Source organism: Physella acuta, unplaced genomic scaffold (genome assembly GCF_028476545.2).
Source record: "Physella acuta isolate Inbredline_101_S28 unplaced genomic scaffold, ASM2847654v3 ptg000837l, whole genome shotgun sequence".
Taxonomy (NCBI): domain Eukaryota; kingdom Metazoa; phylum Mollusca; class Gastropoda; family Physidae; genus Physella; species Physella acuta.
Window position 1 is genome coordinate 289,038 of NW_026732354.1, and position 72,089 is coordinate 361,126.

The 72,089-nt window shown below is 40.7% G+C and overlaps 3 protein-coding genes across 3 annotated transcripts; 2 read left to right on the top strand and 1 right to left on the bottom strand.

The window, feature by feature from the left end:
* The first annotated feature begins 674 nt into the window (after positions 1 to 674).
* Positions 675 to 4,539, top strand: LOC131951916 (ethyl acetate hydrolase). The gene is made up of 2 exons (XM_059314356.1): positions 675 to 734; positions 3,252 to 4,539. The coding sequence occupies exons 1-2, from the start codon at positions 732 to 734 to the stop codon at positions 4,239 to 4,241; spliced, it is 993 nt and encodes a 330-aa protein (XP_059170339.1). The 5' UTR covers positions 675 to 731; the 3' UTR covers positions 4,242 to 4,539.
* Positions 4,540 to 7,594: 3,055 nt separating this feature from the next.
* LOC131951901 (ethyl acetate hydrolase-like) lies at positions 7,595 to 9,465 on the top strand. The gene has a single exon (XM_059314338.1). It carries the CDS (start codon positions 7,603 to 7,605, stop codon positions 8,587 to 8,589), a length of 987 nt encoding a protein of 328 aa, XP_059170321.1. The 5' UTR covers positions 7,595 to 7,602; the 3' UTR covers positions 8,590 to 9,465.
* A 21,622-nt stretch (positions 9,466 to 31,087) lies between these two features.
* Positions 31,088 to 31,869, bottom strand: LOC131951917 (protein RER1-like). Its single transcript, XM_059314357.1, has one exon. It carries the CDS (start codon positions 31,736 to 31,738, stop codon positions 31,205 to 31,207), a length of 534 nt encoding a protein of 177 aa, XP_059170340.1. The 5' UTR covers positions 31,739 to 31,869; the 3' UTR covers positions 31,088 to 31,204.
* Between the last annotated feature and the right edge of the window lie 40,220 nt (positions 31,870 to 72,089).

Genomic DNA, 72,089 nt, shown 5'->3' on the forward strand with positions numbered 1-72,089 from the left:
GATCTCGTTTCGGACACGGGACTGTGCGACGTCCTTGAGTCCACCCAGCTCTGATGGGTACCTGACTCACGTTGGGGAAAGTAAAGGCTGCTGGGCATGGTGCTGACAATTTATTAGCCAAGTTCAAGAAACATTTGAACTATACTTTGTCTACCCTTTAGATCTGTAGGTCTGAGAGGGTAGCTTTACTCAAAATAGCCCCGATAAAAGATCTCTAACATATTGGCTCCCGTTAAATGGGCTCCCGTCGTATTGACTCGCGACGTATATGTTCCCCACAAATGGGCTCCCGACAAAATTTAACCACCTTAATTACACCCATGCCGCATAACCACTCCCATGTTATTCCACCCTAACTACGCCCATGTCACCCTAACTACGCCAATGACACCCTAACTACGCCCATGTCACCCTAACTACGCCCATGACACCCTAACTACCCCCATGACACCCTAACTACGCCCATTACACCCTAACTACGCCAATGTCACACAATCCTTCAATACATAACTGTCGTATCAGCATGTACTAAACCTCTACCCACCCCCACCCCTATATGCTTCTATTTTAACACCAACCAACACCTCTGCAGTTAATCAACCAATAATCCATAATTAGATTAATTTTAGCTGAGTCGCAGGAATGATCTCAGACCTATGGTATATAAAGACCAGCGGACAGAGAAAGTTTGTCAACAATTTCTGTTGTTCTCAACCTAAGCATCGAACAAAATGGTGAGTGGATCTAGTTTGTTTCTTTGGTACATAGGCTGGGTGAATTAAAGATCTCGGTCTTAGCCACAATACAAAAAGCGTTATTTTTTTTTTAATCATATGAAATACATACATATTGCTAATTTCATAAAATAGTTTTGAAGAATTCTTTTTTCAGCCAATTCTTATTTAATTATAGTAACTTTATAGTTTATTGTTAAATGTTGTGTTTTGAAATGTTTTTTTTATCTAAAAAGTTATTGTACGATCTATAGAGAAATTTGTATTTCATTACTCACACAAAATAAAATTGTCAACAGCCTAAGCAGTCTATTTTTAGATACTCCGTAGAAGAAATGGTACCATACATGTGGTTTTATGGCGCGCTATACTTACATCGAGTGGTTATGAAACCTCATTGTGTTAGTAGCTAGTTGTTAGCTGAGGCTAGTTCATGCTACAACAGGACTAAAGATGATAACTAGCCGTGTTTTGAAGCTGGCATTCTATTTCTAAAGCTGGTCCATTTATTTATGTATACAGTCAACTGTTTTTGAAGCAGGTCCATTTTCTGTAGCTGGTCGTTTGTTTTTGGTTCCTAAATATTTAAATAATTCGATTTCTAAATATATTTTAGCATTTACAAATATATAAACTCCATGCTCTTTCTCTTATTTCTTTTGAACATGTCTCGTTTTGAATTAATGCGCATTTATCTATTGATTATAAAATGTATATTGTATTCCCCTAGAGAAAAACGTGTCTTGTAATTAACTCTAAATTCTGTCTTTTCTCCCTGGTCTTCTAAACATATCTTGTAAACAACTTGACATTTCTCTAGTGTCTACAAAACGTATCTTGTAATAAACTAAATTCTCTTATTTCTCTCATGACTTCTAAACGTGTCTTCTATTCACAGGAGAAGACCGTGTCTTGTAATAAACTATAAATTCTGTCCTTTCTCTACTGTCTATAAAACATATCTTGTAATAAACTATAAATTCTGTCCTTTCTCTACTGTCTATAAAACATATCTTGTAATAAACTATAAATTCTGTCATTTCCCTATTGTCTATAAAACGTGTCTTGTATTCCCAGGAGAAGACAGTGTCTTGTAATAAACTATAAATTCTGTCATTTCTCTATTGTCTATAAAACATATCTTGTAATCTAATATATAAAGCTCAGTTCTGTATGTAATGCATTTGTATGTCGTTGGAATTGTACGAATTTAAGTGTTAGAAAATTATCGTGCGCATTTGTCTAAATTTATGAGCTAAAAAATTACCATTGAAAGTGTTGGGAAATCATTTTCATTTTTCAAATTACAGTAATAATTGTCGGCATGTTCATTAAACACAAGTTTAAAAAAATATCATCTTTTACAAAAATTCTAATTATGTCTTTATTTAGTCCTATAGCACTTACTTCCCTTTGATAAATTAGGAAAACAAAATTACTTCCCTTTATAAAACCATTGCATAAGTCGAAAATAATTTACTTTTTAATTACTTTGTTTTGGTGTTGGAAAAAAAAAATAATTACATAATTAGCGGGGATTGATCAAGTGCAAATGTTGTAGGTATTTTACGGATAAGCTTGGAGTATTAAAATTGTTCATCAAATTGAAACAGGCGCGTTCGTTTAAGTGAGTGCAAAAGACTATGAATAAGTTGGGGTACTATAGTCGTTCATTAAGCTAAAACAGGTGATTCCGCCCCGGGCGTTTATGTTCGCGTTAGTGTTTTCTTTGTGTTTAGGTGGGTTTGCGTTAGTGGTTGCGTTTTGATTTGGTTCGTTTTTGTTCTTTCTTTTTTCGTTTTTGTTTGTGTTTTTTTTTTGGGTTTGTATTTGTGTTTTTGGTTGGTTTTGCGTTTGAATTTGGTTTGTTTTCGTTTGCTTTTTCGTTTTTTTTGTTTTTTTTTGTTGGTATTGGTGTTTGTGGTTGGGTTTGTTGTTAGGTTTTTGTTTTCGTTTGCTTTTTTGTTTGTTTTTTCTTTGTGTTTGTATTGGTGTTTGTGGTTGTGGTTGGGTTTGTTGTTAGGTTTTTGTTTTCGTTTTTATTTGTAATTGTGTTAGCGTTATGTTTGCGTTTTGTTGTTTTGGTTGGTTGTGGTTTGGGTGGGCAATGCCGGGTTTATGATGATTACTAAACACACAGGTAATGGTCTTTAACAGAAAGGTTTTTCACAGAAGCCAGAGCAGGGCCTGGCCGGGACGGCTAGTAAACTATAAATTCTGTCATTTCCCTATTGTCTATAAAACGTGTCTTGTATTCCCAGGAGAAGACAGTGTCTTGTAATAAACTATAAATTCTGTCATTCCTCTATTGTCTATAAAACATATCTTGTAATAAACTATAAATTCTGTCATTTCCCTATTGTCTATAAAACGTGTCTTGTATTTCCAGGAGAAGACAGTGTCTTGTAATAAACTCTAAATTCTGCCATTTCTCTATTGTCTATAAAACATATCTTGTAATAAACTATAAATTCTGTCATTTCCCTATTGTCTATAAAACGTGTCTTGTATTCCCAGGAGAAGACAGCTACAAAAACCGCCGAGATGGCCTGGCTCCAGTGGTCCAGGAAATACAAAATCCACCCCGAGACTCTGGCCAGCACCCAGCGCATCATGGACCTGGGCCTCAAACCTCTGTACCAAACCACCCTCGAGGAAGCTCGGGAAAACGTCGCCATGGAATGCCGGGACGGCGAGGACGTGGTGCCATTTAACGGAACCGTCAAGGAGATGATGATTCCCTGCACGGAAGTCAAAACCGGAATTCCGGTCACGGTGTACAAGCCAAGCGACTGTCCGGCTGATCCGATTATTTTTATCTACTTCCACGGTGGAGGTCTGGTTATGGTCCATACCAACAGCTTCGACTGCTGCATGAAGTCCCTGGCCAAGAAAACCAAGGCCATCATGGTCATCCCTGAGTACCGTCTGCTTCCCTGCACCGAGAACCCGATGGCGCCTTTTGACGACTGCTTGGCTGTGACCAAGTGGGTCATGAAGAACAAAGAAAAAGTCGGCGGGTCTAAAAATAGCAAGGTCGGCCTGGGCGGGGACAGCGTTGGGGGTCAGCTGACCTGCAGCGTGCTCAACGACGTCCAGGGCGTGGCCTTCCAGGTGCTGGTGTACCCGGTCATTGACCTCACCTGCAACCTGCCCTCGCACCAGGAGTTCAAGGAGATCCCAGCGTTCAACACGCTGACCATGGAGGCCATGTTTAAGTTGTACGTGCCCCACATCCCCGGGGCAGCCACCAACCCCAGGGTCAACCCCTCCGCCATGAAAAACCTCCAGTCGTCTCCCCCTGCTATGGTCATCATGGCCGAGCTCGACCCCCTGAGAGATTGGGGCGTGGCCTTTGCCAAGAAGCTGCGTGACGCGGGGGTCAAGGTCAAGGAGATGACCTACGAAGGCGTGCCTCACTGGTTCTTCAGCCGGGTCGCAGATTACCCAACCATGTCTGCGAAAGCGCACGATGAAGTCGCCAAATTCGTCACATCCTTCCAATAATGCAGTGGTGGCACTAATACCTTGTATCACATTGTAGGACTGTCTTAACAAATTGTAGGACTGTCTTAACAAATTGTAGGACTATCTTAACAAATGGTAGGACAATCTTAGCAAATTGTAGGACTTTTTCTATAAATTTTAAGTAAATTGTCGTCTTAGAGATTTTGAAAGTGTGTGAGAATGAACAATCTTCACAATCTTGACGAAGTATCTAAGAACACAAGAGCACTCAGGTATCCAGTCTGTTCTTCCAATATTTACTCGGGTGTGGCAGTTCTAGCCACAGAAATGTATTGTCTTAGATGTTATCCGTAAATAAAATTCTGAAAAAAAAATCTCCTAGATTGATATTGTGTTTTGTTTTACTAAAATGTTTTGTCACTGAAATGTATTGTCGTAATTGGAAAGTCTTATTATTTCTATTGGTAACTTTTTTTTGGTACAAAGTTCAATGTGTTTGTGGAGAGTGTTAGCACTCTCTCAGTATTTTTTCATGGTTCACAAAAGCTTCTGCCAATCTGCTATAACGTTTTTGTGTCACATATATACTTAACCAAATGGATATCTGGTTACATAGCCACTTACCAAAAGTATAGATGGTTACATACCACTTAGCCACCTTAAAAATGACGACAATCTCCCCCCCCCCCACCCCACCCCTAAATTCTCTGACAAATATTAACTAAAATCTAGCCCCCACCTGCTTAAAATGATTTTTTTTTTTAATTTTAAATTTTAATTTTATAATTGAAACTATTACAGTGAGGGAAAAAAAGCAAAACAACTGCTTAAACTCAATCTGGGAAAAAATATTTTTAAAAATTACAGAAATGTGACATCACACTCCCCCTCCCCCCACCCCCCACCCCTTCCCACACACACACACACACACATGGTTTATATATCGTTTCAGGATTGTCTGTATTATTTAATGTTTTAACAAGATTTAAAAAACCAAACCATATCAATGTGTACAATTGTACGGCGTACCACATCCGTATTTCAATCTGTACAAGTGTGTACAAGGCACGTCCTCGTCACGGAGATGGAGATGGTTTAGCATTAATTAATTGCAATTAAGTTTAATGATATGGCAGTTGGCCGCTACTTACAGTCTTAATCTACGTTTATGGCTAGTTATATTTGTGGCCAACCTAAAGCCAGTTATATTTGTGGCCAACCTAAAGCCAGTTATATTTGTGGCCAACCTAAAGCCAGTTATATTTGTGGCATACCTAAAGCCAGTTATATTTGTGGCCAACCTAAAGCCAGTTATATTTGTGGCCAACCTTAAGCCAGTTATATTTGTGGCCAACCTAAAGCCAGTTATATTTGTGGCCAACCTAAAGCCAGTTATATTTGTGGCCAACCTTAAGCCAGTTATATTTGTGGCCAACCTAAAGCCAGTTATATTTGTGGCCAACCTTAAGCCAGTTATATTTGTGGCCAACCTAAAGCCAGTTATATTTGTGGCCAACCTTAAGCCAGTTATATTTGTGGCCAACCTAAAGCCAGTTATATTTGTGGCCAACCTAAGGCCAGTTATATTTGTGGCCAACCTAAAGCCAGTTATATTTGTGGCCAACCTAAAGCCAGTTATATTTGTGGCCAACCTAAAGCCAGTTATATGTGTGGCCAACCTAAAGCCAGTTATATTTGTGGCCATCCTAAAGCCAGTTATATTTGTGGCCAACCTAAAGCCAGTTATATTTGTGGCCATCCTAAAGCCAGTTTTATTTCTGGCCAACCTAATGCCAGTTATATTTGTGGCTAACCTAAAGCCAGTTATATTTGTGGCCAATCTAAAGCCAATTATTTGTGGCTAACTTGGCACACGTGAATGACGTAACACTGGCGGTTGGCGTATAGGGGGGGGGGGAAGAGAATGCCTGAAACACTCGTGCTCTCAAGGACTGTGACGCATATATGGACGACCCGTTATCAGAAAACATCCATTATGCGGTCTGCCACTTGTCCGGTGTGTTATTCCCGCATCCGTCGTGTCAAGGCCGTGTGTGATTAGGTCAAGGTTACCAGCAACCAGACGTGTTACATTGTTTTAAATTCAGATCGTCTGCTGTTGTGTCTGCTGCTCCAGGTCAAAGGTAAGAATTTGACGTCTGATTGAGTGAACGAGGGCATTGATAAATATAGATTTGTGTGAGTAGAATTTGGTTTACTTGTGTGCGTTTGTAGGTCTATGTGTTTTATTCGGTAGTGTGCGTAGTATTTGATTGGATTGCCGTATATGTGTGTAGGTATATGAGTCATTTTTAAAATTATGCGTCGTTAATCGGTAAAAGTGAGTGTTATGTGTGTGTCTGTGTAAGTATGTGTCTGTAGAGCTGTGTTATGTGTGTTTAAATCTTTGTTACGTTGTTACGTGTATTAATCTGTGTGATGAGTGAGTTGTGTAAAGTTAAAACAGATAGTCTTTCTATCCTGTGTTGTGTATGAACTGTGAGTAGATTTACGTGAAGTGGTATTGTTTTATATCCTGTGTGTTGTTTGTTGCGATCGGTGTTTCTTTCGGACTTTTTTCTCCGGGTAAGTGGGGGAGGAGGCATTTGATATTTTTTTTGGTGGGTGGGTGGGGGGGGGGGGGGGGGGGCGGACTACATTTTCCACGGAGTGGTTGTAGACTATCTTCGGGGGCCGGACCCCCCCACCCCCCCCCCCCCCCCCCCCCAAAAAAAAAAAAAAAGATGCCTGGAAGAAATGCTGGTTGTTATTTGTGGTGGTCCAGTAACCAGATCTGCGCCAGCCCCACAGTTCTTGCCGTTGTTTTGACTAGTGCTTGTAGTAGTGGCGATGTGTGTGTGTGTGTGTCGGGGGGGGGGGGCAAAATGATGGATGGCGAGGTAAGGAAGCTGTTAAGGTTAAAGTACACCTAATCTTAACGCTCGTTCTCACAAGCCGAGCACTATTTATATATTTCAAGGGATACCACTCTGTTAACCATGCACGGAAAACTTTGCTGGACAACCAATAATTCTTATTCTATATCAAAATTAAAAAAAAATAATGCTAAAATAATTACTTAATGTATTTTTTTCTTTTAATTGAGATGCTTTAAGCTTGAAGAAATTAACTATTTCCGAATGGCGTCTTCTTGCATAAGCAACATTTTAAAATACACATCTGTGATTCAAGTTACGTTATACTTTGCTGTAAAGTATGCATTAATACTTTTTCTTGATTTCAAAATTTGAGGTTTTATTTTGTTATTGTTTTTTAATTTTAACCCAACAACAATGCCCTCTTATTCCACAATTCTAGCAGCCTTCGTCTATATAAAATCTACACCATCCCTCCACAATCTTAAACATCTACCATCTTGTTCCCCCAGATTTCCCCTCAAATGACCACCATAACCGCCGAATCCGCCTGGGCCAGATGGTCCACCAAGTACACCATCCACCCCGAGACCTTGACCACCACGCAGCGTATCCTTGACCTTGGCCTCAAACCCTTCCAGACCTTGACCTTGGAAGAAGCCCGAGCCCAGTCCGTCATCGCCCTCCGAGACGACGAACCCGCGGACCCTTTCGACGGGGACATCACGGAAATCATCATCCCAAGCCCCCAAGTCGAAACCGGAATTCCGGTCACGGTGTACAAGCCCTGCCGGCTTCCGGCTGACCCGGTGATTTGTGTGTACTTCCATGGAGGGGGTCTGGTCATGCTGACCAGAAAAAGTTATGACAGATGCGCGAGGTCAGTGTCTTCTAGGTCCGGCGCCATTTTTGTTGTGGTTGAGTACCGGCTCCTCCCTTGTGAGGAAGATCCACTGGCACCCTTCAATGACGCTCTAGCTGTGACGAAATGGGTCTTGGAAAACAAGGAAGTCGTAGGCGGGTGTAAAAATAGCCAGGTCGGTGTGGGCGGGGACAGCGCAGGCGGGCAGATCACGTGCAGTGTATTGAATGACGTGCAGGGCGTGGCCTTCCAGGTGCTGGTGTACCCGGTCACTGACCTCACCTGCGACCTGCCCTCGTTTGAAGAGTTCCGCGACGTTCCAGGGTTCAACACTCACGGGATGGAGGCCATGTTGGATATTTTTCTCCCGGGTATCAAGGGCGCGGCCAGCAACCCGCGGGTCAACCCGTCAGCCAGAGCCAACCTGGAGTCGTCTCCCCCCGCCCTTGTCATCCACGCTGAGCTGGACGCGCTGAAAGACTGGGGCGTGGCCTATGCCCGGAAGTTACGCCAGGCCGGGGTCAAGGTCACTGAGTTTACAGTTTCCGGAGTCCCTCACGCGTTCTTTGGACGTGTGGCTGATTTCCCCACGACATCCGCCCTCGCACACGACGAGGTGGCCAGATTTATTAAAAGTTTTCAAAGCTAAATTTACAATTTTACCGGTAAAGCCTATTTATTCCAGAATCTATAAAAGCAGGTTGAAATTTCAAGCAGATACTTCAACTACGTTATTTTGTGGGCAAATGGAATTAAGAAGTGTGGAGTAAAAATATTCTCAAGTTTAGTCGAGTAACACTGAAAAACGTAGGATGAGTACTCAATTGTAGATGAGTCGTGTTATATGAGTAATCAAAAGTGTCACTTTTCAAACCAGACAAATTTACCTGTCATGTTATAGTATGACTGTTTATGCGCTTCGAACTCGACTTGAGTCTCCAAAGCCTAAAAAAATGTTATGTAACAACTATCTTCGATCTAAAATACTTTATTGATTTTGTAAATCTGATTCAACAAAGCGATATACTTTTTGTTGTTGTTGTTGAGCTGTCTAGAACCGATTGATGATTACAGTGAACAATCTTCCTGAAATTTGAAAAGATCTTGTTCAGATAAGCCCCGCCACTAATGCAAACAGTACTTAGGTGAAAATTAAGCGCCACTTGTGACCTATTCAAATTGTCTAGACATTTGAATATATATAAAAGCACGCCATAAAAACAACTCCTTAGCTGCCTCTAGGCTTGGCTGAAGTCTGACGAAGGATTCTGGGAGGTTTCGGAGAGTTGGATACGGAAGTTGTCTGACGTCACACAAGTCACATATGCGCATGCGCATTAACTTCACGCTACATTCAAAGCGCCATTGTGCATTTTTAACGTGTTAAGAATGTTTAAAATAATGGAAATCAACTGCATTTAGGCTATATGATCGTATCAAGTTTTATTTCATTTTTTTTAAAGATCCTTAATTATCCTAATTACCAATCCAAATAAATCAGAAAAAAAGCTGTGTAATGTTTCAATATACAAAGATTTATTTTATGCAGGAACTGGCCAGGATTTATTTAATTATATTATATAAAAATATTATGAATTTTTTTTTACAACACTCCTGCTCATGATGTGGGCAGTTAAAACACCATGAACACTAGACAGCACAAGTTCATGAACAAATTTGTTGACATTATGCTTTAGTATGGACTAGACCAAGCCCAAGTTATACCTTCTAGCAGGTTTACAATGTAACAGCCATATAGCTAGGGGTTCAGCAGCCATACAGCTATAGTTTCACAGGCATGCATGTATAAGTTCCTGAGGTCATTCAGCTAATAGAATACAGTCATACAGCTATAGTCACACAAAGTATTACAGGTAGGCTTACGTATTTCAGAAGTCATTTAGCTAATAGATTACACAGCCATACAGCATGAATTACACAAATTCACACACAACCATAAAGCTATATTTACACAAATTCACACACAGCCATCCAACTATATTAACACAAATTCACACACATTCATACATCTATAGTTACATAAATTCACACACAGCCATACAGCTTGAATTAAACAGATTCACACACAACCATAAAGCTATATTTACACAAATTCACACACAGCCATCCAACTATATTAACAGAAATTCACACACATTCATACATCTATAGTTACATAAATTCTACACACAGCCATACAGCTTGAATTAAACAGATTCACAGACTTTCTTCTTCTTCTTCTTCGTTCTTAATTTTTGAATATGGTGGAGGATTCAGACAACAAGTCCAACTTCGTGGACAAACCGGACTGTGGTTTCCAGTTTGTCAGGTGTCCCATATAATTTTTCCCTGAGTGGGGTGGGCTGGGGCCAGTGTCTGCCTCTTGCCTGGCTATACAGAGTACATTCCTGGAGTACGTGCTCCGTGTTTTCCGGGGCCTTGCCACAAGGGCACATTTCGCTACACCCAACCTTCAGTTTTTTGTGCATGTGTTGATTTAGTCTGTTGTGGCCTGTTCTAAGTCGAAAGATTATGTATTGTTGTTTTCGTGTTAAATTGTAATAGCCGTCGTCTTTAATGTAGTGAGTGTGTGTGACAGACCACATTTGCGTTTGTTTGTTTTTAATTAATTTTTTTATTTCTTTTGGGTGTAGCGAAATTTCCGGTTGTGGTTTCTTTCCCCCAATTTTTGCCAGCTGGTCTGCGATCTCGTTACCCTGGATCTGGCAGTGGTCCGGGATCCACTGCAGCACAATTCTGCTGCAGGTATTTTTTAGCCTCTCTAGTGCTGTCATAAGTGTTTGAATATAGGACTCCGGATTTTGTAGGGATTGCAGGACTGATTTGGCATCTGTAAGAAATACAATCTGTCTATTCGGTGATTCAGGGTGTTCTGACAGGAGGTTTGCTGCGTGTTCTAAAGCTTCTTTTTCTGCCCTAAAATTGTCGGATAGGCTGCCTGTGGCTATTGCCTTTTCCAGGCTTTCTCCGCTTGGCCATTCAATAAGGATGCCAGCCCCGCCGTTTTTTGTGGCATCTTCAGCTGAGCCATTTGTGAAAACTCTAATCCAGGTATTGCTGGGGTACTGATCCTTAATGTGCTTATATGTTATTTTCTTTAGTTCTTCTAGATCGTAGTCAGATTTTTTTCCTATGGTGTCTATTGAGTCAATAATGGTTAAGTGACAGTGGGAGATCCAAGGCGGGGAGAGGTTTTGAGTTTTTATTGCTTCAGGAATGATATTTTCGATTTCATATTTCTTTTTCAGATTCTTTGCTTCTTTGATGAAACTTGTTCTTTGTAGTCTGGTTGATGGACTGGGTTTCTGGAGTTTTTGTTTTAGGTTATGGTTTTCCAGTGCCTCTAGCTTTGTGTATTGAGTGAGGATTTTTGATTCTCTTCTTTCTTCTATTGAGCTAAGAGCGGCTATTTCCTCCATAGCTTTTATGGGTGTTGTTTTCATGGCTCCTGTCATTATTCTCAATCCAATGTTCTGAACTTTGTCAATTTTGCTAATATTTGTTTTTGCTGCTGAGCCCCAAGCCGAAGCACCATATTCTAACGTAGGTCTCACATAGCTGGTGTAGGTTTTTTTCAGGATGTGGTGATTTGCTCCCCAGTCTGTTCCTGCCAGTTTCCTCATTAGATTAAGTCTTTTGATCCCATTACTTTGTGTGTTTTCTATTTGTTTTCTCCAGGTAAGTCGAGTGTCAAAAGTGACTCCTAGGTATTTGGGGTTGTCATTTTTTTCTAGCTCTTGGTTTTCTAGGGTAAGTTTCATTTTTTGATGTTTAGTTGATAAGGTGAAGATTGAATAAGTTGTTTTCTTGGTATTGATGGATAAGCCCCAGTTTTTGGTCCATTTGCCGAGCTTGTCAAGTGTTTCTTGAAGACGAAATTTTGAGGTACCAATATATTCCTCTGTGCTGATTAGTGAAAGGTCGTCTGCAAACATGCTTCTTTTTACTCTCCTTGGGATGTTTTCATTTAAGTCATTTATATAAATGAGGAAGAGAGTAGGAGACAAGACTCCTCCTTGAGGGACTCCATTTTTTATAGTTACTGTGTGACTTCTTTTTCCTTGCATGGAGACTGATGCTTTTCGGTTGCTTAGGTAACCTTTTATCCAATTTAGCATGTTATGAGATACTTGATGGTTTATTAGCTTTAGAATTAAGCCTTGCTCCCAAACCTTGTCAAAGGCTTTTTCAAAGTCGACCCACACTATTGAGGTTGTTTTTTTTTCTTGAAAGCCATCTTCTATTTCCTGAGAAATGAAGGTGATTTGGTCTTCAGTAGATCTGCACTTCCTGAAGCCTGCCTGTTCGTCCGCTAGTAGATTGTTCGATTCTAGAAACCAGGTCAGTCAGTTGTTTACTACTCTTTCCATCAGTTTACAAACGCAGCTTGTTAAACTTATTGGGCGATAGCTATCGACTTTGTTCCTGGGTTTTCCTATTTTTAGAACAGGTATCATGATTGCTTTTTTCCAAATATTTGGGATTTTCCCAGATTTCCAGCTTGCATTAAATATTTGGAGCAGTTTTTTCTTAGCATTGGGGCCCAGGTGCATGAGCATATCATTTGAGATTTTGTCAGGGCCTGGAGCTTGCTTAAGTTTGAGGAGCTTCATTGCTTCTCCGAGCTCCTTCTTGCTAATTCGAGCTACCATTCCAGTGGAGGAGGGGGGAGAGACTTTCTGTAGTTTTTCTTTAACTTCAGTTTGATTTGTAACCTCTTCTACTCTTTGGTGGCTGATATTTATTTGTCCCACTTTGCTGAAGTGGGTTATAAATTCTTTTGCTGCATCCTTTTCTGTTTTGGTCCTGTTTTCAATGTCGATGACTATGGGAGTAGCTCTGTTTTCTTCTTGGTTTAGCCTTTTTGCAATACTCCATAGTTTATGACCATCTCTATCTACATTGAGGTGTTCTGTTTTTTCTTGCCAGCTTTTCCTCAATGCAGTTAGATACTTTTTTCTAAAAACTGCGTTTGCTGATTTTAATTTTATGTTATTTTCTACAGTGGGATTTTCTTCAACAATGTTTCTAGCATCAATTGTCTCGTCATGGAGTATCTGGAGGTCTGGAGTCCAGTTTGGGATATAATTTTTCCTTGCTCCCCTTGGAATAGATTTTTTGGCTGCTAACAGAACTGCTTTTGAGAAGGCTGTGTATGACTTGTTCACCTGTTTGGTTTTACAGTTGATTGGTCTTGTGTAGGAGTCTGTGAGGGAAGAGAAGAGCTCCCAATTAGCTTTTTTGTAGTTCCATCTAGGGCGGGGGTAGGCTTCAATTGGCCTGTTTGATGTTTCTATCTGGATCAGGATTGGTCGGTGGTCGCTAGTGGCTAGTTGATCTGCAACTTCTCTTTTGCATTTTTTGGATATGCCATTAGTAGCAAAAGCTAGGTCGGGGGTAGACGTGGTTAACCAAGACCTTGAGTAAAAAGTTGGTTTGTCATCAGGTTTATTTAGAAGGATGAGCCTATTTTCTGCTTGCCATTCTTCAATTTCCTCTCCTTTAGCATTGAGGTCAGGGTAACCCCAGCTCTGGGAGTGGCTGTTCATGTCTCCCACAACCAGGCACTCTTCGCTGTTTGGCAGGGAGATGCGGTCCAGTTCCAGGTCCTTATCAGGAGGACAGTAGCAATTGAAGATATTTAGGTTACCTTCTGCAAGTATGAGTTTGGTGCCCATTATCTCAGATGCTGTTGAGTTTGGTATAACGATATCTGTTGTTGGAATGTCATTTTTTATGAGAATGAGGATACCTCCTTTAGGTCTGTTTTCCCTGTCCTGCCTTATGCAGGTGTATCCTCTAATAGAGAAGCGAAGATTGTTGTTGAGGTGAGTTTCTTGAATACAAGCAACGTCTACTTTATTTTCATGTAGGAATATTTTTAAGGCTTCCTTTTTTTTATGAACTCCCTCTGCATTCCACTGCAGGATAACAAGTAATTTGTTGTTTTCCTCACTATGACAACCATAAAGCTATGTTTACACACATTTACACACAGCCATAAAGCTATAGTTACAAAAATTCAAACAAGTACTCGTTTCCGAAATCAAACAGCTAAAATTATATGCAGCCATACAGCTATAGGTTCATGCAGTTCAAAACCATCCTGAAACCACAAACTTACATCGTTAAATTCATGCAGCTATACAGCAATGGCTACAAATGGAAATCTATCTAAGGCTATATAAAGCCATATAGCTATTGATACACATAACCATACATATATGACTACAGACAACACGAAATACTCAGATCTAAAGTTGTAAATACAATATGTATTAAAATTCACTGAATGACGTCAATATAATTTAACAGAAAATTGTAAAAACACAAGAAAATACTAGACGTCAAACATGTGACGTCCTTACCTCCATGACGTGTAAATAATTTATGCAAGGATATACTTAGAACATGTAACGAATCATTAAAATATTTAAACTAATAAAACAATTGTCCCGTGGTATCGCTATGACGTCATGTGGAGTATATAATTATTACAAAAAATGCTAACTAGCAGCAGTAAATTGACATGCTTAATTATTTACAACGTAAGGCCAGTAACTGATATATAACTACATTTTGCCCGATAACCGCCCTTGCAATGTCTGGAAATACTTTACAGTAATAATTTAAATGTATTTTTCATTTACTTCCCCCCCCCCCCCCCTTCCTCCTGTTACTGTTTTATTTAAAAAAAAAAACATAGCACTGATATTACTATGGTTTAGTCGATGATATTTTAAGCACCTTTCTTTAATTATGAGATCCTTAATCAACCCTTTCTTACAACTGTATAGCTACACGAAATACACACGACTTATGCTACATGCGGCTAGTTAAAAGCCATTTTTACTATACAATAATATCTTTATATATAGACATAATTATAAAGTATAATACAATTGATGGTTATTATGAGACACGTGACGACACACGACTACAAGCAAGACACATTAAGACACTCGACCCGACGCGTGTGTCGTGACGCCATAGAGTGTGGAATGTTTGTTTACCAATGTAGGGCAAGAGACAGGTGTGTAAAAAATGGCTAAATTTAGAACAACACGTGTTACGAGTCAAGTGTGAGATGATTGTAAGGTCAAGGTTATCGAGGGCAGATGTATGTACACAACGGGGTCTGAGTCACATGACCCGAGTTCAGCTGAGTCACATGACCAGAGTTAATCGGATTTTAAAACATCGTGTGCAGATTTGCAACGTGTAGCTGTGACGTAATGTAAAAATGTCTTTTTTTTAAAAATTAATCTGACGCCGCTTTCTGACCAATCATGACGCTCCGACTAGACCAGTGGTGACGCCGTTGTCCTAATGCGTCACCTAGATACGTTCAGCATTCCCAGTTTTATTGAACCCAACCCAAACTAGAAGTGGGGTTTGAACCACCGGCTACACACATGAGAACCTAATCTCACGCTCTACCAACTTGACCATTCACTGAAAACGGGTGTAGTTCCGGTATCCGCTCCTACGATTCCGTTCACCGTGTGAGAAAGTCGACGTTGGTTGTTCAAATACTGGTCAGCTGTTGGTGGCCAGTTTTATTATCGTCAGGTACTGCTGAAGTGTTTGCCAGGTTGTCATTGGACGTTTTTCTTTGGCCAGATACTGGTCAGCTGTTGGCCAGTTATATTATGGCCAAGCATGTGTATTAGGTTTTCAATGGCGAGATACTGATCAAGTTCTGGCCTTGCTGATACAGATTACTTTGTACATGGACAGATACTGATCGGCTCTGGGTCACCAACCGGTCAGCCTCTGGACAGCAATCGGTCAGCCTCTAGTCAACAACCGGTCAGCATCTGGTCAACAACCGGTCAGCCTCTGGACAGCAATCGGTCAGCCTCTAGTCAACAACCGGTCAGCATCTGGTCAACAACCGGTCAGCCTCTGGACAGTAACCGGTCAGCCTCTAGTCAACAACCGGTCAGCCTCTAGTCAACAACCGGTCAACCTCTAGTCAACAACCGGTCAGCCTCTGGTCAACAACCGGTCAGCCTCTGGTCAGTTACTTAAACCTCCGCTGCTGCTTCAGGTAGGCGACCTTGGTGGTGCCCCACTCCTTGCACCCTCCCCACCAGAACCGCTGGGTGCAGGCGGTCTCGTGGGTGAACTTGAAGCACTGGGGGCCCACGACGTTGAAGAAGATTTTCCCGATCAGCTGGGCCAGGGGGGAGCCAGACGCCTTCAGACACTTCCGGAATCTGGGACAAAAATAGATGGAGGTTAATTGATTGGAAGATGGGGGTTAATTAATTGGAAGATGGGGGTTAATTAATTGGTAGATAGAGGTTAATGAATTGGAAGGTGGAGGTTAATTAAATGGAAGGTGGAGGTTAATTAGTTGGAAGGAGGTTAATTAATTGGAAGATGGAGGTTAATTGATTGGAAGATGGGGGTTAATTAAATGAAGATGGAGGCTAATTGATTGGAAGCTGGAGGTTAATTGATTGGAAGATGGAGGTTAATGAATTGGAAAATGGAGGCTAATTAATTGGAAGATGGAGGTTAATTAATTGGAAGATGGGGGTTAATTAAATGGAGATGGAGGTTAATGAATTGGAAGATGGAGGTTAATTGATTGGAAGATGGGGGTTAATTAAATGGAGATGGAGGTTAATGAATTGGAAGGTGGGGGTTAATTGATTGGAAGATGGCGGTTAATGAATTGGAAGATGGGGGTTAATAAATTGGAAGATGGAGGTTAATTAATTGGAAGATGGGGGTTAATTAATTGGAAGATGGAGGTTAATTAATTGGAAGATGGAGGTTAATTGATTGGAAGATGGAGGTTAATGAATTGGAAGATGGAGGCTAATTAATTGGAAGATGGGGGTTAATGAATTGGAAGATGGAGGTTAATTAATTGGAAGATGGGGGTTAATTAATTGGAAGATAGAAGTTAATTGAATGGAAGGTGGAGGTTAATGAATTGGAAAATAGAGGTTAATGAATTGGAAGATGGGGGTTAATGAATTGGAAGCTGGCGGTTAATGAATTGGAAGATGGAGGTTAATGAATTGGAAGGTGGAGGTTAATTAATTGGAAGATGGAGGTTAATTAATTGGAAGATGGAGGTTAATTAATTGGAAGATGGAGGTTAATTAATTGGAAGATGGAGGTTAATGAATTGGAAGATGGAGGTTAATGAATTGGAAGGTGGAGGTTAATTAAATGGAAGGTGGAGGTTAATTAGTTGGAAGGAGGTTAATTAATTGGAAGATGGGGGTTAATTAATTGGAAGGAGGTTAATTAATTGGAAGATGGAGGTTAATTAATTGGAAGATGGAGGTTAATGAATTGGAAGATGGGGGTCAATTTATTGGAAGATGGAGGCCAATGTATTGGAAGATGGAGGTTAATTAATTGGAATGTACTTGAAAGTGAATTAATATGAAATGGTAAATGGAGGTTAATTAATTGGAAATGAGAATTGCAGTGAGGTGTATAAAAATAGTAATGATAAAAGCAAATACTGTTAATATCATCCCAAGGTAATCACATGTACTGTGGACGTTTCTGCCCAAGGTCTTCGTCAGCGCAGAACATAGTGGCTACAGACTAGACAACAACACAAGCAGTACAAAAATTTTGGACTTTAGAGTGACAAAATGTCTGGATAACCAAATGAATTGACGCGTGTTAGAGGACGCTTTGGGTAACGTATTGGGGAAGGGTTTGAGGACCGAGGGGGGGGGGGGTAATTAAGAAGTGTGTGAGAATCAAACTTATCTCAATCAATAACACAAAAATTATACAACTATACAATGGTACATTGAAAAAAAATTCCTAAACAGTTTTATATAACTATCTACTAAGAAAAAAAAATATTTTAATTATATATAATTATGTAGTTATTTAAAGAGTATTACATAATTACATACTTTAATTTTTTTTTCATTTTTAGACCATAATTATTTAAAAGCATGTCATTAGAACGTTTTTTATGATTTATTTTCATTCTCTTTTTCATTTTTCGTAGTAGATACAAGTAGATAGATCCTACGCTACATCGAATTTTATTTTTATTTTAGAACTTAACAGATCAAAGTCAATAAAAAGATCAAATCATATTTTTTGCACACACCTCAGTATTTGAAATATGTTTTATCATTAACGAAAAAAGTTTAAACAAGTTGAATTATACAATTATTTAATAAATTAAACGGAAACAATAGATAGAGTAATAAAAAAAAATAATCGTAAGTAAATGCAGAAAGATTTTGTACATTTTACAAATAAATGTTTTTTAATTAGCGTTATTTTACACCATTAACAACTACAAAAACTAGATTACGTTATTTTTATTATTTCCCTTTCGTCACGTACAAGTATTATTACAGTTGCTTCCCTTAGACTATTTAGCTTTGATTTTTATTTTCTCGTATATAAGAAGTATAGAGAAAGTCTTGTAATTTTGCAAACAAAAAAAATTGGAGATTTTTGCAAATCTCGACATTTTACAGCTCTCTGAGTCGGAAAAACATAGTTTTGCAATCTTGTCCGTATGTCTGCGTGTGTGTTTGTGTGTGTATGTGTGTGAGTGTGTGTGTGTGTAAACACGATGACTTGATTACCGTGACAGTTACGTTGATAACATTTTATATATAAGTATTATATCAAAATCGTAGATCCGTATAAACTTTTGAGCGATTTCCGATAACCGGGACTGGAACTTTTTGCTACTTTCAAAAGCCTATAACTTGAGTACTATTTCAGATAGATAAATAAAATTTCACATGTAAGTAAAATATCTAATTCTCTGCCTTTTGTCGAATTTCGAGTAATTTCCGTTGACCGGAATTAGTAATTTTCGCTATTTCCGATTTCTCAAAAAAAACGCATGTGAATTTAGAAAGTACTAATAATATTCCGCTCTATTGTGCAAATTTTATTGGGCGTTCATTTGGTGTGTAATTCTTTTTTCTATGAGATTTTATTCTATTTTAAAAAGTTTAGTATTTAAAATGGATTAAAAATCATGTCTATATCCTGAGTTGCCATCCCCTGTTGTTTCATGTAAGAATATTCGAGAAAGTTTAGGGGAGATCACGCCCGGTTTATTTTATTGTATAGTTGCAGTGATTTGTTAAGGGCGAAATACCTGGTGGGGGTAACTATTTTTCGCGTGATACAAACGATGACTTAGGTTATACAGCGTTATTTTTATCAAGATGGGATATATTATGAAGTCACAACAAAATTCAGTCACACAATAATACATTCTTACGCATCCCATATTCAGTCAAGAAGATGATACCAAGTTTTAAAGTGTATTGCTCACACAGCTGACTGTGAGATCAACTTCCCTATAACCCCCCCCTCTCACTTCTCCTTACCCCCACACTCTTTACACAATGTATTACTCATTGAGGTCAACAACCCGCGCTCGCCTCCCCCCCCCCCCCCCCCCCCATCCCCATCATAAAAAATATTCCCCCCGTTTGAAAGGTATCGATTCCTGCACACACCTGGACCTAGAAAAGAAAAAAAAAAGCTGTGACCTTTTGACCTCGACGGTTCAACGGCGACGAACAGCGAGTAAAAAAGTGAAAATCGGATTAGAATAGGGAAAAATCGATGATTAGGAACAAAGATTTTTTTTTTACATATTTATGGTCTCGGGGCAATACTCCATAGTAGCTGTTTTCATTAACGACGGACTTTGGTCACGGTTATTTATAACGGTACTTTTTAGTACCAATTCTTTTTTATCGTGGGACTTTTTAGTACCAATTGTTTTTTATCATGAGACTTTTTAGTACCAATTCTTTTTATCATGGGACTTTTTAGTACCAATTCTTTTTATCATGTGACTTTTTAGTACCCATACTTCTTTATGACGGGACTTTTTATTATCCAATGTTAATTATGACGCTAATTTAGCCATTACAATTTCAAAAGTTACTTTATAATTTACAAAGTTAACTAAGACAAGGCGGTAATGTGTCTTGGATTAGCACCAAGGTAAGACAGGAATCATGGATATGATATAGATTACGGTTATGGTCACTGCCATTGTAGTTATCAAGCTCAAACTGGTTCGATACGTTCGGTGGGCTACCATCAAAAGTACAGGTCCAGTACGCTAACGTAATTAACCCTAACCCTAAACCATCTTGTCAGTATCATGATTCCATCATTCAATGCACCAAAATCGATTTAACCAGTCTCGAAATACGCTGACATAAATCACACACATAATTTAAACCACACAATTTTTTTTTCTCCAAATAACAGACATGTTGTGTCTGTATTATCATACAAGGCAGAGACAAGATATTCTTAAGTGAGACAAAACAAGTACGGGATGTTTCATCAGGTAACAGCTTACTCAGGTCTGTCAGCATGGATTAAAAATAAAATTTAAAAAAATTTCACACGAACGGAAATTCCCGAAAATGTCCAACAGCAAAGGCGTAGAGCGAACAAGGCCATCGGAAAAACCCGAAGGTACGGTGACGCAGTGTTGATTCGGGGAGACAAGAAAGGTAAAAAGTTGGGCTGAAGGGGGGGGGGGGGGGGGGGTCTCAACTGAGCGTTCAATGTAGGCAAACAAGGGGAAGCAACTGGGTTCACCTTAAGTGGGCGGTGATCAGGGAGAGATTTCAGGGACACATGAGGTGTTTCTTTCTTACATTTATAAAAAAAATATACTTATAATATTTTGCAAACCTTGTGACAAATATAATATAAACTTACATAGCTCATTTCTAGCATGCCATAAAGTTAGAAAAAAATGGCTAAGGTAGGAAATAATTAAGCTCAGTGTTCGGCTATACGAAATGTATACATAATTATTTTTTTTCGTTAGTGCCGAAGACACATGAGGCAGAAGAAGTAGAGTTCATCTGTTGCAATGAGATCGGCATATAAAGAGATAGTGTTCAAAAGTATGTACCCTGCCATTTTAGTTTTCCCTAATGTGTGTCAGGTACGCATATACTACAGACTCTAGTCTGGGCCGGGATCCGAACTCGAGACTTTTCAACCAATAATAGAACAGAAGCGCTGTTTTTTTTTTTTCGGCACTTTGAATATTGGGTTTCTTCTTCTGGATTGCAATAAAAAAAATGAACATCCATGAATATGAATTCTTTTTTCACAAGGTTTTGAAAAAAACGGACTCCTCGTAAAGGTTCCCTAGATTCTACTGTCATTGATAAGGGCATCAACTCCGCGCATCCCATTTATATTATATATTAAAGTGACCAAGACAGGGGAGATAACTATAATTTTTAACATCTCGCTCAAACTTACCGCCCCTTCTTTCCCCGCCAGTCCGTCTCACGTTTCACGCCGCGGCCATTGTCCGCGGGGAACGCTCGTCGGTCACGTGACTCGCCTGGTCGACTCGTTGAACCCGTGTGGACCTGGTCACGGTAAATGACCCGTTAATGAGTTGATGTTTGATGGGGGGGGGGGGGGGGGGCGGGGGGGGGGTAGGGTCGCGACCTTAGGGGACCGTTAATTCCTGAACGTGGATACACTGGACCAGAATCTGGACGTGCTAATTGGACGCTGGTAGCGTTAATTACCAATTGGCGTTAATTAATTACAAACACAAAATAATAACCTATGGAATGCTTTAAAAAAGTTCGAAACTAAAGTGCTTGAAGTTCAAAATTACTCGTCGAAATTCTCTTTCTAAGTACAAACGTTTTAAATCTTCGATAAGGAAAGAAAAATAAAATGGCTCAGTAGTCTTAGACCAATTTAATGATTGCGCATTAGAAAATCCAAGTGCATGGTCTGGGCCCTCAGTTGAGAAGAGCCAGATGTATCACATGTGTTAAGTCCCCCATCTACATACAGCTGAAGGACACAAGGCACAGGAGAGATAGATTTAAAATAATAAAGGCCCATATATTGAAATAGCTATGGAACCTATGTCGATGAGTGTAAAATAAAATTGTGTGTTTTATTTTATTTAAATTCGGAAAATATTATCATAAATAATTTTGAAATGCGGCTTTTTAAAGGAGTCAGAACTACATCTTATTTCAGCACGGCGAAATCAAGCCTTTTTTTTATCATGCTAATATGGCTACCGTAGTTTTAACAATAGCCCTAATCCTAACCATAATAATCCTGACTCTAGCCATACCCTTAGCCGTATCCCTGACTCAAACTAAGACCCTACCCGGAATCCCTGACCTTTAGAGCAATAACAGAAGAGGAAAAAGAAAATCACGATTTGATACTGCATTGTCTTGCTGGTGTTTATACCAGAATCAAACCCCAAGTTTGGTCTATTGGTCTATTTGACCGACCGGTCAGTGTGGTCGTCTGCTGTGTGACCAACGTGACAAGGGTCACGTTACCCGGTCGGGTAGGTCTTTCATCCGGTGTCGGCGTCACCTGCCCGAGCCGACGGGCCGCGCGAGAGACGAAAGGCGAGACGGCTGAAGTCAGATCGAGGCTGGGGGAGGGGAGGTCAGCCGACACCAGTGTCCCCGCGCATGTTGATCGACGCGTGTTTTCACGCGCTCAACAAACGTGACGCTGTGTAGCGCTGTCGTGGACTGGGGGGTAAAGGACAAGGGCAGTGGATAAGGGCAGTGGATAAGGGGAGGTAAATAGAAAGACTATCACTTCTTGCTCGAATTACAGTTAAGTAGTTCCCCTTGGTGAGGCGTTTATCACACAGTAATATTAATAACCGTAAATTCTAAGACATTTTTTTTAAATTCAGTATTTGAAAAAAAAAATTCTTTGTCGATGTTCTCGTATGTTCTTCAGTTTCAGAGAGCGAGCGTAGGGTCGAGATTGATCAAGAATTTGGGACAAGTTTGGAGGAAGACTAGAAGGTATTGTCTAGTGTTTCTTCCAGACTTTTTTCTCGGGGGGGGGGGGGGGGGGCACTTGAAATTTCCGGGGGGGGGGGGGGGCGGTAGACTTTATTCGGGGTGGGGGGGAGACTAAGCCCCCCCCCCCCCTCCCCGAAGAGATACCTGGAAGAAACTCTGGAATTGTCTAGACAAGATGGTCTTCGTTGCAGGATAAAACACAGTGTGATGTTGGTCGTGATCCGAGTTTCTTTCAGGAATCCTTTCTGGGTGGGATGGGGGTGTACATAACATGAGTGGGTGGAAGGGGACAAAATTTATGATTTCTAACAGTAAAATAAGTATTTAATATTTGATATATTTCAAGCTACACATGAATATAATAGGTCGGCTAGTGATAAAAAGGTTTTTGGAAAAGGGGAAATAATGCCGATATTGCCAAATAAATTTTATTTCTTAATTTGATGTTAATGTTTTTAAACTGGATTCACGTATTCGTAGAGGAGGGGGGGGATAATTAGCAATGGGATTATATAACGATAGGGGGTTTTGTGCTGAGATTTAGGGTGACAATGAGGTTAGGGGTTATATACTGAGGTTCTTGGAGTCTATAAGTTTAAGGAATTAGAGCTAAGATTTTAAACTAGTGAGAGTTTATAAGTGTAAGGTTTAATGTTGAGGTTCTAGGGGTCAATGAGGTAGGGGGTCCAATGCTAAGGTTCTAGGGGTCAATGAGGTTAGAGGTCAATGCTGAGGTTCTAGGGGGTCAATGAGGTTAGGGGTCAATGCTGAGGAACTAAGGGTCAATGAGGTTAGGGGTCAATGCTGAGGTTCTAGGGTGTCAATGAGAAATAAAATTGTCCCCACTCTACATCTTGTCGATAACGCTAAAATAATTGGCGATGGAGTACATTGAACTTTTACCGGAAGTTACAGAGTGGGACTCTCCGGTCATGTTCAAACGTCTAACCCCCCCCCCCCCCCACTCGACGACCCACGCGTCACACCAGCTGAACCCCGGGAGAGTCAGTGACGCACGTCAACCGACAATAGCCCCGACCACAATGTATGCCGTCGTTCTTGTGTCAATCACAACCTACAATCAACGAACAATCGGATTGGTCAAACAGTCACGTGACCTATTGTATCGATCAATCTGATTGGCTCAAGCTAACTGCGACGTTAGCGATCTGTGATTCACAGGCCGATTCGTCACGAACTAACTAACATGTAAAGTTCCCCCATGTTCCATCCCATGTGCCCAGTACACGAAACTATTCATTATTCAATATGTAACAGACTTCCTTGTGGGCCTATGTGTAATTTCAGTTTGGATAAATGCTGCGGAAGCAAATCAGGAAAAGATTAGCGAGTTAAAATAGGAGTCAAAGGTCTATATGGCGCATAAAAGGCTGTGTTTGAGGAAATCTCTTCCAACATTACAAGTTAGAACAAAGAACAAGAAGAACCAGGCATAGATGATTGAAATTGAATACAACATTTTAGTGGATAGCGTGAATGTTGGTTCTACAGTACCAAACGGCTGATAGATTTTCATCTTTTGCCCGCCGCACTGAAATGCCCCGTTGTATGAATTAATAGACGAGTTTAAATCCTCTATTTGTATACTCTAATCTCTCGACAAAAGAAAGAGAAATTGAAATTTTAAATAAAAAAAAAAACGTTCTTAAAAAACAGAGAGATTCTATTTTATTTAATATTCAATATCAAAATCCAGAATGTAAAAGCAATTTTCTTTTCAATACATTGGTGAACTGATTACTTAATGAATTGCAATGGTGTAGTATTATTTAGCAAAGTAGTATTGATTATTAGCGCAATTTACCTAGGTCACTCGTTTCTAAACAAAAAATATACCGCCAAAAGATTGCATTCGGATCCCTCACGTGACCCATATTATTGGAGCTAAAAAAAAAACTCACCCACGTGACTCAGGGTGTCCAATCAAACACCCGCCGCGTCGCTTGAAAAAAAACATTTAACACACTAATGATTCACCATCACAAAGCTTGGGTAAACATTACCCCAACAGGCCACCATTCACACAGGCCCCCACACACTCACACAACTTGAGAACCCCTGTACAACGTATGTACCTTGGGTCGAGGTACGCAGAACCCCGTATACACTCAACCCCCCATTCATTGAAATTTATGAATGGTGGCTCCACTGAAACCATACACCATATTGTCTCGACCGTCTCTTAAGGTGGCGATTTACAAACAAACCCCCCACCCCCGGGATCCGGGACTGCAGCGTCGAGTAGCGTCCCCTTCCCCGGCACTGTTTGCACAACTTTAGTAGTTTACGGGTTCTATTCACGTGCAGGGTTAATCAAAGGGAGATAACGCGATCCAACTTTCCCCCACGATGTTTTTTTTTATTGCTTTAAAAACCGGAATTTCAATCCAGCGTTAAATGGTGGCCTAATAAAAAGAAATATAAAGTACTCCTTACATAATAATAATATGACGCAATGAAGAAGCTAATCGTATAAGTTGCTAGACGCAAATTTATTGTCTCTTATTGGGTCACCCATGAGAATATTTGATAGATTTTTTAAAGATATTAATTTTTCGATAATTGTTGAACTCAATAAACCAAATACGACTTCGACTGCAAAGGTTTTTTTTTTTCAACTTTTAAGAGAGTATACTGATTCTCACTGTCAACGCCAATAACAAAAAAAAAAAAAAAAAAAATAACATAAATAAAAAATAAAAGTTAAATTAAGTAGAAACCCCATAGACTAGAACTAAAAATATTGGCTACAACGTCGGTTAAGTAGCTTGCGTCCCTCGCGAACAATCATCTGCTCCATCCCAGTCCACGGCGGACCCTCCACCAAAAACCAACCAGCCCTGAAAAACATGTCGATTAGCCAGATCGAGCGGTCCAGTATCTAATCTTGTTATCTCCCCTTTTACTATTGAATTTAGTAATTTTTTAAATTTAAATTGTGGTGACTCATATAGACTAATTAGATTAAGAAATAGATTAAGAAATAGATATTCTTGCATTGTCAGCGAAGATGAATGCAAATGGAAAATAACAATGAATAGTGCATTAGAGGTGGTTTAAGGTTTGCGACAACACTCAAATAAATAAAAAACAGACATTGTGCTTTAATTAAAACGAATAAAATTTCACACTCACACACAGACACACACACACAGATACAGACACACACACAGGCACACACAGCGCAGCAATGGTTACGATTACGACGTTAACGGTAACATTTATTTGTAGTTGTAGATATTACTAGGAAACAGACAGACGTCAGACGACTACTGACTTGAAATTTTAAAAAGAAATATTTAAAAAAATATTTTAAAAAAATATTTAAAAAAAAAGAGGCCTGTATGGGGGGGGGGGGGGGGGGGGAAGGATGAAGGCCAGGGATTAGGGCCTCTATCACCTCATCTAAGACGCCCCAAACCCTCTTCCATAAAAATTATAATCACAATCGACGAAAAAGACGAAAGGCAACAAAGACGGACGTTTGGAGATTGAGGGAAAATTTGAAACCTTGATTACACGTTTTTGTCCCTTCGGCCCGGCTTGCGAATTAAACGGCTATTCTTCAAGCAGGTTTCTCCTAAGCTGCCTCCGACCGAGATCGCTATTGTGGCGGATGTTGAATATTGGACGTCTCGCCCTACCAAAGGAAACAGCGATTAAAAACCGTCGATTTCTCGCGTGAAAGCGCACGATATTTTAGCATATAATAAGTTTAAGAAGGTAATTATATCGCGTTTTAAATATTTTTTAATTGTTTAGAATTTTTTTTTAGGAACATGAAATTGCTATCCTAGGCGATAGGGGGATTTTGTGTAGTAATCGACGGTGATAGCGAGGCTAGTTGTTAGGTGTTTGGCAGTCGGAAGTTTAATAAGAGAGTAGTACTGAGTCGAGGAAATGATTTGCTGTTGGGGATGGTAGCATTGTAGCCAAGTCTTGTACAAAACACATGCTAGTTTTCTAGCAATGGGTGAGGTTTTTGTGTATTGTTACACTTTAAGATGGTATAGCACATGACGTAGTTGATGTAGCCGATGAATTTTGCGACGAACGTGGTTTATTTTGTGTAGCCCATGGTTAAGTTGATTTAGCAAATGGTTAAGTTTATTTAGCACATGGTTAAGTTGTTGTAGCACATGGTTAGGTTTGTGTAGCAAATTGTTAAGTTGTTGTAGCACATGGTTGAGTTGGTAAAGCACATGATTTATTTTGTGTAGAAAATTGTGAAGTTGGTGTAGCAAGTGGTTAAGTTGATGTAGCCCATGGTGAAGTTGATGTAGCACATGGTGAAGTTGATGGAGCACATGGTTAAGATGTAGCACACAGGTGAAGTTGATTTAGCACGTGGTGAAGTTCGTTTCATTTTTGTTTAATTTTTTTAAGGCTGGTTTGTTAGACAGTTAGCAAATATGAATTATCTTAAAACGGGCGTTGAATATGTTTTCGTCCTTGCTGCCAATATGTACGCTAAATTTTATACACAGCCGTTGGCATAAAAAATATACGCAGAAGTTGATTCAGCAAAATATGCGCAGTAGGTTAGAAAAATTCAGGCATATTTCCAACACATTTTGTTTGAAGACATTCGATTGGCTAAACTGGAATGGGAACAAAATGTTACTAAAATATTTTTATAGTAAGGTAATATTCCATGTAGTTAAACGTGTAAAATAACTGTTTAACTAGTTTTCCAAGCAAGGAAAAATTGCCAGAATTCTTTATTTTAAAACTTGATATTGATCTAAGATCTAACGCTGAGTAAGCGAAAATATGGCGAGCAAATAGTCAACGTTTTATAGAAAAAAAAATGCGCCGTACAAATAGACAACTTCCCACAAAAGAATCGTGCCGTGCAAATAGACAACTTCTCACAAGCAAGTGGCACAACTCTTTGACACTCTTAAACACTCGATACCGGCTTGTGTCACGGAAATTCGACCCGCTATCAAATGTTTTAATCGCTCGTCTGCCGAATGGGGGTGCAGACGAGCAAGTGTGCGTCGGGTGTCACATCAGTGTGGCCAGATTTTTGCCCATTTTCAGACTCACGTAGGACAAATAGATTTTTATTATCATTGATGTATTGGGTTACGGTAGTGTGTTCAGAGCAGTATGGGGGGGGGGGGGGGGGGGGTGGTGGGGGTGTTTGGACCCAGTTTGCGTTAGCTGAATGGGCACATTTAAAACAATTTATCTTTCATAACGACCGCGGTCAAGGTGAACGTACCAAGCCTATTTTTGTAACGACGTTGAAGTGAGAGTTGATTGCGTAATATTATTTATTTTCACATTGCAGTTCGTTATCTTAAAGGGGTTAGATGTTATTCAGTATAGCGATCATTAGCTCTAATTAACTAGTTCTAAACCTTATAATTTAGAGATAAACTCTTAATATAATAGAAAACCAAAAAAGCACATTTTGTTATAAATTTGTTAGTAAGTGTATTGGTTGCATATTTAGTCATAGGTCAGAAAACGCGAAGGAGTTCAATATGGGGTTTAACAGCTGTTTTGATGCATCGATTAAAAGGGTTTGATGCAAGGTTTAACAAAAGGTTCAACGCATAGTTTGACAGACTTTAAGATAAAGTTTGAAGCATTTTGCGTAGAATTTTGTCTTTAAACAAAAGTAAGCGTTAAGTCACAATGATAGGGAACTTTTTTATCGTTGGTCGAGCATCGAACTGGCATCAGTTCTGTGGACAACCCAGAGGTCAGCTAGACAACCCAGAGGTCAGTCAGACAACCCAGAGGTCAGCTAGACAACTCAGAGGTCAGCTAGACAACCCAGAGGTCAGTCAGACAACCCAGAGGTCAGCCAGACAACCCAGAGGTCAGCTAGACAACCCAGAGGTCAGCTAGACAACCCAGAGGTCAGCTAGACAACCCAGAGGTCAGTCAGAACACCCAGAGGTCAGTCAGACAACCCAGAGGTCAGTCAGACAACCCAGAGGTCAGTCAGACAACCCAGAGGTCAGTCAGATCAGGACAACCCAGAGGTCAGTCAGACAACCCAGAGGTCAGTCAGACAACCCAGAGGTCAGTCAGACAACCCAGAGGTCAGTCAGACAACCCAGAGGTCAGTCAGACAACCCAGAGGTCAGTCAGACAACACAGAGGTCAGCCATAACAGGACAACCCAGTGGTCAGTCAGATCAGGCCAACCCAGAGGTCAGTCAGAGAACTCAGAGGTCAGCCAGACAACCCAGAGGTCAGCTAGACAACACAGAGGTCAGTCAGACAACCCAGAGATCAGCCAGACAACCCAGAGGTCAGCTAGACAACCCAGAGGTCAGCTAGACAACACAGAGGTCAGCCAGACAACCCGAAGGTCAGCTAGACAACCCAGAGGTCAGCCATAGCAAAACAACTCAGAGGTCAGCCATAGCAGGCCAACCCGGCCAACCACCCAACTGTACATATATTTTCTCCTGACCCCAACTTTCCTCAACACGACAGATTAAAGTCACGTGAACATGGTGAAAAAACAAGAGGAGATAACACAATGGCCATCATCAAAAGATTTGTCTCCCCTACCCCCCCCCCCCCCGAACCCCTAATCCCCACCAGCGGCGTGATTACATGCTGCAGGCGCCAAAAGTCATTAGACCCTCGTCATCCGCTCGTGCTCCACGGCTCCAAGCGGCCCCAAGCAGCTCTTTTCTGTTGCGTCGTGATGGCCCGCGTCTGGGCACCAGGCGTCTGCTTCCGGTTGAATTACCCAAACTAATTAAGTCCCGTCCACTCAAACCCGTCCTTCAATTATTGATATTAACATATCACGTGATCAAAAAGTAGGGTGTCCGTTTATTGGAACTGAGACATAGGGTTCATTTCCGTTTGAGGGTGACAGGCGGGCTTAGCAATCTAGCACTAGCATAATTAGCAATCTAGCACTAGCATAATCTTGATAAAGGACGCGAGCCTAGGCATAAGCCCTCATGATGCCTCGTGTTCAAAAAGGACCCAAATCTAGCATCAAACCAGAGGACACTAGCATAATCTTCATAAAGGACGCGAGCCTAGGCATAAGCCCTCATGATGCCTCACGTTAAAAAAGGACCCAAATCTAGCATCAAACGTAATAAAAATCCTAGACCTAGTATCGTATAATAAGGATAAATCGCCATGTACACTATCGCGTAGTAGCCAAAATTTCATTTAATTTTGAAAAGCGCAATTAATAAAACTGAAAATAAGAATAGCTTATTGATTAAAATTTCAGTAAAATTTTATTTTAGAACCTGACGGTCCATGGGGCAAGTGAAGTAGAGTTCACCTTTTTCTTTGACCTCGACGTATGAAATGATAGTGTGTTCAGCACTTTACCCGGCTGTCTTTACTTTCCCTAACTTACTAGGTACCCATCAGAGCTGGGTGAACTCAGGGACGGTCTACTGACTTGATCCTGAATTCGAACTCGAGGCTATCGGGTTAGCAGTCAACTGCTAAATAAACGAAAATAGCAAGGTTAAAATGCTGGCGCAGCAAAATGTTGTTCGCTTGTAAAGTAAGTAAAGTTTCCCTTTCAAACCTGACGGTCTATGGGGCAAGTGAAGTAGAGTTCACTTGTTTCTGTGACCTGGGCATATGAAGAGATAGCACTATGCCCAGCCGCCTTAACTTTCCCTTACGTGAGTTAGGTACCCATCAGAGTTAGGTGGAAGGTCACCTGACTTGAACCCGGATTCGAACTCGAGTCTTGCGTGTAAGCAGTCCAGCTCTCTACCGCTAGACTACTCCGTCCGCTTGTAGCACGTCACAAAACATGACTTTTGTTGCTATTTGACTTAATCTAATTTTGTGGTTTAAGTCATTAAACTAAGCCTCTGCCATAGCCCAATCAGCGGGGCGGGTCTATAGTTTGAGAACGAAATCTGCATCCACAACCATTGCAAAGATAAGATAGTGCAGCATTTTACAATTTACACTAACAATATAGACCGAAGTAGACGAATTAAATAGACGGTAGTGATTGTCTGAAGATTTAGATTAAGAGCTAATTTTTTTTTGTTTAAAAGATCTAATTTTTGAGATTGAGTATAACCTAGCTATCTTGCGTTGGTAATTTTTATTTGTTTTTTGTTTTGTTTAAAGATCATTTTTTTATGTATCAAGGTTTACCATTTTTACTTTTAATTTTTTTTTCTTCTGTAATAATAATTTATTTGATAGATTTTACACAGCATCAAAGGCATGAATATCTTAAAGATCTATTTTTTTTTTATTTTTTTTTTTTTTTAAGAAAAAAATCTTTATTTGCAAATTGTTTTCAAAATATATTTAGCTTATTTAGACAAGTTCTTTTTTATTTTTAGGTCCATTGTAAACATTTTGAGTTGCCAGAAAAATAGTGTGATGGTGTTTTTAACAGATGCAACCAGCTGGGCATTAATCACTAGATGTCACACACTGTGGTGACCTGATCATGTGCTTGATTTGCCTCTTCATGGTAAGTGTAAAGAGAATGATAAAATACATGACCAGAATTGGCCAGAAGACTGGGATGTTCAATGCATCAAAAAATGTGCAGATCATGGCCACAACAATTGCTTTAGTAAAAGAATACCAAAATTTAAATTCAGGAAGCCGCCTCATAAATGGCCTAAACTCTTCACTATTTTTTGTAGGCAGTGATGGGCCATCATCTCCATCTGAATCTTCAAATCCAGCAGGATCAATTTTTGGTGTAAGAAAGGCAATAAACAAATTCAGCAAATAGATACCTAATGCATATGTAATTATATACCAGCCTTGTAAAAAGAATACTCTAAGGAAGTATGCAATAACTAAAACTACAGCAAAAATCCACCTTGGTAAAAGATGGGGTGTTGCCTTGTCAAGGTAGTATTGATGGCGATTTGAAACTGTTTTATACAGCTTGTATAAAGTGCCTGGTGGGGCAGGAGCAGAGTCTACTTCCATTTCTTAATATAGACTCTGTCCTGTAAAGAGTTAATAGGCGCCGGTATATGAAATATGTAGAAATAACCCTAATTAACTGAAATAGCCACGTTGGAAGGTAAAGAATCTAACTAATCATTTGAACCGGAAGTCGCCATAGATTCTATATCTTAAAGATCTAATTATTGAGATTTAGCAAATTAGAGACATATGATGAATCGCTACGTTAGAACAAAGCTGACTCTTTAAAACGACACAACTAAACGTTTATTGCTGTTTCGTTAAATAATTTTGTTGATTTAAAAAAATATTTTTATTGCTTTAATTTAGATACATTGATTAAATTAAATTGTAAAGGATTTTATAAATAATTAATTATTATATGTTTTTACCATTCAGTAAGATGTTTCAATGCTATATTTAAAAATTGCGTCTATGATAATTTTTAAACTGAAGTTCAGAATTATTTCCCTTGCGTTGTATCTTCTCTGTTAAAGGGTAGAGAATTATAAATGCGAGAGACAAGTAATAGAAAGAGAAGGGAGGGTTGAAATTTCCGTTGACATAATTACTCATCTTAGTTGACGTTCATTTATTGAAGGTATTTGCTTTAATCAATTGCCTAGTAATATATTTACACCGTCAATACGAATCGGTTACAAAACAAACATCTATTAAAAGAGTTTTCGCGGGATTTGGCAGATATATAAAAACTAGAAAACTCGAATAAATCTATGTTTGGTGATATAAAGCACAGACGTGCAAACACAAGTGTTGAACAGTGGTAGCACCGCCGCACCCCCAACCACCCACAAACCGGCCACATTATGCAACCACTACTGCACCCTGTCTACCCCCTCCACCACGGCCACAACATGCACCCACCGTCATGCTCCACTCCCCCCCCCTCCGCCTTTTAGGGCCTCACTATGCAACCACTGTCTGGCCTCACCCTCCCCCACCCCCTCTATGCAACCCCCGTCTTGCCCCCCCCCCTCCCCCCCTCTATGCAACCACCGTCTTGCCCCAGCCTCTCCCCCCCCCCCTCTATGCAACCACCGTATTGCCCCACCCTCCCCGCAACCACCGTCTTGCCCCACCCTCCCCCCCAACTATGCAACCACCATATTGCCCCACCCTCCCCGCAACCACTGTCTGGCCTCACTCTCCCCCCCCCCCCTCTATGCAACCACCGTCTTGCCCCACCCTCCCCCCCCCAACTATGCAACCACCGTATTGTCCCACCCTCCCCGCAACCACCGTCTTGCCCCACCCTCCCCCCCAACTATGCAACCACCATATTGCCCCACCCTCCCCGCAACCACTGTCTGGCCTCACCTTCCCCCCCCCAACTATGCAACCACCGTCTTGCCCCACCCTCCCCCCCCCAACTATGTAACCACCGTATTGCCCCACCCTCCCCGCAACCACTGTCTGGCCTCCCCCTCCCCCACCCCCTCTAAGCAACCACCGTCTTGCCCCCCCCCCTCCCCCCAACTATGCAACCACCGTCTGGCCTCACCCTCTCCCCCCTCACTATGCAGCCACCGTCTGGCCTCACCCTCCCCTCCCCCTCACTATGCAGCCACCTTCTTGCCTCCCCCTCCCCCGAGCACCCACCGCCGTGCTACAACCACCCCGTGTGCTGACCAACTGTGTTTACTCACCTCACGTCGCACTTACACCCGTCCCTCCCGACCTTTGACTCACCAGGTGCGTGCGTGCGTGTGTGTGTGTGTGGGGGGGGGGGGGAACAAACGACTGAATCAAAACTCTGACCGTCCTAACACGGCGACCTCTGACCTTTAGCGGTGCATGCAAACAGTTTCAGCCAGCCATGTCGTTTGTGTACGTTTCGCTGACGCGAACTTTTTGCACACAAGGTAATCGATGACTATTGATAGGATCGATACCCCGATCCCCTCAGATAACAACGAATACAACTACGACTCAAGCCGTCATTATAGCTTTTTAATACTACACAGGTTTTTATTTACGGGTTAGGGTAACTTTCTGTATAGGTTAGGGTTACTGTGATTTATTTTTTATCCCGTTATGTTGACGGTTCTTAAATTGTGAGACGTGTGTGGAAACTGAGAGGTGTAGAAACTATCTTAATCTTAATCTTGTCATTGTTCCTAATCCTAATCTAGATACAGCTCTCTAACAATACTGAAGGCAGTACATGAGATTATGTTTTACTGTAGTAGCATGTGATAGGTTCAGATACAGGGTTAGTCCTACGTTTAGGGTCAAGGTGAAGGTTAGGGTAGCGATAGTGTTCAGTCGTAAAACGAGCAAATTTCCAAATTGTCTTATACAAATAAAGCGGAGTAGCCCAACGCCCGCGCCCGGTGCCCTGGGTACATAGCCCCGTCCCTCCCCCTCCAGCTTGTCTTTATAACTGACCCCAGGGTTTCATGTTGCCCTAATGGCAGCTTAACTCAAAGATTTAGAGAGTGACAAAAAATGGTCGAGATTTCGCAGCCGGAAGTCATGAGGATTACGCCGGGCTATAGGATATGACATCACTGATGAGCCGTGAAAGAAGGGGAGATAATTTTGTCGTCTGATAAGTGAAACTTGAAAATACTTTTTGTCATAGCCCATTAGCTCATGTTTAGAAGATTAATAGATCAGAATTTAAGGGAAAAAATATTGTAAAGTTAAAAAGTTAATGTACAAAAAAAAAAATGTATTATTGGCAAACCAATAATTTTCCCATTGATTGTGGGATCAGCGAAGTTATCACTGATTATTACATTAACTAAAAAAATCTTCCTAAAGCTAAAAGGGTTAAATATAGATCTATTTATGCTTGATATGACATGACAAGATTATGAACGATTTTAAACTAAATTTCTGGAATTTTGAAATGTTTCCAAAAACTACGCTGAACTTAATTAAATGACTCAAGTGATAGACTTTTCTTTAAAAAAAAAAAACTGCATCGCTTTCAAGTTTTAGACGTCAGTAAACGTCACCATGACGTCATTTGTATAAGTAAGCCGTGTAGACTCAAGCCGTTAGAATAATTTGCAGACGATGTAAAATTAGCCGCGTTGAAAAGTACCGTCTACTTCCGCTGGTTGCTGTGATAGGTTAGGATGTTTAGACTAGCCGCAATGTCTATTTATAGAAGAGGACGGAAATAGACTTGTCGCAGAATAGCTTAACATGGATGGGAATAAAATAGGTCTACGACTTGAAAAAGATTACCATGTAAAGAATATTTTTAGATTTAAAAATATTTTTGAAGTTTTCGATAAAATTGATTTTTATATTTGAATAAATGTTTACAAAATCTTTATTTTGAATTGGCATGCTCAAGTATTTTGTCTTATGTTTACTTTGTTCTTTAGACAGGATGGATCTCAGTCCAAGAAAATGGAAGAAAAAAATTGGACCCCAATGAAGTTGGTCTGAGAAAAAAAGGAATTCCATTACACATTGGTCACAACACAAGTTGGTTTTAGCAAAAAATGGTCCTTACATAATATATTGGCCCAGTTAAGATAAAAATTGGTCCATGCAAGAATTTCTCCCCAGCCCAAATTCACACAGGCACAATTTTGTCAGAGTGAAGTCAAAGCACCCGTTGATTATTAGCCGTCTGCTCCATCCAAGGCATCATGGGAAACACAAATTGATGTCAGTCGTCCACGCCCCACCCCCTGACCTTTACCAGTTTAAGCCGAGCAGTCCCCCAAGGTCACCGAACATCCGCCATATTTAACCGAGCCACCACTCGGCTGTGACCTCACGGTCCCACGACGTCATTAAATACTCTCTACCCCCGTGACGCGCCTTCAGATCCGCGCCGTGGTGTCTCGCGTGACGTCAGGGATCAGTCGTCATCACCCACTCTCAGACCTTCAGGTTACCATGACAACCGAAACATCAAAAGGATAGATTCCCTGCTTCACGCATCCAATTACCGAGCTTTTTGTATGGAGTGAGTAATCCAGCTAGGTCAATTGTAATGCACATAGATAGTTTAAGCAAGCATATGGTTTTTAGCAAGTGTCTGGGGTCTCAAGTAGACCTAAAACTGTCTAGACTAGAATGTCAACTGGACAAGTAATGCCAAGTCTAGCTATATATGTAAAGACAAGATTACAGCACCATTACATGAGTATATATTTACACGTTGTTCTTGATTTTTTTTGTTTTTGTCCCTACAAAAAGTCAACCCACACAGTGAAGCGTCTACACAAATCTTCCCACACAACTTATTAAATTAACTTCACACATAAACAAATTAAAAGTAAAGTTTCCCTTTCAAACCTGACGGTCTATAGGGCAAGTGAAGTAGAGTTCGCCTTTTTCTGTAACTTCGACATATGAAGGGATAGTGTGGTCAGCATTATGCCCCGCCGCCTTTAATTTCCCTAACGTGAGTTAGGTACCCATCAGAGCTGGGTGGACTCGGGGAGGTCTACAGTCTTCACCCGGATTCGAGCTCGAGACTTACGGCTTAGCGGTCTACCGTTAGGCCACTCCGTCCCACACTAAACATCCAAACACACACATGACAAACCACACACAAATGATAGGTCAATACCCAAACAACAAACTTTACCATTTACCACTCAACACATTCACACTCTAAAATTAACCTAATGACGCACATTTCTAAACTACAATCACCTAAACTTAACGGCTGATTACATCTTCCCTTCATATGCCGGTCTCAAGAAACATACGAATTCTACTTCATCTTCCCAATGAATCTTTTGGTCTAAAGGGGATTCTTTACTTTTTTTTTTACTAGATTTAACAAGTCAATAAATACGATAGCTAAACCTTACTACCCCAATACCAGACATAACTACCAACACCTAAACTTAACTACCCAACACACGGACTGACTAAACTTACTACCCATACTCTAACCTCCCCCCCCCCCACTAGTTACCCACACACTCAATTTTTATCCCCCTTATGTATGAGCACATATCTTTGATTACCCACCATGAAATATGTGTTTAAAAAACGGAAAAACCCGCACGCTAAAAACAACCTGCTGACCCAATCAAAAAGTAAACACTCATTTCTCCAACCAGCTAAAATGTGGGCGTCACGTGATATTTTTTTAAAAAGCACTCATCACGTGACCGATACTTGTAAACGTAAACTTTAAGGTAAAAAATACAACCCGGAATGATGGCGATATAGTGGGGGTAAAAAATATTTGCGAAAAAAAAGTTTTACTTTTTACAAGAAGAAGTACGGCAGCTTTTACGATGGTGAAAGAACTCTCCAATAAAAAGAAATAAATAAAGTGGGCGTGGCGGTCTGGACGATTAGAGGCGAGAATGTTTTTCACGCCAAAACTTGATGCGGTCCGCACACAAAGCGGTCCATTCAGCCGGTGCAGGCGATACAGAGCAAACGAGCAATAGAGTGAAATGTGGCCAGGTATTTCACCCCATCTCGGCCAAAAAAAAAAAACTCTCCACTTTAACTTCTTTATGGCCGGGAACGTTCCCTTCTTCTACACCCGCGCTGAAATAATGGCCCATTCTTATCCGGCCAGCTTCGCCATGAAATCGGTTTGAATCAATAGACACACTACGCTTCAAAGTGATTGCCCACTTAACCTCGCTGACCCCCGATATCATTAAATATTGACCCTGCAGTGACCGAGGAAAACTTCCCCCCAAATCTATTGCATCTCTTTGTGAATACGCCAACCTACATTAAAAAAAAAATTCGAACTTAATTTGTTGAAAAAGTTCAATGGTATTGAACTGTATTCCTCTTAAAAAAAAAAAAAAAAAAAAAAAAAAAAATCACACTTGAAATCCATTGATGTTATTAAATACAACTGGCTGGGACCTACTGCGTTTGATATCGATTTATTTATAGAACTCGAGGATCAATTTACAACTTTCTCACGGTACAAATATTGTTGGGACAAACCAATTATCGAGCTTATACAACAGTCTACACCGCACGCTGAAGGTAACAAGAGCAGGGGGATACAACTCGTCAAAACTGAATCACTCTGCGAGTACATGTAAGGGGACATTACTCGGTATTTGATTAGATTTCCCTCCCTTGAATCGTAGGTAATTTTTTTTTTTCTTTCCCATTTTTCGAGATTTGGTAAGAAAAAATGGTAATGTTGTTTGTAGTAGTAACCGCGGAGGTGGAAGATTGTTTGACTGAGGTAGTAAACGGTGGTCGATGTGGGTCAAATGCGGGCTCGGCTAGGCGTCGGGTGCGTCAAGTGATTGGCTAGCAGACGAGAGAAATGGACGGGAGATATTTGACGGTCGGGTGTGAGATGGGTAGGTAAACACGGCTGAACTTGGGACGCTTTTGTTAATCAAAACTGTTATTAATTAGATTTTGCTGAGCATGCAGAATGTTTCGTTATGGTGTAGGTTCCCAAAGAATAAAATAACAGTGATCTAGGAATTTAATTAAAATTATTATTTTTTTATTTTTTTGCTAATGATGTTTTGTTGTTTCTCGAAGATTAAAATATCAACAATTTAGGTATTCAATTTATTGGTTTTTTAGTAATGGTAATATTTTAGTTGCTTCTTAAAGATAAAAATATCAACGATTTAAGAATTAGTCTAATTAATGTTGTTTTTATGTGCTAGTGATAATGTTTTCGGATTTCTCAAAGATGAAAATATCCACGATTTTGATATCTAGTTAATATTTTTTGTGCTACAGGTTGTGCTGTAATGTAGTATAAAGTCCTATACTTTCAAACAGCTGCTACCATGCATTTCTTTTTACAGCACATTAAATTTTTCTCTCTTGGTTTTATCATTAACCTTTTTCCCACGTTTTCTTTAACTTGCTTTCTCTGTTTGTCTTTCCAATCAAATCTTGCGATCGAAATTTCTGGCACTTCCCAGTTAGCTAGCGCGCTGAAATTTTCAGGGAAGCTTTCTTTTGGATGACCATTGAATATTCAATTGTTATTATTACTAAATTGATCAATGGAAACATTTTATTGAGCATTTTAGACCGCTATATAATCTATATATATAATCCTCCTCTGCTAGCCATTAGAAAAAAAACCAGCGACGCGTACCTCGCGCGCAGTGAAGCGAACGATCACATGTCGCCACAGGCTTAGGGGCAGAGAATTTAGCTTGAACCGAGTTTAAACTTACAGAAGGTAGGCCAGTTTGGGGGAGACGATATGGTCGAGTGGTTGGGCACACGATTGCTATCCCACTCGACACGGGTTCAAATCTATGTGTTCTAGTCAGTAACGTATTCAAACAACGTGTTTTTTACGAGTTGTCTTTTTACGAGTTGTCTTTTTACGAGTTGTCTTTTTACGAGTTGTCTTCGTTTACCCAAAAAAAGTGAAAAGATCGCTTATAGTAGAGTGATCGCTTGCATTATTGTGATGTAGGGCCTATAGCATTTATTTTCTACTTTTTAGTTCAATCAGAAAACGTGGGTTTTTTAAAACTTTTTTAATGATTATTATTTTTTTATATATTCACAACAGAAATCAAAAGCAGCGCGTCCTTCAATTTTCAGAACGGCACATACCATGAACATATTAAAAAGTTGTACGGCCTCGTTTGAAAAATGTCTATGTGAGATTGTCACGTGACTACGTTTTGGTTATGTCTAATGCAAGGTTGATCTGATGATTAACTTAAAGAGCGGGGTGTTGGAATGATGTAGGTGGTAGGGTTTTCTGTGTTAACTTTAAGGGGTATAAGGGGGGGGGGCATTGTTTCTATCAGTTTTTTTTTTTTTTTGCGTTGTTGTCCCTCCAATATTTCAAGGCTCCGTATCAAGCCCAAGTGCCGTCAAATCTGTCAAACTTTTCGAATGGCTCTATAGTCCCTATTCATATTTTCTTTGCATAATCCCACCCATAATTCACATTTTGCTTGTATTATCCCACCTAGCTCTTCTTGGTTAATCATACCACTTCTCACATTTCCTTGGATAATCCCACCGACTACTCACATTTTCCTAGGATAATCCCAAACCAATACACATTTTCCTTGGATAATCCCACCCATAACTCACCCTATCACAGCGATGCACCCATTTCCCACAAACCAACACTCGCAGAATTTCCGGGTGGCCGAGACCCCATTCTACAAGAACCCAACCACCAGACAAGGTCTACTCGTGCTCTTTGATACGCCGAGAGGGAGAAAAAACACAAACTCCTTTGAAGCTCTAGACCTCTCCATTCTCCCGGTGCAGGTAATTGACGCCCCGCGCCCGGGGACGGCTCCAGCGATTTACTTGAATGAGCTCTTGTCGCCACTTAATGGGGTGTCTATTTGTCAAAATTTCTAATCGGGGGGTGACGGTGATAATGTAATGAGAAAAAAATTCGCGGCCGACCCGGACAAAACGTAATCGGTTAATCGGTGGAAGTGTTTAGAAGTGGGGTGTAGGGGTGTGGGGGTGGGGTGTGAGGGCGGAAGTGGGAATTTTGTTAGTTGAATCATTTGTTGTAAGAGCTATGGGGTTAAGGTAGCACAAAGATAGCACTAGGAATACGGGACTAAAGTAGCACCAGGATAAAAGTAGCACAAAGAAGCAGGACTACAGGACTAAGGTAGCACCAAGACCATAGGATTAAGGTAGCACCAAAACCACAGGATTAAGGTAGCACCGTGAATACAGGACTAAGGTAGCACCAAGGCTACAGGACTAAGGTAGCACCAGGACTACAGGACTAAGGTAGCACCAAGACCATATGACTAAGGTAGCACCGAGAATAGAGGACTAAGGTAGAAGCAACGATGACACAAGAAAAAACTAAAAAAAGAGGCAGAAAGCATTTGTTTAGTTTTAACACAAACAACAATGTACTAGCTTTATGTTTATTTGTATTTCAAATTATTATATTATTATTGTTTCAAATCTCTAACATAGTTCAACGGAGACTTTGGTACCATTATGTAATGGAATGTTAGAATAGTTGGCGAGATTCGAACACTGGCTCAAGATAATGATAGTGATAACCTTGATGTGATTCTAACACAGATGATTAAAAAACTACACCTTCAGATGTTATCATTTAGTCTTTCATCCCGTGATATTTTCACCATTCGTTACTTCTTATATACAGTGCTATAACCGGTCTAAACAAAACTAAAATGCCAACCGGAGCCACAGGTATACAAAACTGATGTCTTTCATAGCACAAAAAGTGTATACACAGCAGGTTTTTATCATCTACACATACATTTGATTACACACACATCCTCTTTATCGTTAGCTGTATATATCCTCTTTATGTAATCGTTAACTGTATACATCATCTTGATTCCATCATTATATATCATCTTCATTCAATCATTAACTGTATATATCCTCTTCATTCCATCGTTAGCTGTATATATATATATATATATCCTCTTCACTACATCCACCCGCTCAGTCAACCTTCTGCAAACTCGCTGACATTACCATTTCTCATGTCGACCTCCACTTCTCAATCAAGACCCCCATATCTCACCAAGCACTCCATGATCGTGCACCAGAACCCCCGTTGACCCCCACCACTTGTGAAAGACCCCTGTCGACCCCCATCTCTCAAACAAGACCCCCGTCGACCCCCATCTCTCACTGAGCACTCCCTGTTGTCGGATCCTACCAAAGCGCCCCTTACGTTAACCCTGTCCGCACAAACCTGGATATATCCAGCGCTGTTATGTTTTGACAACCCCAGTCAACCACCTCAGCTGTCATGTTTTCATTACCCCAGTCAACCACCTCACACTAAACTGTCACAACCCCCCCCACACATACACCAGAAAATGACGTCTGCCGTGTACTAGTGTACTACAGATTTCTATTTTTGGAAAAATTTCTGTTTGAAAAGTGTGGGAGGTCTGTCCATGAAATCGTTGGTGTGTGTGGGGTGTGTGTGTACTCTGTAGAATTGAGAGGAAAACGTTTCAAACTTTGTGAGTGTGGGGGCGTGTGTGTTAGTGTATGTGTGTGTGTGCATGTTAGTGTAAATGTGTGTGTGTAAGGGTGGGACGGAGGTGGCTTGTGTACTAGATGGCTCAGGAATAACTTTCTGCTTTAGGTATGCAAAATGATACTCGTGTCAATACCAGCTCTCATCTTCCCATGATGAATTTTGTATAACATACGCTATAAAGGACTTTTTGGACCGCCAACTTTTGTAAGTTATATTAGAGTTACTTTTTCAAACACGGCGGTTCCTAAAGTGGTTTAAGTTTTTTTTTTTTTTTTTTTTTTGTGACCTTCAAATATTAGGTAATAGTGCATTCATTACTTTGGCCATCCGCCTTTACTTTCTCTAACGTGAGTCATGTAGTCAACAGATCCCAGAACTAGACCAGAACAAAAGAAATTGAACCACAGTAGGGTGAACCACACTAGGGTGAACCACACTGGGTGAACCATACTAGGGTGAACCACACTAGGGTCAACCACACTAAGGTGAACCACACTAGAGTGAACCACACTAGAGTGAACCACACTAGAGTGAACCACACTAAGGTGAACCACACTAGAGTGAACCACACTAGAGTGAACCACACTAAGGTGAACCACACTAGAGTGAACCACACTAAGGTGAACCACACTAGGGTCAACCACACTAGGGTCAACCACACTAAGGTGAACCACACTAGAGTGAACCACACTAGAGTGAACCACACTAAGGTGAACCACACTAGAGTGAACCACACTAAGGTGAACCACACTAGGGTCAACCACACTAGGGTCAACCACACTAGGGTCAACCACACTAGGGTGAACCACACTATGCTAGCTGGTAGAAGAATCACGTCGCCTAACGAGCAGACAAAAATCATTTGATTTAAATTACAAACTCAAAAACGTTACCGACAGAATGACAGACTATATAGACCTAATACCAGACTTTACTGACGAAATTATAGCCGTTGTAGACGAAATGATAAACGTTACAGACCAAATGACAGACTTTACATACACAATAAAAGACTTTACAAGAAAAACACATACTTCAAATGTACAGACGAAACCACTTCCCAAACTGCAGACAGAATCACAGACGTGCATTGTACTTGCAGACGTAAGCCTTGCAGACGTAACCCTTGCAAACGAAACCCAGACATGACGTCAAGTCGCAATCAACTGCTAAAGACTCACGCATAAAAGAATCATTTACTCTTCTTTAGCCGCTAAGTTCTACAAATACTGGCGGCTTATTACCGTGCGTAGATTTGAAATATTAAAACCTAAAATAACACCGTTAATCCCATCAAATACACGAGGATGAATGGGATTCACAAGGCTATAGAAGGTTGATGTAGGCCAGGGTTTAGGGGAGGGGACGTAAGGTTTTATGTAATACGTCCTTGACTGTTATCAGGTTTGAAAGGGTTGCTGTGATGGTTGTGGTGAGTTTGGCGTAAACAGTCTTAGTGTCAAATGGTTACTGTCTGTAAATAACCACATTATATCTTGTCGTGGTGAATAGAGTGGCCGGGGGGTAGTGTAGGTGGTGATACATGAGTTGGTGGTGATACAAATAGTACTGGTGATACAAATGTTGGTCATGGTACGACTTGTCAGGACAGTTACCGTCAAGTTAGTGGTTGACATTTGGTATACATTTAGTGGACATTTGGTATATATTTAGTGGTGGACATTTGGTATACATTTAGTGGACATTTGGTATACATTTAGTGGTGGACATTTGGTATACATTTAGTAGTGGACATTTGGTATACATTTAGTAGTGGACATTTAGTATACATTTAGATGTGGACATTTGGTATACATTTAGTGGACCTTTGGTATACATTTAGAGATGGACATTTGGTATACATTTAGAGGTGGACATTTGGTATACATTTAGTAGTGGACATTTGGTATACATTTAGATGTGGACATTTGGTATACATTTAGTGGACCTTTGGTATACATTTAGAGATGGACATTTGGTATACATTTAGAGGTGGACATTTGGTATACATTTAGAGATGGACATTTGGTATACATTTAGAGGTGGACATTTGGTATACATTTAGTAGTGGACATTTGTTATACATTTAGAGGTGGACATTTGGTATACATTTAGAGGTGGACATTTTATATACATTTAGAGGTGGGCATTTTATATACATTTATTTGTGAACATTCGGTATACATTTAGAGGTGGAAATTCGGTATACATTTAGAGTGACATTTTGTATACATTTAGAGGTGGACATTTGGGATATATCTCGAGGTGGACATTTGATACAAAGTTAATGGCGGACACAGTCCATTAATAGACTGGCATACTGCTTTTTTAGGGCAAGAAACCAACAATACAAAGCTCCGTACACTGCTTTAACCAATAGCCACACAAGTATTCAGTACAATATCCTGTAGTTAATATGATCGATTGTATGTTAGCCAGTAGAGGAAAGAATATGGTCTCTTTTGAACGTAAAAATAGTGTTAAAGCACAAAAACAATTTTTTTAATACAATTCTATGTACACGCCAAAACATATACATAATGTTTAACTAGAAATATAGACACAAATATACTTTTCCTCTCTATAAAAGTGTTTGATCTAAAATAAAATCGGAATTTCAATTGATGGATACAGTCTATAGAATTATAAAACATCTTTGCTCTTTTTATTTTTGACTTTGCACGATGCTTGTGAATGAAAAAAATGTGTGCGTGAAGTACCCAATTCAACTCTACCCAAAAAACGCGATCAGTCTTACTGAATGAATATCCTACAAGAACTGCTATTCCATTTTTGGTAATTTACCCGAACAGTCAAAACGTAATTTAAAAAAAAAATGTCCATGTTATCTTTTACCTTGATATAATGACGCAACTGTTTGCCTAGACGCCCCCCCCCCCCCCCCCATCTACCCAATTTTTAACGTAAATTATACCTCTGTATGTTTATGCCATGAAAAAAAAAATGAAACGATGGCATATCGCGAATACACAAAGTTAAATAAAGGTCACGTGAGCCCCGTTTATATAGACGACATGTATATCCGTGTCAACACTGTCCGCCATCTTGAACCCGTGTCAACACTCCCCCCCCCCCTTCCCCTTGACCCCCGACCCCTCCAGTCAGCATGTTCAACAAACACCAGTGCAGCGTGACTCAAAGCGCGACAACTCTCATTTGTCAACTACCGTCTGCGGGCTGAGTCAGGATCCTGAATCATCGATAGTTGTATGTAAAAAAAATGTATGTGTCAACGGAAATACATACACCAGGTAAAAAAAATTTGATAGATTAGGTAACTAGGGGGGTTAGGTAATGTTGTGTCTAGCTGGCTCAATAGCATGTCGGCTCGAGACAGTCTTCGTTTGGCTCAATTGGTGGGAAAAATTTGGCCACAAGCCTCTCATACAGGTTTCCTGAACGGTTCTCAAAATGGTTGTTAGTTGGTCTTAGTTTGACACTGCGCGGTTTAGCGACAGCGCTCACTCTAAAAAACGCCTAAACATGAAAACACGTCATACTAAGATTTGGCACTCGTGCACCAGATGGTTTAAACGAACAGGTATCTTTCATCTACCCCCCCCCCCCCCCACGCACACCACGCTTCCACCCCCACCCCTATAAGTTGTCCAAGCGTCCTATATAACACATCTTTTTATTTGGATGTCGTGGCCTTCAGACAAGACGTGTTTTCACTGTCCAAAATAAGGTCACTGTTTGTCTTTTTTTTTTGTTGATCCAGTCTTTTACCACATTGGTGTGTACCTGAGAAGTCCTTAGGTTGAAATTTCTATTGTACCTGTCTTTAAATTGTGAGGATACTAACACTGTCCGTTTTAGTACAATTTACATAAACCTCACTACAGCTACTATTTTTATTTATTCTCTCACTGAAATTTGGACATTTTGACGTCAGATTTCATCGACTAATCTACATCCCCTTATGCACCCCCTATATATATCGCACTACACCACATCACGTGATGCATTGCTTCGAGAGGAGGGGAGTGGGGTTAAAGCTGGGTGGAAACAAACGGGCCACAATAACGGGCAACTGGAAACAGTAACATTCGCCAGAGTTTCTTCCAGGCATCGGCCCCGAAAAAATTCTACCTCCCCCCCCCCCCCCCCCCCCGAACGAAAAAAAAAATTATATAATTTATATAGAAAATATATACTTTTAACAGTGTCCGCCCCCCCCCCCCCCCCGAAGAAACACTGACATTCGCAATTCCACATCATGAGATGTCCCCCGTGACGTTCCTCAAACATGTCTAACACGAGTCAATGGACTAGAGGTGCATAAACTGGACAAAGTGAAACTACAATAACCCTACACACAAAAATTCTCTGACATTGAAATATATGTAACAGTAACCACTGCATGTGATGAATGTTTAAAAAAAATTAAGATGGAACCTTTCTATAGAAAAACATAATCTGAGCTTAGAAGAGTGGATATGAAAATCATGGCGGCTCCGAAAATGAATCGAGAAATGGATACGTTGCTTAATGTTCCCGTATTTTCACTTCCTGCTCCGCCGAAAGGGAATTTTTTTTTTACGAGCCGACCCGCGGCATATCATACGCCGCTATTTAGTTGTTTTTTCTACTTTTCAGTTATTCATAATTTGTGAATTCGACACTACCAACGCTGCCACGGAAAATATTTCTTTAAAACACTATAAGTAGCTCGTTAAGGACGATAACCCCCTCCCCCCCCCCCCTCCGTTAAAGTAAACTCCACTTAGTTACCACTGAAACGACCCACAACACGGCTAACCATACACGAAAACAGCACCACTTAGTCCAGTCTTTGCCCTTAAAACATGCACATTGTAATCACATTTCAACTCACCACAAAAAAAAATAGCAACATATTAACAACTATTCCACTCCAGACAAAATACTGCGTCATTTTGACCCAGTTTTGGCCCGTCAAAAAAAAATTGCTGCAAGATTTTGACACCGTGCCCCGCCCACACCCCCACACCGCCCCCCCCCACATCGCGCACCACCCACCCCCCCACACCGTGTCACAAACCGAAGATGTTTCCCCCACAGGTTAAGACGTCAAACTAGATATAAAAACTGTCACTCCTCTATCACATGGTGACGGTGACACTCTGTGGAAACATCGTCAGTCTGTTTGTGTTTGGCCACGGGCAGTTAAAAAACACAAACAGTAGTGCAACTCGTTGATAACCCCGACCCGGGTACCTCATAGACCGGATATCAGAGAGAGAAAGAATGCTTTAAAAGCGAACCTGGTAATAACAGGTACCGTCTTGTTGCTAGCGATTGCTAGTAGTTTAACAGTACAGACACGTAACCCGAAAGTCTCGAGTTTGAATCCGAGTTCAAGTCAGTGAAACGTCCCTGATTCTACCAAAGCAGATGAGTACCAAACTCATGTAAGGGAAAGTAGAGGCGGCTGGGCATGGTGCTAACCATGCTATTGCTACATGCGCTGAGGTCACAGAAACAGGTGAACTCTATTTCACCTGCCCCATGGACCATAAGGTTCGTATGGGAACTGTACTTTTAAACTGACTACCTGAAAAAATAAAAGGAAATATTTTTCGAAGTTGACGCCACTCACATGGGCGGAGGGGGGTGTTGGACTTTGCGACAATATATAACGGACAGAGGAATTGAGTAAAAGCGACCTTTTGAATTGATATGATGGTGATTTCATTTTTCTTTCTTTTTATCAGTTCAAAATTGTCATTTCCAGGTTTATGAAGCAATTTATAAAGGGACATAACAATTTGTTAGATTAAATTATTGGACTTGAGTAAACCACTCTGGAAGTAAGTATCAGCCCCTGATATAATACACTGTCTATGTCCAGTATCAGCTAACGTCTAATATATGTCTATGTCCAGTATCAGCTAACGTCTAGTACCTGCCTGTCTATGTCCAGTATCAGCTAACGTCTAATATATGTCTATGTCCAGTATCAGCTAACGTCTAGTACCTGCCTGTCTATGTCCAGTATCAGCTAACGTCTAGTACCTGCCTGTCTATGTCCAGTATCAGCTAACGTCTAGTACCTGCCTGTCTATGTCCAGTATCACCTAACGTCTTATATCTCCCTATGTCCAGTATCAGCTAACGTCTAGTACCTGCCTGTCTATGTCCAGTATCAGCTAACGTCTAGTACCTGCCTGTCTATGTCCAGTATCAGCTAACGTCTCTAGTACCTGCCTGTCTATGTCCAGTATCAGCTTACGTCTAGTACCTGCCTATGTCCAGTATCTGCTAACGTCTAGTACCTGCCTGTCTATGTCCAGTATCTGCTAGTGTCAAGTATCTGTCTGTCTATGTCCAGTATCTGCTAACGTCTCTAGTACCTGCCTGTCTATGTCCAGTATCAGCTAACGTCTAGTACCTGCCTGTCTATGTCCAGTATCAGCTAACGTCTCTAGTACCTGCCTGTCTATGTCCAGTATCAGCTAACGTCTAGTACCTGCCTGCCTATGTCCAGTATCACCTAACGTCTTATATCTCCCTATGTCCAGTATCAGCTAATGTCTAGTACCTGCCTGTCTATGTCCAGTATCAGCTAACGTCTAGTACCTGCCTGTCTATGTCCAGTATCAGCTAACGTCTCTAGTACCTGCCTGTCTATGTCCAGTATCAGCTAACGTCTAGTACCTGTCTATGTCCAGTATTAGCTAACGTCTAGTACCTGCCTGCCTATGTCCAGTATCACCTAACGTCTTATATCTCCCTATGTCCAGTATCAGCTAACGTCTAGTACCTGCCTGTCTATGTCCAGTATCAGCTAACGTCTCTAGTACCTGCCTGTCTATGTCCAGTATCAGCTTACGTCTAGTACCTGCCTATGTCCAGTATCTGCTAACGTCTAGTACCTGCCTGTCTATGTCCAGTATCTGCTAGTGTCAAGTATCTGTCTGTCTATGTCCAGTATCTGCTAACGTCTCTAGTACCTGTCTATGTCCAGTATCAGCTAACGTCTCTAGTACCTGCCTGTCTATGTCCAGTATCAGCTAACGTCTAGTACCTGCCTGTCTATGTCCAGTATCAGCTAACGTCTCTAGTACCTGCCTGTCTATGTCCAGTATCAGCTAACGTCTAGTACCTACCTGTCTATGTCCAGTATCAGCTAACGTCTAGTACCTGCCTGTCTATGTCCAGTATCAGCTAACGTCTCTAGTACCTGCATGTCTATGTCCAGAATCAGCTTACGTCTAGTACCTGCCTGTCTATGTCCAGTATCAGCTAACGTCTAGTGCCTACCTGTCTATGTCCAGTATCAGCTAACGTCTTTATTATCTGTCTGTCTACTGCACCTGTTTATATAGACATTTTCTTCTTTTTACCTCCGCAGTTCACCGATTACTTGTTCAGGTTATAGGTGTCTAATCCCTGACTAATCCATGACTAATCCGCCTTGCAATGAAAACGCCTGTCACTACTTTAATCAGCAACTCACTGAAAAGTGGGCCTCGATTTATACCGACCTACCACTATATCCTCCCCCCCCCTACTATACAGCCTCCAAACCTGAAAAGTATAGAATAACAAATGTGGTAGTAACCGTAATAAGCAATGTTGGGAGTAATCGGAATAGCCAGTGGTGGGAATAACTGGAATAGCCAATGATGTAACTGGAATAGCCAGTGATGTAACTCGAATAGCCAATGATGTAACTGGAATAGCCAGTGGTGGGAGTAACTGTAATAGCCAGTGTCGGGAGTAACTGGAATAGCCAGTGGTGGGAGTAACTGGAATAGCCAATGATGTAACTGGAATAGCCAGTGGTGGGAGTAACTGTAATAGCCAGTGTCGGGAGTAACTGGAATAGCCAGTGGTGGGAGTAACTGTAATAGCCAGTGATGTAACTGGAATAGCCTGTGGTGTTACTGGAATAGACTGTGGTGGGAGTAACTGTAATAGCCAATGATGTAACTGGAATAGCCTGTGGTGTTACTGGAATAGACTGTGGTGGGAGTAACTGTAATAGCCAATGATGTAACTGGAATAGCCTGTGGTGTTACTGGAATAGACTGTGGTGGGAGTAACTGTAATAGCCAATGATGTAACTGGAATAGCCTGTGGTGTTACTGGAATAGACTGTGGTGGGAGTAACTGTAATAGCCAATGATGTAACTGGAATAGCCTGTGGTGTTACTGGAACAACCAGTGGTGTGAGTAACTGTAACAGCCAGTTGTGGGAGTAACTGGAATAGCCAGTGGTGGGAGTAAAGCTGAATCAGCTAGTGCTAGGAATAACAAACTAACAGACACAGGGAGGAGCCAAATTTCTAGTAGGGTGTCTCCCCCCAGTAGATGATGACACAACTGATGTTGAGTCACGTGATGGTAAACAACGTTTTGTTTACAGTCACGTGATGCCCGGATCGAAAACAAAACCCAGCCACACGCAGACTTTAGCTCTATACACACACTATAAATCACGACAACTCCCTGCCTCAAACTCCACACAAACTCCAGTCCCCCACCCTCTCCACCCCCACTCCCAGCACCCCCCGGGGCTCTACCGATGCCGCATCAGCTAATACCATCATCAGTTTGATGACATTCCAGAGGCGGACGTCACGTGATCGTGGTGTTTATCTTCAGATGTTTGTTTCATCTTGAGCCCCCTGTCAGAACCCCGTCAAATCCCTGTCAGAACCCCGCAGGTCCCACACCTACGGGCGTGACTAGTGAGCTGATACGACTTTGAACGTGAGCTGTGTCTTGTCTCTGGAAACCTTCAGGTTTAGATTTCTCCGTCTGTCACAACTTTGAGGTTCTGGCAAGGGCGGAGAATTTTGATACCGAGGTGTTGGGTGTCTGATCTTGCTCGGTCTGGCATGTTGTGAAAAGTATATCCTCGGAGATGAAGGTCAATATGGAAGGTGAAGTAGAGTTCATCTGATGGTTTTTTTTCCTACTGATTAAGAAAGAATTTTGGTTTTTATTTAATAGAATTAAGTAATGTATCAATCTCAGCTGGTTGGGTTATGACGTCAGTTTACCATAGAGGTGGTTGGACTATGACGTCAGGTTGCCAACATAGCTAGTTTGACTATGACGTCAAATTACCAACATAGCTGGTTGGACTATGACGTCAGGTTGCCAACATAGCTGGTTGGACTATGACGTCAGATTGCCAACATAGCTGGTTGGACTATGACGCCAGATTGCCAACATAGCTGGTTGGACCATGACGTCAGATTGCCAACATAGCTGGTTGGACTATGACGTCAGGTTGCCAACATAGCTGGTTGGACTATGACGTCAGATTGCCAACATAGCTAGCTGGACTATGACGTCAGGTTGCCAACATAGCAGGTTGGACTATGACGTCAGGTTGCCACCATAGCTGGTTGGACTATGACGAAAGGTACCCATTAGATATGAGTACACTAACAGACGCCAGAAAACAAGCGACTTTAAAACTTATGGGTTTAACTGTCGTGTTTCATCAATCTAACACACGGTCTTATTACTTTTATAATCTCATTAATTTAGCACTCATTAATTTAGATAAATCTACAGGCAGACAACTCGGATCTACCTACTCTACACACTGTGCAAGTACCTCACCCCCTCCTCTATTAACTGTCAAATTACCCTTCACTACAACGTGGGAGGTCAAAGGGTAAACATAGATATGAGCTCACCCCACCCTCCCTAAGTTTATATTTAACCCTTGACGATCTGCACATGCGGGCTGTTGTGCTAAAATCTGAAATAATTGAAACATCCAGCACGGCCGCTGGAGGGTTAAGTTCACGAGTTGGTGGAGTCTGTGACGTCTTGCGTGATGACATTTGGCTTTCATGACTGGCGGTGATGGGGTTAAATTTGACGCTATGCGCCGTGACTCAAGCCTCTGAGTCAGGTTGTATGGGTATGATTGTATGTCTGTGTGTCTGTCGGTGTATCTGGTTGTATGTGTCTGAATGTACGACTGTGTCTAAGTATCTGGTTGTATGTGTCTGATTGTATGTCTGTGTGTCTGTCGGTGTATCTGGTTGTATGTGTCTGAATGTACGACTGTGTCGAAGTATCTGGTTGTATGTGTCTGATTGTATGTCTGTATGTCTGTCGGTGTATCTGGTTGTATGTGTCTGATTGTACGACTGTGTGTCTAAGTATCTGGTTGTATGTGTCTGATTGTATGTCTGTATGTCTGTCTAGGTATCTGGTTTTAAAACAACATAAACAAGACAAGCGAGTGCCCATTACATCTATCATTAAACTTGTAGCAACCCCAGAATTGTAGCATCTCACATACAATGTTCCCTCTAAGATGCGCGTTTGCGCGGCCGCGCAGTAGTTTTGAACCTGCCGCGCAGTCATTTTGTAAAATACGTACAGATCTAGATCTATCCTTGTATAAGATTTATACAACACCGCTCACAAAAAAAAACACGTTGTGCAATTTATCCCTAAGAGGGAACTTTTCTCACATATGAAGCTCTGTGAGTCACTGTCATTTATTTGAATACAAAACTGTTAATCCCACCCCCTCATTTCCCACAAACTTCCACCTCACCCCCAATTACATGTCGACGGGAGGGTAATCGGGCATTTATTCGCCCGACCCGGGGGCAGGAGATAGCGTCTGGCACCAAGTTAAACTCTAACTACAGAATAAAGTTCCAGCCGTCATTAATCAAGAGATGGGTGGGTATAGATGGATACTTTAATCTAGTCGCTCGACACGTTTTTACGCTTTAAAACATTATGTTTCCTCTTGCCTTGGGTTATTTTTAGATTTATTTTGATACAGCCATCAGGTAGATTAATTTGACGGATGGTTAATGACTGTGTAGGTTTGGCGAATCGACTCAAGATGGCGGTTTTTTTTTCTTATTCATGTGTCTTGGGTACAGTGTTCAGCAACATGTGGTTTATGAGCCGGATGTAATAGGTACATGAAAGTGTACCTAAGTACAGTGATTAGCAGCCTGTGGCTCATGAGCCGGATGTACTAATTACATGAATGTGTATATGGGTACAGTGATTAGCGGCATGTGGCTCATGAGCCAGACGTAATAGGTACATGAAAGTGTATCCCAACATATTTTTCATCAACTAGTGGCCATTGCGCCTCGTGTATTAGGTATATACATTTTCGGAAATTCTTTAGAAAGATATTATTTTTATTGCTTTATTAAAAATAAATACCTTAATCAAATGACCTCAACAGATCTTTATTTTTTATTTTTTTGGGGAAATAGGCCTATAGTCAGCTTTTATCAACATAATGAGAATTTCATGAACCATAAGAACATAATGTTGAAATATAATACTTCATAGTAACAGAATTTTTAAAAGGACACAGGATTTCTTTCAGACATTGTTCTTCAAGGAGAGGGGGTCACTAAAAACTTCCTGGAAGTGGCGCGGGGGGGGGGGGGGGGGGTACTTGAGACTTACGTAGAGATGCTGAAAGAAAACTGTTCGAATATGATATCTCTGTGGGTAACATGGCATGTTAGCTATGTGAAATACATGTAGGTTTGTTCGCAATTTTTTAATACATTGAAAATAATGTTATATTTTTTTCTCCAACAAAGACAGGGTTTATTCAACGAAAATATTTAATTAAAATTCTGGACGGGGAATGGCGATTAAAAGTTCACTACGGCATCAAACGTAAGTCGTAGGAGGAGTGCCGGAGTTATCCCTCAATGAATCCTTCAGAGTTACCTCGCATGAATGGCCTAAAAAAACACACACACTGATGCGATATACAGGAAATAACCTCCGTAATTTTTAAACGGCTGAGCTGATAAGAACTAAAATAGAAAAAAATTATCTTGGCCACTTCGTATAATGTCAAAAAAAAAAAAAAAAAAAAAAAAAAAAAAAACTGTCTGTCTGCACAAATGTGCGTATTCATGTGCGGCTACAGGTTGGTGCGATAGTCATCAGAACTCGTCAGGCCCTGATAACATCTCAAGATGGAAGCGGAGTCTGGCAGTTTACCACCGGGGGCTTATCTGGGATAGTAAATCAAAACTCGGTGTATCACCCAAACTGGCAACATCGGCCATTTTTTTTAAAAATCCTGGCACAAAATGGCTCCTGAACCCCGGAATAAAATAGCCAGTTCGTAGAACACTGGGGGCACTTCACTCAGAACTCAGGGGCAGATAACTTGTGTTATCATAGGCCGTAGGGCTTACAAAGACATTTATTGTTTGTTTACATTAGCTGACATATTTCAGATTTCTACAAGATTTATAACGTCCTAAAACAAATAAAAAATTATTAAAAAAAAAGGTTATTCCAAACATCGTAACTAAAAATAGACGAAGGCATATTTTAAAATTAAATCTAGATCACCGTAATTTTTTGTTGTTGTAAATTTCAAAATGTTTAGGTTACCTTGATGTTATCTTGACGGGAACAAATTTGCGAAATGTGGAGTACACTTTCTTTTACTCGATTAATTAACATTTTGTGGATATCGCTGAAAAAAAATCCACAATGTTACTTCACAATCTTACCAACAAAAAGTTATTTTTTTTTGGAAAACTGAGATATCTTATCATCATAATTTCAGCAGACACGCTAAAACATAATTCCCGTGGACATTCTAAAACATAACTTCCTCTGGGCCCAGTTTTAGGCCTCTCCCTGCGTCTATGTACTAGTTTGTAGTTACCCTTAAAACTATACTCATTACTTTAAACTACTATTCTAAATATTTTATGGTTTCTACAAATGGGACGGAAGGAGGAAAAGTATGAAAAGCCGTGGGTAACTTGAAGCATGGGTTCGAGTCCAAATAGGACAAGCAGAAATGTGAAATAATTTTAGTTACGAAATATTTTTATTAAGACACCCCCCCCTCACACATATTCGCACTTCATCTAACCAGCCCCCTTGATCATTTTCACCCATCTTTTAAACTCCCTCACACCACAATTCCATCATCTCCCTTATAGACCATCTTCCCTAGCACCTTACACACATTTCACACCTCACTTATACACGATCTCATTACACCATACAAACACTCCACTCCACGTAAATTACACACCATCTCAGCAACACCGTACATACAATCCCCCCGCCTTTACTCACCATCTCATTACACCATACATCAACTCTCCTCCCTCCCTTATACACCATATTATAAATACCATATGTGCACTCTCGTCCTCTACCCCATACACCATCTTACCCACACCAAACACACACTCACCTCCCCCTCCCTAATACACCATCTCACCAGAACCATACACCTTCCTCCCATACACAAACACAAACGCAAACCCAAACACAACACAAACAAAAAAGCAAACGAAAATACAATACCATACATACACTCTCCCCACCCCTCCCTTATACACCATCATACCAACCCCCCGACCGTCCAAAGTTTCTTGTTCCACAGTCTCCCACCTCCCATAATTCACTTTCCCTCACCCCTGTGTTACCCATCAACCAAGGCGTCACCCCTGCACGCAACAAATATCTCCACCAATGAGACATTCATTAACCAATAAAACCGCACCATTCCGGAATTCGACCCCCGCCAGGCAATCGGAAAATGCGAAATCGCGAAACCACGTGGGGCTTATTGTCACATTAGAGTCACTTCTTGTTTACGGATCACGGCAAATCGTGACATTATGAGCATCATTTTCTTTTTCTGACGTCATGTGCTTGCTTGTCACCGGAAGTAAGGTAAATATACGCGACCGACGAAGCCCCGCCCACATGTAAAGGGACGTAAATCGTTTATGTTTGATTTAATATGACAAGTAAGCAAGCCCGCGGTGTAGTCGTGGATAAGACGGGTTGGTGATTTACGGGTTGAGATAGGTGGTAGCACGGGTGGAGGGGGTAGCCCGTAAAGCTACCCGCGGCAGATGTAGCTCGGGAGATTTACACCCGTTTACAGGTAAATTTATCAAGGTGGGCAGAAGATTTACGGCGGTTTTTGGTGTTTGGTGAAGGCATCACACCGCAACACCTATAACCCTAACCGTTACTCCGGTCGCTATAGTCTAGATTTAAAATATTTCATCCAGCTCTACTACCTCATGGCAGTATCTAAGAAAAAAAAACCGGGAGTGATCTCCCCTAAACTTTCTCGAATATTCTTATATAAAATAACAGGGGATGGGAACTCGGGCTATAGACATGATTTTTAATCCATTTTAAATACTTAAAGTTTTAAAAATAGAATAAAATCTCGTAGACAAATTAATTGCACACCAAGTGAACGCGAATAAAAAAGCGCATAATAGTGCGCAATATTATTAGTACTTTTAAAATTTACATTAGTTTTTTGAGAAATCGGAAGTAGCGTAAATAAGTACTTCCGGTCAACGAAAAATTCTCAAAATTTGACAGAAGGTAGAGAATTAGATCTTTTACTTATATATCAAATTTCATTTATCTATCTGAAAGAGTACTCAAGTTATAGGCTTTTGAAAAATTCAAAGTAGAAAAAGTACCACTTCCGGTTATCCGAAATCGCTCAAAAGTTGATACGGATCTACGATTTTGATAAAATACTTGTATATGAAATTTCATCAACCTAGCTGTAACGGTACTCAAGTTATCGTGTTTACACACGGACACACACACACACACACACACACACACACACACACACACACACAGACACACAGACATACGGACAAGATTGCAAAATTATGTTTTTCCGTATCAGTGAGATGTAAAACGTCGAGATTTGCAAAAATCTCGATTTTTTTTTTTTGCACGATTACAAGACTTTCTCTATACTTCGTATATACGAGAAAGTAAAAATTACTGAATAATCTTTTTTTCACATTCAAGTTTTTATGAGTTTGTGGCCTTCTTAGATTAGAATTTAATGACCCAATAACCTATATTGCCCTATTTAAAGACCTAGGCCTTAAAATACCTTGTCTTGGAGTATTTAGGGACCTAGGATTGAAAGACCTTATCATCGCCTACTAAAAGACCGAGGATTGACAAAACCCTCCTTAAACCACTGCATCAAGATCTCAAAGACCTATCGTACCTTAACGGGACCTTCGGACTGTATTTCGAATTGACCTTATCTGCCTTATACCATCTAAGTGTCAACCAAAGTTCAATGCCATTTTTAACCGGTATTTACCGGGAAATTCCGGTAAAAGAATAACCCCCAGCCGACCAAAGCCACGCCCCTTTATCCTCCAACTCATCTTTTACCTTTGACCCAGGTCGCCACATCCGGTCACGTGTCACGCGAGATGTGACGAGATTGGGATCTTCTCCCCCACCCGGACAATATCCCTGACAGGTCACGTGACCGTGTAGGCTCCTCATCCGGTGACACATCTTCACCGGCCGTCAGCCGGCTTGACTAACGGACACAAATGACACGGCTGTGGTGCCCATCAATACAGGAGACCATCTTTACAAATTTGACCCGTTATTTTTTTTTAAAACACCGGTTACCGTATTTCTATTGACCGCTTGAGTGACTTATACTTTTAGTACAACTCCCAGTCCTTGACAAAATAAAAATGTTTGCTTTTTAGATATTTAATCCAGGTACATATTAGGGCGGAAGGTCATTGAGGTAGATGAAGTAGAGTTCAGGTTTCTTTCAGCTTGGCATATGACAGGATAGTGTGGTCATTTCTATGTCCAGTGGCATTCATTAACTAACAGACAGGCACATGTGAGCTAGGTTACACTTAATAACTTACAGGTACCCGTTAAAGCTGGGTAGACTCAGAGACCCACAGGTACCCATCAGAAGTGGGTACTATCATGAAAACCCGGTACCCATTATAGCTGAGTACACTCAAATACCCATGTTAGCTGGCGAGGCTAAGTGGCTTTAGATATACCCATTGTAAGACATACATGAAGCTTAGAAAATAATCTTTCAGCAGTTAGCATTGTCTCGGGATGGGTATTAGCGATACTTTTACGGAAAGTTGTGTCTATATAGGCCCTTATGGTTAGGTGGGTAATGTCTTTGTTAGGGGGATAGTGTCTTTGTTCCTATTCGTCCAAAGTGTCAAGCGCAGTTCGCTAATTTTTTTCATTCCTTGTGGGGGGGGGGGGGGGGTGAGAAGAAAAGGGCAATAAAACCCCATAAGTACTTAGGAAGCAAACAAAAAAAAATCTTTACTAGAGGAAACGAAAAAAGATATTCATTTAAAATTTGTGTAACTTATAAAAAATTCGGATCCAAAGACAATATAAAAAATATATATATATAAAACAAATTTTGCGATTTCAAAAACTTAAGCTTCAATTTGTCCGTTAAGCTAGTGTGTGTATTTTTTTAAATCTCTGTATACTAATTCTCTTGTTTCTACGTGAATTACTCGCTGGGTATTATTTTCTTTTTTATGATAACACCGATCGCTAGTGCTAGATCCCCATTAAAAATTTAGCTCATCGACATAGAGTGCCCCCCTCCCCCCATGGAAATCGCAAGATCCCTGCCTCTCCACTTCAAAAGGACACTCCCCCACGGGGTTTAGCCAAACTACCCCCGGGGACAGTCTTAGACCCCCAGATTATCACTCACAACAAAAGACGATTACGCAACATATAAATTACAAAGAGCTATTTGAGAAGACAGGCTATTCCCTAATCTATCACTGTAATTAAAGGCGTCCCCGACGCGACGATCAGATTAGATTGAATCGTTGAAACAAAAATATCAACCGGAAAGGATTATGTTAAGACAGGTATGGCTCAGAGGGAGGGGGTAGGAGTGGGGTGGATATTGGGGGGAAAAATTTTCGAGATCCTTAGACGACGGAGGTATTTCTCGATAGCCGCCAGCACTCGAGATTTGATTTATGGCTGCAGCTAGGGTTAAACTAGCTGGGTTAGCTAGATACATTTTAACACGTGTAATGTATACGACAACAAGGCCGAATATCGGCGAGACTGACGTGAGACTGATCAAAGCGGTGCGGTTGTCGGGGCTACTACAGGGGTAGATAACTCGATCGGCAAGTGGCTCTTAGTAAGGGAGATAAACCATTTTTCTTAACAAAAGGGGCACAACTTGGGACAGGTTGTTGAAGATGAAAGTTAAGTTTTTTTTTTTTTTTTTTTTTTTAGGAAGATGGGAAGATTATCACAGCCACAAGTATGATTTGTGACGTCAGTTCTATGGTACTCAAAACATACAAGATCGCGTCATTTTACCGATAGTCTGCCGTTAGAGTTGAGTCGTTAATGGCGGCGGGTGTTTGATGTCGTGAGACTGGGTGTAAGAGGATACCGGGAACGAATCCACGCCGCACTCACGAGGACCTGCCCTCGCGTGTCAATATAATGGAACATAATGTTGACGGATGGACGGTGTTGATGTTTGAACTTTGTCAACAAAAGAAAATGATGGGCAGGGGTGGGTTGGAGAAAGGATGGGGTGGGGGCGGGGGGGGGGTGGGGTGGCATCCTTTGTTCAAGTAATGGGAACAAAACCCGCAGGAGATGCTATTTCATGCTTGCGATTCTTTCATACATTTTCATTGAGGTAGTTTTCCAACGTTGTTGTATAGTATATCATCTTACAGTTAGAAAAAAGTGAATTGTTATGTGAATAAAAGAGAAAAACCAGGTGCCAAAAATCAAACAACAATTTGCTACTTTAGTAGTTGTTTTGTTTTGGGAATTAGTTTTAAATAGGCCAAAATCGAAAACAAGTTATAGAAGTAGTACACTTTTTGGAAGAACATAGATAACGAGAAAAAAAAAGAAGGGTATTTTAAAAAGAAAAAAAAACAGTAAAGACATCATAAAAAGTAAAGGAAAACAAAAGGCATCGACTACAATGTAAGAAAATTTGATCATCAAAGGAAAAAAAAATAGAAATAAAAATTTAATAAAGCAGTGGGCGTTCAAAAACATTATCAAGACAACAAAATAAAAGAATAAAAGTGAGAAAAAAGAAAACACTAAATTTATGAGACAAAAATTAACGCAACGCATACAAATGTAAGGACACAAAAATACAAGGAGACAATTATTTCCGATACACACATACGTTGACATACAAAACTAAGGGGAGACCATATATGCCGTCACACAAACACGTTAAGATTTATAGAAACAATGGGAGACAAAAATTGCCGTCACATACATAACAGATTTATTTACAAAAGGAGGGGGAGAAAAAAATTGCAGACATTACATGAAAGACTTATATTTACAAAAGGGAAGACAAAAAATGTCGACATTACATAAACGACTTATAAAAAAGGGAGACAAAAACTTACTTCCGGTCACACCGACAGTGCGACAGCGTGTGCAGACGGTAATTAAACATGCCGTACTTCCACGTCAGGCGCGGGATGACCTGGGGGCAGAGGTCGTGTCGTCTGCAACACTTATCCAGCTCCGCGTGGTACCCAAGGTCACTTTTGTTCTCGGCGATATCCCCGTCCCCACACCTGTGGAGGGAATCACCAGGTGAGTGAACGCCGCACAGGTGAGTCAACTTACCTGGCCGGGTTCAGTGATACAGATTGTTGCAATAAGAATGTAGCAGATTTGATACATCAGCCGTTTGATGATCTCTGATTTATGATTGGGGTTTGATCTAGGGCGAGGGCTAGCCTCTTGTGAGCAGGTGGTGAAAGTATAACAAAAGCTCCACGATTAAACCTGTCATGTTCATTGTAAGTTGATATTTATTGCTATAAATGTTACCCTTTTTGAACCTGCGGGACAGATGAAGTAGAGTCTACCTGTTTCTGTTAGCTCGGAGTATGAAGGAATAGTGTGGTTAGCACTATGCCCAGCCGTCTTTACTTCTGTAACTCAGTCGGTACCAATCAGGGATGTGCGGACTCTTTGGACTAAAGCCCGGTATCCGAATTAGAGACTTTCGGGTTAGCAGTCGTGCGCTCTACAATCCAACCACGCCATTCCATAAAAAGTTGTTGCTCTAAATTTGTATTTATTTTTTGCTGATTCATGTGTATCTTTATCAAATCGATATTTGACACAAGCGATACCTACCCAGTAAAACTATACCTGACGGCTAAAATGGACATAGTGGGACAATATTCGCTGCGGTCGATATTTGACCAAGAGCAACGATACTTGACAGCCGAAATTGATAAAGTTTAAAAAACTTTAAAGTTTAAAGATGTAACGATGACACAACTTAACTAGGATGACACATAAAAAGGTAAAGACTTAACACGAAGATATGATAAAATGACATACCATTTTGTGCCGGGGAATATCATCCAACCAGTGAGCAGGTCACGCCTCGACCTTGACCTGGCGTCGGAGCTGAACGAGGCATCCGACATCATGAGATCGTCCCTGACCTCTGAACTTTCATAAGTCGTCCGATCACTTCCGGTCTGAAACTGGTCATCATTTCTAGCAGTTCTTAAAGACTGACCCCCAGTGCGTTCCGTCATGTTTGACTCGTTGGTTAAAAAATCCACATTTTGAACCCTCTCGTCAGAGGCGTACCCTCCCTCCTGCACGGGCAGGTCACCCTGGAGCAGGTACTCTGATGACGTCACGTTGATGGGAGTTGGGGAGGAGAGGGACCGGTCGTGATCAGCCCCCGCGTGGGGACGCCGATGATGCCGTCGTCTGTGTTGTCTTCTGACTTCCGGAACTCCGCCCGCGATGGTGTGATTGAGGTAATCCAGAAAAGCGGAGTGCCCGTCTACTTCCGGTTGGTCAGTTAAAAACGAAAGTAGCTCGAGTTTCTTCTCGGCCTCAATGTAGAAGTCTTTACATTCTCGCCGCATTTTTCTCACGCGAAGGAAGTGACGAAACGAGTTGAAAAAACTGCTATTTTTAGCATCAATGTCTGACATCACCACCGTTCTATTTTTATCCAGTATATGTAATCTACGCGAGGATTTGATCCTACGACTAAATGAATTATTCCTTCCATTAAAATTATTCCTCGCTGTGACGTCATTGACGTTGAGCCGTTGCAGGTCAACACGACCTACGTAGACATCTCTGATAAAAGATTCGTTTACAGGCGTCGCTACCGGAAGTAGTCGGTAAAACTCGGACACAAACGTCGAAATATCCGACGATTTAGAAGTGACGTAGCAGTCGTCAATTAGACCGTGGCGTACGACTGTTTCGACCATACAGTCTCCGTCAGAAGCCCTGGTGTACGTCACGCTTTTCTCGTTGAATTCCTCAGCGAGTGACGTCTCCATGAAGTATTTGCCCCTGTATGCGAGCCTTACCTCCCTTAGGCCTTGCGGGTTGAGTGAAAGTATGACGTAGTTCTTCGACTCCATTTTGGGGAGCAGTAACAGGAAGAAGAGGAGAGAAAAGATGGCGGTGCCGTCAAGGTAGGCGCTCATGGTGCTAGATGGGCCGGGTGTGCCATACAAAACAAACGCAGCGCGTGACTGACATATCAAAATGTGACATTTCAGTGAGGAAATGTCAGAGTGACATTTTAAGATATATGTGTCAGTGTTATGTCCAGATGTCTGTAAAATTTTAAAGAGGGTTTCTCAATGTCATTGTTTCACTAAGTCGCTTTCTCTTTAATTTCTGATGTTGTTTTTTTTCTTCGTAGTTACAGTGAAGACCAATCGACTCAGGTTCAAATCCCGCCAAGAGAAGACGATGTAGGTACGACAGCAACCTTGACCTTCACAGCTCTCCACGTCAGCAGACCTATGTCGTCATATGTTGTCTGCAAGACAAAAATAAACCACAGTTAGCAACAGACGGGAATCACGTGGTATCCCCAGTGTATATTGGCCCAGCTGAGAGGGTCACGGTGACCTCTCGCCCGACCACACGACCTGCGTGACACATGCTACGGTTTGTTACATCACGTGGTGGGGAACGTGCAGACCACGTGATGCGGTGCATTTGTTTTGATTGGCCAAGACGTACTACACAATTTTATGAGGCTAAAAATATAAAACCTAAACAGTGCATGTGTTGCCCTGCTCTAACCCTAACCTAACCCTAACCCATGAGGCGTGATGTTGTAAACTGTTTCATATAGTATATGGCTCCAGAGCCGTACTGAACCTGTTATATAAACCCATGTGGCTCTTTTAGGTCGGATTTACATGTCAGAGAGAAGAGCGAATAAATAGTATGCACATGAAACTTGTGATGGTGGGATTATTAAAGTTCGTGTGGTTGAAGAAGATGATGGTGTGATGAGGTGACTGTTTCACCTGAGCATCATTTTATGTATAAATTAAATTGCTGGGCCATCATCATCACTGGCCATCTTCATCACTGGCCATCATCATCACTGGCCATCTCCATCACTGGTAATCTTCATCACATGGCCATCTTCATCATTGGCCATCATCATCACTGGCCATCATCATCACTGGCCATCATCATCACTGGCCATCATTATCACTGGCCATCAACATCAATGGCCATCATCATCACTGGCCATCATCATCACTGGCCATCATCATCACTGGCCATCATTATCACTGGCCATCATCATCACTGGCCATCATCATCACTGGCCATCATCATCACTGGCCGTCATCATCACTGGCCGTCATCATCACTGGCCATCATCATCACTGGCCATCATCATCACTGGCCATCATCATCACTGGCCGTCATCATCACTGGCCGTCATCATCACTGGCCGTCACGCTTGCTGGAGTATGGGCCGCCAACCAAAGGTCTACATAGTCCTCTGTCCTGTGCCATCTTCTCAACCTGGCACAAGATGAAACCCATCTTTATAGTTTCTACCTCAAGGTACCGTCGTTAGGTGCGTTTTGGTTTGTGCGGTTGGGGGGGGGGGGGTGGACATTACAATCTGAGATTAAGCATCGGTCGCTTAGAAAAATGTCTTCGTTGTTAACAATATCGTCATCAGTAAATATTCAATTTAAAAAATTGATTTTCTTTATTTACCTAACCGTTTTGGCCTAGTTAGCGGTTAATGAGGTTAAAAAGCAAACAGAATTAGAATTTTAATGCTCGGGATAAAAATTTAATCCCCGACATCAGATTTTATATGACATCAGATGACGTCATGTTAGCATAGAAACATGTCCACAAAAACCACGTCATGTTTTTCATGTAAAAATCTCGTGTAGTACATGTGTCAGCGATGTGCACATTGTGTCAGGATTGTGTTGAAATACAATGTTGCCGTTGGGCTGGTTTTTATAGCTGGTCATACATTATATCTAAGTATATCTGGTGTAACAAGATTTACGTTACAAGAAAAATTACGCCATAGAAAACGTTCGCTTAAAAAAAAAATGTATTTTTAAGAGATCCGCCCAGAGGCGATTTCTAACCTTCGCGGTAATTTGTATTTTACAAAATAAATACCGATTACCATACGGCCGACTAACTTAGAGGGAATATTAGTGATAGATGCATGAGAATGTTGCTTTTAATGAAGAGACAAAATATCATTTGACATCGTGGTAAGTAAAGGAGTAGAGTTATCTTTTCGGAACGGGTCATCCATGGGGTAGATAAAGTAGAGTTCACCTGTGCTAGTGTCGTCAGCACTATGCCCAGCCGAATTTTACTTTTCCGTGAGTCAGATAAGCTTCAGAGCTGGGTGGACTCAAAGAACGCCCTAAATACTGGAGCCTGAGATCCGAACCTTGGGGTTAGCTGCTGTGCGCTCTACCACCCGACGCCGCCGTCACATTTGTCATGTGATGGAGCCACAAAATGTGACAGTATCACAAAATGTGACAGTATCACAAAACGTGAAAGTATCACAAAACGTGACAGTATCACAAAACGTGACAGTATCACAAACCGTGACAGTATCACAAAAAGTGACAGTGTCACAAAATGTGACAGTATCACAAAACGTGACAGTATCACAAACCGTGACAGTATCACAAAAAGTGACAGTGTCACAAAATGTGACAGTATCACAAAACGTGAAAGTATCACAAAACGTGACAGTATCACAAAACGTGACAGTATCACAAAATGTGACAGTATCACAAAATGTGACAGTATCACAAAACGTGGCAGTGTCACAAAACGTGACAGTATCACAAAACGTGACAGTATCACAAAATGTGACAGTATCACAAAACGTGACCACAATAGCACCACAACCTGCTGCTTGATATTGGTTGCTGAATTAGTTAACAGGTGTGACAGACAGCCAAACGTGACAGTTCTCGAAACGTGACAGTTATCCAGATGTGACAGCTAACTAAACGTGACCAGTACCGTGAGGATACGGACCAATGTGGAAATGTACTGACTTCTTCCTTTGATCTTAACCTGTAACGTTATCTGCAAGTCAACAATTTGTTTCGACAAACAGACATCGTCTACAGAACAACCTAATCATAGCGTTCATACCGTATCCCAGAGTCACGTGATCAAACAGAGCTTATCATTGGCTATAGTGCACCACGTGATTAACTAAACCTAGTAACTATAATCCTAATGCTCTGAGTTAACAGTGTGTGTCGTGTTAGGGGCGGGGTTGGGTTTAATGGGAAGGTACAGGGTTGCCGGGTGGGGTGTTGTTGTGCGAAGAATGGTGTGGGGAGGGTGGGGGTTGTGGAAAAGTTGTTGTAGGGTGAGATTTGGGGGTGTGGGGAAATTTAGGGGTATTAAAAAAAGGGGGGGGGGTCGAATTTTGTAGAGGGAATGGTTAAGTGGAAAAATGTTGGGGTGGGGATGGGGGGATTGGAGGGTTGAAGGTCAAATATTATATAGAGTGGGAGGTTAAGTATAGAGTGGTCGTTGAAGTGGTCAGCGAGCGTGGACAGTCGATTGGTCAACAAGCTATCGGTAATCATAGCATGCAGCTTTACGCCGTTAACAGGTGAGCTAATCCAATGTACCCGTCGTCTTAACCAACAGGTGAGCTAATCCAATGTACCCGTCGTCTTAACCAGCAAGGGAGCTAATCCAATGTACGCGTCGTCTTAACCAACAAGGGAGCTAATCTTATGTACCCGTCGTCTTAACCAACAAGACGGCTAATCTTATGTACATGTCTTAACCAACAAGGGAGCTAATCCAATGTACTACTCTTGTTAACAAAGGAGGGAGCTAATCACGTGTACCTGACGTCATAACCTGACACAATATAGCATCAACAACCAGGGACTTGATCTCACGTGATGTAGACAAAAACCAAAACGAGAAACCTGTCTTGTTTTTTGTGAACATCTCGTTATTTTTAGCACTCGCGAGACAAGTGGTGCGTGTTATACCAGACAGAGACAGGCAGTGGTCTTAAAGTGGCTATAGTTGATCTACTTGACAAACGGGTCTTGTATTACGCAATGCTTAGCATACACACGCACACTTAGATATACCTTGAAAATACATATTAACATGTTAATCACCAAATATATGTAGACGAATTTTCTTGATATCACCACACACACACACATTCACACTAAGTTTCTTAATCATATCTACCTCATAATAAACAGCACCCCCCCCCCCCCCCACACACAAACACCAAGTTGACCCCACCCCCAAAAACATACACACATTTTGTACTTGTATTTCCTCCCTTTCCCTCTCTCAGTAATCACATTGCGAGATAATGTATTTCATTAGCGACCTTTTAAACGTCCTTCATTCTATTTTTATCTCACCAAGTCTATTTATAGCCAAAGGCGAGACAAAACGTATTTGTACTCACGAGTTTCTCCAGTGGTTACAAACTTTACAAGTGTGAGTTGCTGCGGTGGGGTGGGGTTATTATAAAGACGTCTAAGTGCCGGACTGATAAACTGGATGACCCTGTATCTAATCTGTCCTGCACTTGGTCAAGTAATAGACTCTTGAGCTCGTCATTAGGGAATATGAACACTGCGCATGCGCTAAATTGTATCAGGCGGGAAAAGATAAGTCGTCTGGAAAGGAAATTTGATTAAAACTTCTGACGCAATACGTTGGGTGGGTTACCTATTATTTTTCAATTTTGTTTTTTTTTTAAAGGAAATACAGTACCCATTCAAGATTTAAGGTTTCGGGGGAAGGTGAAGTAGAGTTCACCTGATTCAGTGAACTTGTGGTAGTGTGGTCAGCAATACGACCAGCCGCCTTTACTTTCCTTAATGCTATTTAGCTACCCATCAAAGATAGGGTCAATCAGGAACGTTTTACTAACAGCCCCGGGATCCGAACTCGAGACTTTCATTTCGTTAAAAGATAACTGAAATTCATATCATTATTAGGGTACACAACTAAATTTATCTCAAAATAAGGGTACACATTCAATTCATTATAAGGGTACATAACACAATTTCTCTCATGAAAAGGGTATTTGATTTATTTTGTATTATAAAAGTATATAACAAAATACATCTCATTATAACGAACATTATTCAACCAGTCTTTATATACCTTGTACAACTCTTAATGGGAGTCACTCCTTTAATGGTTTCCATTAACATTAACATTAACATTAACATTAACATTAACATTAACATTAACATTAACATTAACATTAACATTAACATTAACATTAACATTAACATTAACATTAACATTAACATTAACATTAACATTAACATTAACATTAACATTAACATTAACATTAACATTAACATTAACATTAACATTAACATTAACATTAACATTAACATTAACATTAACATTAACATTAACATTAACATTAACATTTACATTTACATTTACATTTACATTTACATTTACATTTACATTTACATTTACATTTACATTTACATTTACATTTACATTTACATTTACATTTACATTTACATTTACATTTACATTTACATTTACATTTACATTTACATTTACATTTACATTTACATTTACATTTACATTTACATTTACATTTACATTTACATTTACATTTACATTTACATTTACATTTACATTTACATTTACATTTACATTTACATTTACATTTACATTTACATTTATATATATATATATATATATATATATATATATATATATATATATATATATATATATATATATATATATATATATATAGCTGTACTTATCTCTATTAACCTAATTGTGTACATTGATGTGTTGTGACCTAAAGTTTATCTGTACACGACATTTTGACACGATTCCCGTCTGGAACTGAGGGCTGGGGAGGGGAGGGGGGATTCATGTAACTATAAGATGGCGCGGGATTAGGGTTAGAGATCATGACGTAAAGATCACGCAAGATCGCGCGCGTGCGAGATAACAGAGCACGTGCCACCGTTTCCTCCATGACGATCTCTGGACTCCGGCTAGACGTGAAGTCTGCGCGGCGAACTTTTTGGGGTGTTTATTTTTAGGACGTGGCATCTTGGTGTCAGTCGTTGCTTGGGCGGGGCGGGTGGGGGGGGGGGGGGGACTGCAGTTATTATTTGTGTGGGGGAATAAGAGCAGAATTATCCCGGGACTATTGGAGCACCACAGATTTTTTCAAAAGAGGTTTTTTCCCCATTTTTTCCCCATGACAAACAGTAGTCCCAAATAAATTGCACCCAATGATCTTTCATAACCCAACAATTTCCCGTAGTACCGACTGGACTGTGCACCTACAATTTCCCGTAGTACCGACTAGGCTGTCCACCAATGGTCTCCTGTACTTAAGCGACTCTGTCCAAGCCTACTACCCCGCTCACCTTGCCTAGACAGCCAAGCTAAAAATAGATTCAAATCTTCGGAACAACCCGCGAGTGTCAGATAACAGGTTTCCAGTATGACGTAGAGGTATCTCGGAGACTCGGGTTGGGCAGGGGGTGGGTCGGGTTGCTGCCGGTAGGGGAGGCAATAACTTTTTTTTTATCTTCGGCACACAGTACGCTCGTCTCACGACTCATACCGTTACTGGACATTTCGTCAAATATAAACGGCAAGGTTTTGGTGACGGTTGAATGAAAACTGGTGACTGAATTTGAATTAGGTAATGTAGGTACTCAAAGTTTGTAGATCTAGGTAAGTTGGTGAAGTCAAGGAGGAATTGTCAAAATGGGCTGAACAAAATGTCAAGTTGTTGGTTGGTATGTCGAAATGTCCAGTTGTTTGTTGATAGATAGAAATGTTACGTTGGTTAGTAGATCAAAATGTCAAATTTTTAGCTAATATATGAAATTGTCAAGTTATCGACTTGTTGAGTTAAAAATCAAGTTAACGGTTAGTAAACAATGTTATCAGTGTGTTTTGAAGTAGTAAGTTGTTTTTGGTACAGTATACGGGCACAGCTGAATGGTATAGTAGACTAGTGCAGAAGAATGGTACAGCTGATTGGTACATTATACTGGTGCAAGGAAAACATGGAAAAGAACGGTTGAAGAATATGCGAAAACAGCTGGGCTCACATGGGCACAGATTAAGGGAGCAGCCCAAAACTGAGTCCGCTGGAAATGTGTGGTTGAAGCCCTTTTCTCCCCAGCGGCCACAAAGGAATGATGATGATGACTGGTACAGTTGACCGGTACAGTAAAACGACAAGTCCTTCTGTTAGAATGTTCAGCCCTGCGGTCGACCATCTGTACTCAATAATTATGTTGGCCCCGGGGGGAAACAAGTACGTTACCGGCATTCTGGGCCACTGTTATCTCGGCCATCTTCAACCTGCGCTCCCCAAACTTTCGTTTGACCTACTTATTGATGAATGATGACCCACATCCACACATAGCCTCAAACCACTTTCTTATGTTTAATTGGGCTGAGGTTTTTTTGGACGTTTTTTATGAATAGAAATTACATTTCTCCAACCGCTTGTGTTCTCTGACTCGTAGAGTCATTACAGCGTCGGTAGAGCTCGTAAACATATCACTCCGGGAGTGGAGTGTTGGTTAATCCAGCACTCCGTCCACGGGGACTAAACGAAGGGTCGTGAAAAGGATGGCCCTTCATGATAAGGCTAATCCCCCGGGAATAATCGCTTGTCTGGGGATTGTTTATGTCCTGAGCATTACGCCCGTGAACCTTTACGGGCCGAGACGACTAGTACAATCTTTTACCGGTGTAAGGTTTGATAAGAGGGCATCTGAAATTTACCCCGGTGGAATAGGAGAGAAATGGGAATGTGTTGAGTAGGAAACGTGAGGTTTTATTTTTAAAGTGGAGGTGTAAGGGTGGCGAGTGGGTTGTGGGTGTGGTGGTTTTAGGGTTGTGTTTTTTTTTTCTGGTTGTGGTTGAGGGTTTTTTAGGGTTGTAAGTTAGGGTTTTTGGTATTATGGGTCATGGTGTTTTTATATTATGGGTCAGGGTGTTTTTATATTATGGGTCAGGGTGTTTTTATATTATGGGTCAAAAGTTTTAGGGTTTTTAGGGTTATGGGTTAGGGTGTTTTTAGATTGTGGATGAGGAGTTTTTAACGCTGTAATATTTATTTTTTCATGTAGTTGCTCGTTTTTAATGGTTTTACGCGTGTGAATTAGCGACTTAAATGTTTGCAATACTAAGAGACTACAAGAGGTATACATGGTTAAGCCGGGCCCATTCATGCGTCGATTGCTATTCTCATTTCACCAATTGTGTACACAATCATTTCACCAATTGTATACTCAATCATTTCACCAATTGTGTACACAATCATTTCACCAATTGTGCACACAGATCTAGATCGTGGGAATGTCATTCTCTTGTTGGTTCGTTGTTGGTTATTTTTTTCGCTAATTTATTTTTTCTTGGGCCGTTCCGTCATTCATACTTAAGAAAAAAAAAATCAACAAAACAGAGTTAAGAACATAATTAATAAATTTGGCGTTAGCAGTTGAGACGGTTATTAAAATTTTAAGCCGCCACCTCCGTGCGTCAACCCCCCCCCCCCCCCTCATCTGTCACGCACCGTCATTAATAACTGTGGGAAATTTCGATCAAATTCATGAATTGAACGCAGTTTCATTAGTATCGAGGCTAGTGCAACCCGATTTACTATTTATTTTTGTTTTGTTTGCCTTCAGTTAGTAAAATCTGTCTATAGTTCAATCTAATATTTAACAATACAAGTTTATCAAGGAATGGTGTATTCACTGGTTTATTTAGCTTGGCGTGTTAGCCAACCCTCGGTCACATTAGGTCACTGTTAGGTTGCTGTTAGGTCACTGTTAAGTCACTGTTAGGTCACTGTTAGGTCACAGTTAGGTCACAGTTAGGTCACAGCTAGGTCACTATTAGGTCACTGTTAGGTCACTTTTAGGTCCTTTTTAGGTCACTGTTAGGTCACAGTTAGGTCACTGTTATGTCACTTTTAGGTACTTTTTTGGTCACTTTTAGATCACAGTAAGGTCACTGTTAGGTCACTTTTAGGTACTTTTTTGTTCCCTTTTAGGTCACAGTAAGGTCACTGTTAGGTCACAGGTCACAGTTAACTTGCATTTCCGTCCCTGTGGCATATCGGAAGCTGGGCTCATAAAAATACATTCTACTTTACCTACCAAGTTTTATAACCGAGGTTTACCAGGAGTAAATTAAAACTACAGCCAATTAGCAATACAATTCAGGTTTGTACCCAGAGCAGGTGGTTTGATTGGATGTGAATGCCTTAGATTGTACAGCGTCAAGTTCCAAAATTATTGTGTCGATATGAAATACAAAAACAATAATTGTTTCACTCTGTACTTTTTTAAAATCCAGTTTTGTCGACGTGTTTAATATACCAGTATTTGCCGTACATTTTACATAATATATTTATCCAAAATGCCACATGCTACAGTATTTGTTTGGCATATGTATTACCTATTTCCGTCTGTAGTATTTGTGAGATGTCTGTATTTGTCGTAATTACTATACATGTCCGTATTTGTCGTAATTACTATACATGTCGGTATTTGTCGTGATTCCTTCATATGTCGGTATTTTTCGTAATCCCTAAATATGTCTGTAATTGTATTACATGTTACTTATTACCGAGTTTGTCGTATTTGTGGCATTATTTGCTAAATGTGTATGTACGTGTTATATTAACTGCTTACGGTTGTAATTTTCCAAAATTGCTTTATAATTTATGTAAATGTCGTACTTGCTACCAATGCTGTATCTTATTTTCAAGACATTCTTGGACATGTTGTGCAGATTTCCCATTAATACTGATCACGTTTAATTGGCAAAAAATCGTTTGGTTGTTGCTGTTTATCCTCCCTAAATTATACCCTGATTTCTTTGTTCGCTGCAGTTCTTCAGGTTAAATAAAGTCCATTGGCACCCCCCCCCCACCTTTCCCGATTTTCTCCCTCTTCCCATTCCAGATCTCTCCACCCACCCCCCCCCCCCCCCACACACACACACACTCCTCCCCTAGAGTTGTAGAAATATATGGACCCATTTTTTGGCAACAAAAGAAGTAATTTGTCATGCGAATATACAGACCGAACTTGTGAGGGGAGGTAATTTAGGGGAGGTAACAAAGACGGGATTTTTATAAGCACAGTAGGGCTCGTGATGGTGTTGTAGGGAAAAGGTTAGTTAAGGACTGAGAGGTTGATGGAAGATGGTACTTAACATTGTGTTAGGAAAGTGACAGTACAGTGAGAT

Excerpts from the sequence above, each read along its gene's own strand:
- LOC131951901 (XM_059314338.1), top strand. The coding sequence starts at position 7,603 with ATGACCACCATAACCGCCGAATCCGCCTGGGCCAGATGGTCCACCAAG.
- LOC131951917 (XM_059314357.1), bottom strand. The coding sequence starts at position 31,738 with ATGGAAGTAGACTCTGCTCCTGCCCCACCAGGCACTTTATACAAGCTG.